We start from the raw sequence: 72,089 nt of genomic DNA, 5'->3' as shown, positions 1-72,089 counted from the left end.
ATAAAACCTGCACCGGATAGGTTCAAATAGATCATTTATAAGTAGTTGAAGGCACACGAGAACCTATATCCACTACCGCATCAACAACATCCGCCATACATGAGGCATTCTAGACTAGCATACAATTATGTAGCATATTCACGATAGTAATACATGTAACCATATCTTAAATTCAGAATATAAGTAGCCGAGAACAGTGGATAGTATTGGGTTCAGTGTAGTATTGTTATTCATCTAGGCATTTGGACATAAACATTATGAGATAATGAGAGCATTTAATTTAAATAATTATGAAAATGATGCTCCTTGTGAGTATATATAATATTTTCAAATTTTCAAATCCTCAGCCAAGTGTATATAATATTTTCAATGATTTCGGCACGACAATGAATGCTTTAAGCTTAACGAACCAAAAAACATATAAATGAATGTCCGTTCTAAATGAACTAAGTCTACATTGCCTCATTTATTATGATTTGTAAGTTTCGCTCATCCTTTCAAAAATATTTTAACATTAAACTAAGCCTATCTTTTCTTTTTGTTTAAGAAAATTTTTACGCAATTTCGGCAGCATGCTGTCTGTAAATTGGACGTTTCCCATAAAACCTTCACTTGATAGGTTCAAATAGATAATTTATAAGAAGTTGAAGGCAGATGAGAACCTATATCCACTACCAGCATGTAATACACATCAACTGCATCGGCCATGCAGGAGGCATTCTAGACTAGCATGCAATCATGTAGCATATTCATGATAGTAATACATGTAACCATATCTTAAATTAAGAATATAAAAAAAATGGTCATCACGAGTCATCCGATAATATGCTCGTTCAAAAGCTTTTAAATGACCTAAACATATCCTAAAAAATCGATGTGAGACCCAAATAGAGCATGACAAGAACACATCTCATGTCAACCTCACCCACATAAGACATGAATCTGCTTTGCCACTATCGTACTATATACAAAATAACATGCTTCCTAATCATTTGATTCACTCCTTTTGTATCATGTAAGATCTATACCTATATAAGTTTAAAAACATAATTTAACATGAAACTCAATTTGTGATCATAATACCTTATAATTAATTAGAGGAGCCACCCACATCATCTGGTCCAGATTGGCGCATCCTTTCCTCTAACCGCATTTACCTATCCATCATGGCTTGCATTTGGGCTCGAAAGCTAGAGACCTCCGTTCTTAATTGCGTGTTCTCCATTTTCATCATCTGCATTCGTCGAGCCATCTCCTGCTTATCATACTCGGCCTTTCGACTCTGTCGTTCCATCTCTGCACGAGCCACTCCACCAATGGACGATGATGCTGTTGGGGCGATGTATCCACTTCCAAGACCTTTCACCCAGCCCCCCACTCGTTGCCCAAGCACATGGGAAGTGATCTCGAAATCTATCGTGTGCTGACTCCCCTATGAAATAGGTGCTTCCCTCAGCTCGACCATCCGTGCCTAATTTCAATCATGAAAATGATAAAAAGGAATAAGTAAGACTAAAACTTTGATGTTTTGAATACAGTAATAAATTAAATCTTTTGCTTCACTTACATGTCTGTCCTGCGCACCCTTGCACCACTCCCTCGATCGCCGTTGGTGTGTTTTCTAATATAGATCCGGCAGCGGCTCCTCTGCGCCAGTCTCGGGATCACGCTACATTATCATATAAGACATCATTAGTATTATATCATGTAATGATCAGATAATTTTATATATAGTAATTACCTGGTGATGATTTATGAATAGCCTCGATCCACCGCAATGCGACGTAGGGAGTTTGGTGCGGTTCGCAGTATTTGTTTCATATATGGCCTACAAGGAAGATGTAATAACCACTTATTAGTGACATCATTGTGAAAAATTGGTGATTATAATACAAACACATCACCTGATAGCGTGGGTTGCGGAAATGGCGACACGCCACCTCCCAACCCTCTTAGGATATCTTGTCGTACGACCGTGCTTGTGCTTCATCTCCCATTGCTCGAAAATGGGAACACATTTTTGAGTGATAGCTCTTAAATTTATTACACAATTGGACACCGACCGCCCTCCTCATATGGTCATCCGTGAGGATGTCAATATCAAACTCCTCCCGTATATAGGTAATACCATTACAATGTTAGATAGTTGTTAACTAGCTAGTATATCAAAAGTAAAAAAACATTTAAATTAAAAACAGTTTTATAGGGTTTGGGAACTTACCAAAATGCGCATGTAAAGAACCATGCGTTGTTCCTGAGTCACCTGCGGCTAATTGAATGCAATGATTGGAGCATACTATCAGTATATAATGTCGAGCTCCCTCATCCACGTGGTGCACTAATCGTTTAGCGGGGTGGTGTATTTTGGAAAAATGTTAATCTGAATCCACTATTTTGTCCTATCCAGGTGCTTCTTTAGCGACATGTTCTTCGCTACACCACGGCCTAACCTGATCGTGGACGTAGATGCTGAAAGTAGAGTTAATTTAACAACAACATTATAATCATACACGTGAATAACTATCATCAACAGTTGACATGTAAATAATGTAATCGTATCCATACCAACACTGCTCATCACGGTCGACAACTCACTCTATGTGTCAATCGTGTAAGTGGTATCCATGTCTAAATGAGGTGTTGATGGCTCAAATAATGATGCCTCCACATCAGGACTGACGGGATCCGCTGATCTGGAGGATGTCGGATCATCCTCATGCAATGTACTCATGTGCCTGAAAGGATTTCTCCAACGTCGGCCTCCTGATGCCATATCTGCAAATTAATAGACACGTAAATATAATAAATACGAATATTAGATGGATGCAGCATACATCTATTTTTAAGTTATTTACACATGTCAGATACATAGTGACAAAAATAACATGCTTACCCCCTATACATCCTCAATATCGGTATCATTCTCACTTTCTAAAGTGTCTTCCTCTTTACCACAGTAATCAACCCTTGTTTCATCTTCCCATCAATTTCCTCATCATCGATGAAGTGAACGTCTATAGAAGGTTCAATTGTATCATTGGAAGTCCCTAAGTGTTCTGCCGTGCCACCATCCCTATGCAATGGTATAGGATCGGCACCTTCTTCGACAAACATTTGTAGCAGATTGCGCTACTGCACAGACAGATGGCTCATTTTCTTGGAATGCAGTCTCACTGGCATTGATCTCACTATCTACAACTTCTACAATAGCATATAAACTTTGAGGAGGAATCTTTTGGGCCAGATGTCATTCACCTTTCAATTTGGAGTCTTTAAGGTAAAACACTTGTTCTGCCTGCGTCGCAAGCATGAAAGGGTCATTTTGATACCAGGTATTGCTAAAATTGACATTGGTGAAGTAGGCATCGGTGTTTATCCCAGTCTTTTTATTGTCGATGTCCCACCAGGTACACTTGAACAGGTGGACAACTCTGTTTGCTATAATGTCATACAGCACACCAAAGTAGTCAATTTCTTCATCTCCTTCTGTGCCTAGCACTGCAACCCCACAACTTTGGGTTCTTCTATGCAGTTCGAGGGACTTTGTATGAAATTGTAACCCGTTGACAATGCAATCGTTGTAGTGGTTAACTCATTGATCGAGGCCACATGCCAATGCGTACAAATTTTTACTTGCCGTTGGTTCCTTATTGTAATACATGACTTTCATCTATTAAATAAACAGGACTTTAGAAGAATAAATAGTCAATAGTGAAAACATACATTGCTTCTCACTCAAGCAGTTTTTGTTACTTACACGACTCCCAAACCAATTGATAAATTCCTTCTTATGTCTTTTGCCAACATTCCGTTCATTTTGGGCTAGGAGTTCAGCTTTATGTTCGCTATATGCAACAGTAGTACATGTTAATGTCAAGTAAGTATATAATTATGCATATGTAAATACAATGCAAAGTAAGGAGTTTGGAACCACGTACTCGATATATGGAACAGTTTCATCACAATTGTTGAGGACGTAAAAATGAGCCTTTTCTAGGTCGTCCATATCAATAAAATAGTAAACTCGTGCACCGAGAAGCCAAACATTTTCTTAAAATATAGAGCTCCTAGGTTCTTCATCTTCGCATTAATAGCATGAGCGTCTACATTTCGCTCATCACAAGTGAACATTGTGTCAATATCATGTAGATACATTGAGCAAAATGCAAGACATTCACTGTCAATGTATGCCTCAATGATTGAACCTTCCGGCCATGCCTTATTGCGCATGTACCCTTTCAAAGTGGACAATAATCTGTGTATTTTACATAGTATTATAGACTTGTAGACTCAATGAAGAAAAATAAATAAAAACAAGGAAATCACATGACCATTATACAAGGACTTTATACTTTACCTCTTAATAGGATACATCCAACGATATTGAATCGGTCCTCCAATTATGGCCTCCCTTGGTAAGTGGACAGTTAGGTGGACCATCACATCAAAGAATGCTGGTGAAAAAATTTTCTCCAGCTTGCATAGTATGATCACGATGTCATCCTCTAACCATTCAAGTACATTTAAGCTCAATTTTTTTTAGCACAACAACCAAAAAAAGAATCCCAGCTCAGTTAGCACTGAGCGAACATCTTCAGTCAAGTGTCCACGAAGGAAAATGGGTAAAACCCATTGTAAAAGGACATGACAGTCATGACTTTTCATTCCTAGCATCTTCCCTTCCTTTGTGCTTATGCATCGCGCTATGTTCGAGGCATATCTATCAGGGAACTTCACTGATTTGAACCATTCAAAGAATTTATTCTTCACATCCTTCGAAAATGTGTAACAAGCTGATTGCATGAGAATTTTGTCCCCATCACGAAATAGGTGCAACTCAGGCCGTATTCCCATATCTTCCACATCTCGGCGAGCATTTGCGGTGTCCTTTGTCTTCCCATTTATATCAAACAATGTACCAATGACATCCTCACAAATGTTCTTTTCGATGTGCATGACATCCAAGTTGTGGCGTAGTAGAAGATCTTTCCAGTATGGCAACTCAAAGAAGATGCTTTTCTTTGTCCAATTCAACTCCCACTCAACGCGTTTTCTTTTTCTACTAGTCCATGGTTTCTCAAATTTCACATCTCCGATCAACCTTAGCTGGTTTAATATCTCTTCCCCACTTAGCCGCTTTAGCGGCAACCTTCGTTTAGGTTTTCCATCGAAGCTTCTGATGCCATGAGTCCTCCAAGGATGTCCAGTTCATAGAAAATGATGATGACACATAAATCATAACTTGCGGTCATGCTTCAAGGATAAGGACCCAACATCCTTATTACATACTGGACATGCTAAATAACCTTTTGTGCTCCAACCTGATAAGTTGCCGTATGCGGGGAAATCATTAATTTTCCACAAAAATGCATCATGCATCTAAAATGTTGTCCTGGTTTCCACATCGAATATCTCCACTCCTTTTTCCCGTAATTGTTTCAACTCGTCAATTAACAAACGCAGGTAAACATCAATATCATTACTAGGTGCTCTCAGTCCGAGAATTAGCAGAGACATATAAATGAAAGGTTCTTTCATACATCGCCATGGCGACATATTGTATAGCATCATTATAACTGGCCACATGCTATATGAGTTGGTTATGTTACCGAAAGGATTGAACCCATTTGAAGCAAGGCTAAGTCTGATGTTGCAAGGATCACTAGCAAACCACAGATGCATTTTATCAAATTCAGCCCAAGCTTCGAAGTCCGCTGGATGGCTAAGAGTGTTTCTATGTTGAAGACGTTTCTCTTGATGCCATCTCATATCTGTAGTGGTCTTTTTGCACATATATAATCGTTGCAGCCGTGGGATTAATGGAAAATATCGCAAAACTCTTTTGGGGATCTTTTTACCCTTCTTCTACTTAGTTGTATACCTCGGTTCACCACTTTCTGGGCACTCATTTGCATTTTCATGTTTACCATAAAAGAGTCCACAATCATACCTACACACATGTATTAGAGTGTAACTGAGACCCAATTCACGCATATATGTATTCATCTCATAAAAAGACTTGGGAAGTGTTTCACCGTTAGGTAGTGCTGCCTTAATGAGGCTTAAATACATATTGAATGCACTCTGAGATAACCCATGCATTGTCCTTGCATGAAGCAACTTTATCCGAAACTCTAATTTTGAGAACTTTTTATAGTTTGGATATAGGGGCACCTGTGCAGCCCTCTTGAGATTAGAAAATGGTTTACTGAGTCAATTCAACACACTAGGATCACAAGGTATGGTACCCGCTGAAATAGTTTCATCACCAGTACATAACACACTAACATCACTCGTGTCCCCTGCAATCGCCCTTTGCAAGTCACCTAACATTTCGATTAACCCTTCCGAACGTGTATCACCACCTACTATATTTGCCCCCTCATCTTCATCGTCATCATTATTGCTCTGAACTGTGTAATCTTCACCATGGAACACCAATCTTGTGTACCTTTTCTCCATTCCAAAGTCTAACAAATGTGAATGGACTAGATCAATGTGTTTGAATGTTATGTTTTGGCATTTCTTGCAAGGACACTTTATTCTACTAGCTTTGTCTGCACGAGGACAAGTGAATTCTATGAAATCATGTACCCCTTTTACGTATTCTGGAAAAAACCTACCTCGAGTGTTCATCCAACTCTTATCCATGTTCATTAATTACCCTATAATATGTTCAAGTAAATGGTGTTCATTATATTCTCATAAAGTTTATCATGCATGCATCGTGAATCCTATAATCAACCATCATACTCTAAAGGGTACGGATCCTAGCCCATTCAGGAATGTTGCATTTACATTGCGATCAATCGCTTAAATTCCTTTGTCGTAGTCGTTATAAATTTCGGCAACATCTCCCCATGGCTCTCCAAGTACACGAGATGGGGGAAGTGAAAATTTTTCTAGTTTTCCATCACTAACAAATTGTCACAACACCCCACTATGCACCCAGAGAACACAAGTAGAGATGCACTCAAAATATATAATGACAATTGACAAAGCGTGAACAATGACAACAATGTAAATACAACTTCTTGAACTATCCACATTGGACAATCCAAGAATGGTTGAAATACAAACATTACTAATCGTAAATAAAACAAATAATTAACATGTTTAAGTGATTATTAGTCAACATAGTATGACTAATAATCAATTAAAATATAACAATTGATTTGTCTCACATGTACGACTAGGAATGAATGTATAGTAACCGTTCTTGGACGGGTCTAAGCTTCAATGAATACATGAAGTTGAAAAAAAAAATACAAGGGGCTACGATTTTAGGCTTTGGTTTTGAGGAATATAAGACTTATCTATGCATTGCATGCATGCATTTGTTTTTTAATAATATGTGTAAGGACGATCAATTTTATCTAATGCAATGGATGACTTAAAATGACATTTTTTTCATAGAGGTGTAAACTTGTTTTACTTTTTCCAGGATTTTCGATATAAAATAGTTAGAATGGAGAATAGATTTCATTTTTACTAAATCCAAAAAGGGAATATCGCACCAAAGTGAAATGCCAAAATACTAAAAACTAGTAGAATTGCACAAGAAATATAAATATAAATAGAGGACTAGCATAATTTCACAAGCAATAGAACTAAACACAATAAAATAGCATTATTCCATCACCTTGAAGCAAAATACTACAATTAAATACAGTGTGAAACATGAAATAAAAGTAATTGTGTGTGTTGGAGAAAGGGAGGAGATCCTATTCATTCGGATTAATACCCACCCACTAGCTCACGTCATGCTTGTTATAGTGATTAGCTCAGCTACTTAAAAAAGATAAGATAGTAGAAATGGAAAAAAAGATCATTATTTTGACCAAGTCAAAGACAAGGATCATATAATTGCATTGCTTATGAACAAGTCAAACTAGGACCCTATGTACCCATAGAAATTTATTCCTAACATATCAGTCCAACTGAAGGAAAAGAAGGATGTTTCAAATGCTTCTCATGGATGTCCCAAAATCTTCTCACGAGGATCACTTCACTTTGGTTGCTCCATGATGTGTTCAATAATTGTAAGACATGATAACAGAAACACAATACAATCTTAATACGATGGTCCCTTTAAATTTCTCTCTTGCACTCTAGGCCATAGACAATGCGTATCAACAAGGGATATTAGAGATATGAACCTTGGAAATTCAACCAATTTCATTTGAAGGGCAATCTCAAATAATACATTGATCATAAAATCGAAATATGTGAGAAGCTTAAATACCCAAAAAAAAAAAATGAGGCAGGCAATGTAACTAAATTTATATATCCTTAATGTGATTGTGCTTACTGTACTCTTTAACAAGTAACCCTATAAGATAGATAGGACATACTCAAGTCTTTCTAGATTTTCAATGCTTAATTCACAATCCAATGGCTAAGAATACTTTAAAAATTATGTATTGAGAAGTATCATATTGTCGATCTTTTCGAAAATTTATATTCTCAATGTGGATTTTATAGACTTATTCATGTAATAAATATGATATTTATTTGGAACGAGATGTTAACTTGCCTTTATTAATTATAATGTGGGAAAATATAAAAAAAAAGTGTTATGGAGCTAATTGGCTTTGATGGCATACAACTAAAAATTTCTTATTTGCACTAAAGCCAATCACTTATATGTCTTATACCCATCTTCATAATATGTATAAGTGTTATTACAAAAGTTTTTTGATAAAGGGAGTAGCAACATTATATACTAAAGCTATTTTTTTGTATGCTCATACTACCTCTTCCAACAATATCTTGTTACAACACTAACCCAATTAAACAAATTGGCTTGACCATTGATAAAGTACTTTCTAGATTTTTTTGACAAGAAAATGATCAAAAGATACTTTTTTATAAATAAATCTATAGAGATTGTAATCCCATTCTCAGATTTGATAAAGCGAGTTGTTATTTAATTTTCTGGTCCATATATTTTGACTTGAAATTTAAGTGTGCAAGGGGCATTTAAGGTTTGGTTTGCATTGTCTCCTTAATGTTGCAATGACCATTTTTATGCCCCAAAAGCTTAAAGATTGACTTTGGGAGTTTTTTTTTTTTTTTTGAGAGAGAGAGAAGCTAAATTAGATGGTCACAACATGTTTTTAGTGTTGTTATGGCCACCATGGCCAAAGTTTAGGACTTCACACACCTTAAAATTGGAACACGTAACATACTCCTTTTACTTATTTTCCCCTAATTTCCACAAAGCTAATGGAGTTTTCCACAACCTCTAATTGCTAATAAAAAGGTTAATAGACAAAGCACTGAATTGCGTGAAAATAACATACCAGGGATGCCTTTTTACCCTAAATGCAATCCCTTGCGCAGGGCACACTTGCTGGGGGCCTCCCCTTTCTGCCAATATGTAGTCATATACGTTTTTAAACCATGCAAATAATTTAATAAATATACAAAATAATAATCAACTAAATAAAAGGTTTTTCAAAAAATGGTATTAAATTGAATACAACTAATAAAATCAAAGTCTCTCATTCAATATTGGCGTGTTTGGAGTTCAAAGCTTTTGAATTTGTGCGATTTAAATAAATATAATATAAAATTATATTAAATTTTGTCCACACCTACATATAAATTAATTCGAAGTCATGCTCACAAGTACAGCTTAAGAAAAGGAAAAGGGCATTTAATAGTTAGAAATCGATAATGTATGAAAATGAAGAAGCAAAAAGGGTCAAAGTGAAGTTTTGGATTTTGATTTATAGAATGAAATGGAATAGAATGAAAATTTAAATAGAGAGCATGAAAATTAAATGATAAATTCAATTAAATTTCACTTCTATTTACCAAATATGCAATTAATGCACAATAATTATTCCCACATATCAACAAGCATCAATTGAGTATTCACAGTTATAATACATTGCACAATTCAAACAATTCAGGTCGGATTTTAAATAGCTATAGTTTTGATTCTTTCCCACTGTAAGGTGTGACAATTTTCCATTCCAGTCAAAAGGTTTACAACACATGAGGCTATTGAGTATCAAACATAGGCTATTATATATATATATAAGTAAATATGCCATGCTCATTCACATAAAGAGAGAGAGGGAGAGAGAGAGAGAGAGAGAGAGAGAGAGAGAGAGAGAGAGAGAGAGAGAGAGAGAGAGAGAGCATACATGTTGAAACTTCATTAGCGAAGCTGCGAGTAGCCTAATGCCCTGGTTGAATAACAATGAATTCTTTGAAAAGAAAGAAACTAGACACACAAATTAGAACTTATTATTTACATTTCCCCTTTGCAAGTCACCTAATATTTCGATTTACCCATCCCTAGATTAGGAGGGGAAGTTCCCTTTGGACTTATGGAGATGCACGTATAAGAGAAGGTGGGTAGTAAAATGTTAGATATTGTAAGAAAACAAAATTTTTTTCCTTTTTATTTATAAAAAAGATAGAAAAAAAAAGTAAAAATAAAGAGTAAAAGGGAGGATGATGATGGAGAGAGGATTGACTTGACTGCTTTTACTAATGATGTAGGCAAATTTGCCTCCAAGATTGATTAAAATAGTTCACTAGTTTAGACAATTCTCCACAAGCACTGTTGGACAACTCGTCTCCAAATAAATATGCAAGAAACAAAAAATTCAACCCCTTAAAAAAACCAATATACAGGGTATTGCTCGTAATTAAATTTTTGATTTTGGTGATGTGTGTCAATTTGATCTATCACAAATTAATTAATTATAGAATTATACTATTGGATCATGATAACAAATTTTTACCAATGATTTGAATCCTTGTTTTGTTGACATTAGTTGACCTCTTAGTTTTTAAGGGAATCGGTAATTAAATTGGTCAATAGACGGAGCCTCAAGTCATTCTAAACAAAGTAAAGTAGTCTTGTCAACGTTGAGTGCCACCTCAAGAGCACTTCAAAAAAGAGTGAAAGGAAAGGTAGGAAAAAATGTGGTTTTAAGGAAGAAAAAATGAAACAAAAGGGATAAAGGAAAAAAAGAGACACAAATTTTTTGTAGGGGGAAGAAATCCTAAACTAGTCTTCAAATAGAGAAATCGATTCAGAAATTTAACCATGTACAAGGAAGGTGTACAACACCTTGCAACATCTGTTCAAGGAAAATTGTTGATTATGTGCTCCATTAAAATAAATAAATAAATAAATAAATAAAAAGGAAGGGAAATGAACCAAAAAAAATTCTTGCCTATATTTTTATTTTGCAACATTTGTATAAATTTAAAGTGTAAAAATATGTAAATTGTAACAATGAACGCATTTTACTTAAATGGTTAGCAACACCATGACATTAGTTGCTCCCAACTCATGCATGCGTATTCCATGCATTATGATATCTAAACCTTTTATACAATATGCAAAAAAACGAAAAGGACAAGTACTATTGTGAAAAATTGACTAAGCTAGCACATTTATCTTCTTCTTAGCTAAGCCCTTATCAATCTAATTGCAGGGTGTAAAATTAACACAAGCTCTAACTGCATTATGACATATGGCATCCCGTATTAAAGTGGGGTATCTGGCCATGCTTGCTTTTCAAGGTTAGTTTTCTTAAAATTTTATAAATATTTGCCCTTTTACCACTAATTAGTATGCTCTCTTTACTCCAAACCAATATTCTATACTCATGAAAATATAATTGATTTGGGTTAGAGATATTTCGCTAAGGCCATTAAGATCAAGTCTTTTATAATTCATCATTTAATAGATGTAGGTGATTGGTGATATGCTATATGGTCATTTTTTGGAGTCAACATTAACTTTCAAATTTTCTATCATCTTAAAAATAAAAATTAACTTATTGAAAGAAAGATTATGAATGCAAGTCTTCCAACTTCAATCAAATTAAGAGAAAATCATATGTTGAAATGAGTTTTTGCAAAAGGTTAGACTACTCTTTTTCTTTTCTTTTTTTCCTCCAAAGAAAATTTAAGAAATAGAAACAAGAGTTCTCTTTTGAAGATGAGAAAGGTTCTAAAACTGTAATGGTTCTTTCCACATAAGATCGGAGTCAATTCAAATTCAGTTGAACTTCAACATATTCATTGTTGGTTTGGTTAATTGACATCTAAGGAGGGGGGATGAATTGAGTTATCAATGTTTTAACAAACTTTAATTATTTTTTAGGTACAATAACAAAATTGTTATGTGAAAGAAAATTTATGAAACGCCATAGCAGACTTATTTAGAATTAATAAATTTATGGCATTAGTTGATTATTTCTTATTCATTGATGCCTAGAGCATTGAAGAGACAAAACTGAGAGACACAAACATATCACTCACATAGGAACCTAGACTCATGTATAATTAACCTTGTTTGGTTTGAAACTTTGTATTGAGAGTAATGCAAAGATGAAGGTTGAAGATGAAGGAAATAATAGAATTCCAAGAATGGAAATAGAAATTGTATTCAGTATATTCTTACAATGTTGTAATGCCACATTTTTAACTACTTATCTTTCATATTCTTTCAGAATCCAATGCCACTTCTAGGTTGGAATTTATTTATTGTCTTAGAAATTAAAATTTCGGAAACCTTCTTTAAACTTCCACCATTTAATTTTAATGCTTGGTCACTTGAGTTACAAGCTAAAAATGAAGTTATAACTTATTTTTCTCTCACTACCCTTATATTTTGACTGTGTCATGGCATATCCTGTTGTCCTAATAATTTGTGTATGCTGATAAAACAATGGTGTGTCCTGCTACAAGGCTATGCATCATTTTAGTCCGTGCCTCACACTACAAGATGCCTTTTAGTACAATGTCCATTCCCTTTTCGAATGTTTAGATCTGACTTCTCATAACATATCACTCACATAGGAACCTAGACTAGCAGGACCCCATGGGAAACTAATAGTGGATTGGTCTTAGCATACAACAGTGCCTTACCATTTGATACCAAATCCCATTATATGTGCAAATCAAGAAACATAATCTCATTCTAGCAAAGCATTCTATTTTTGAAACTAAATCACGCTGAACATTATGGTCAACTAAACATTAATGTCCCACCATATAACATTATTACACATTCTTATAATATGCCTTTTAGTTGAATTTTTTTATGAACATTAGATCTAATTGAACGAAATAAATACGTTTGATGATATAAACTCAAAAAATTGATAAAAATTCATAAATTGACAAATGCATAGATGCAGAGAAAGAGAAGCTTATAGAGAAGAGCAACGGACTCCAACAACTTGCTGGCGGTGGCTTGCGGCTCACAGGCACTAGTTTGTGGCAGAGAGGAGTCAGACGACGACTTGTGATGGAGGGGAATCAGGCAATGACCTCTGGCAACTCGCAGACGATCGCTTGCGGCAGATGGGAACCGAGTGACGGCCTACGGCGACTCGTAGGTGGTGGCTTGCAGTCGAGAGCAGGGGGAGACTAGGAGAGAGGATCGCGGGAGCAGGAGGGGAAGAGGAGGAGCTGGAGCAAGAGGGAAAACGTGGGAAAGCGGTGGCTTGTGGCTGAGAGTAGCGGGAGACTAGGAGCTAGAGAGGTTCGCGGGAGCAAACGGAGGGGAAGGGGAAGAGGCCATCTGGAGAAGGAGGGAAAAGCAGCATGGGAAAATATCCCGCTGAAAGGAATAAGGGTTTTGGGCATTAGTGACAATTTCAAAACTGTCACTACTACTCTCCATCTATTTTTTTTTATAAATAACAAAGCATTAGTGACGGTCCAAAATTCATCACTAATAATAGCCTAGTAGTGATGAATATAGAAATTCGTCACTAATAAGGGACCAATGGTAACGAATTTATAAATTCGTAACTAATATTTTGAGCTTAAATTTTTTTATATTTTTTTTAAAAAAAAGGAAGTATTAGTGACGAATCTAAAAATTTGTCACTATTGATCCCATATTAGTGACAAATTTACAACATCGTCACTAATACTCTGAATTGAAATTTTTTTTATTTGTTTTTAAAAAAGGAATTATTAGTGACGGTTCTCAAATCCATCACTAATAAGGGACAAATAGTGACGAATTCATAAATTCGCCACTAATACTCTAAACTTAAAATTTTTAATTTTTTCAAAACAGGAAGTATTAGTGATGGTTGTTGATCCGTCACTAATTAGGGGCCAATAGTGACGAATCTACAAATTCATCACTAATACTCTGAACTTAAATTTTTTTATTAGTGAGGGTTGTTATTGACCTTATAGGTCACGCCCTGGTTTTGATAATGACAAATACTCTTATATTTAATGAATATCTAGTTCATGTGCAGGTCCATATTAGCAGATCATTAATGGCATGTGAAAAGCTTAAAGATTGAAGACTAGTTCGTATTTTTAGTTGTAACATATCTAATAGTCTATTCAGTCTGTAATAGTAATTAGGACATTCGGTTTGTAATAAGCACACACAACACATGCATGATTTAATCTGTAAGCTCAAACCGAATAGTGACCTAGAAATGACCTTAGGGCTTTCCCTTTGGTCGACCTTCGGTTGACCAACACCGGATTTTTTCGGTGTCTTAATTTTGGACACAAAATGACCTTAGGACACTCACTCATGCATATATATGTTTGAATATTTAACTTAGGTAATTGCATGCTTGAAAAAGGACAAAAATGTACAAGTATTATACTTTCGGTCAACCGACCCACACAAGCCATTTTCTCCTAGTTGACCGAAACCGGTCTGGGTTAACATGTTGACCACGGTCCAATCGACCGAGCCCTTACAGTTCATTTGACTCTGATCAACCGAACCACCTGGGAGTCAACATTTTGACCTCCTGGTCGACCGAGAACTTTTGTTCTCCAACTACCTAGTCGACAGGAGGGTCCTCGGGAGAAATCCCAATGGTCTGGTTGACTGAACCAAGCAGTTCAAAATGGCTTGGTCGACCAAACCTCAGAAATTTAGGAAATCGCCCTCTCCTGGTCTACTGAGCCCTAAGTTCAAAATTCCCTTAGTCAACCGAACCATATGAGTCCTGGTCGACCGAAACTGATCCGGTCGACCGGACCTCTTGGGTTGCCATCATTTTTACCGCGGGTTAAAGGTTTTTCAAATAGGGTTAAATTGGTTAAAATGTCATTAAACTTTTTCAATAATCCCTAATAGGTCCCCAACGGTCAAATACTTTGGTATGTCTATTTATACTCTTTCATTTGCAATATTTAAGTATAGATTAGCAAATACACTTAAAAATTCTCTCTCAAGCTAAATACATCCTACTTCTCATACTCTTATAGAATCCACTCAAACTTACCTTCTCTATCTTTCTGTATCATTTGTAAGTGCATTGAGTGATATTGTTTAGAGGTTTGCTATCATTTTTTGAAGTTCTTTGAATCGATTTTTCTAATGAGAGCATAACCTAAGTATTCTTAGGAGGCTTTTCTAATAAGCCTATCCTAAGAAGACTTGTTAAACTTCCGAGTGTTGCATTCTTATTGCAATTACTTAGGAAGGTTGTATTTGTTTTGGCTTGCAAAAATACTTTCAAAAGTATTCAAATATCTTGTGGTATTCATATTGATATATTTTTGAAAAGATATTTGTGTGTGTTATATTAATCTTTGTGGCAATATCCATTCAAATCTATATCATTTGCTGAAATACAAAGATTACATATATCTTGCAATCCAAGCATATACATATTCATGTGATTGAGACATTCAATTGATTGATATTCTTGAGGCTTGTTTGATATTCTTTGTAAACACGTTTGATTGAATATTTTGAAATACACAAATTATTATTGATACTCTCATGTACTCACTACACTGATAGAAAACTTCTTTGAGAGTTAAACTATCTAGACCACACTGAGCTTACATTTTAAATCATTTGTGGTGTTTGTGATTGTGCGCATTTGTGGTACAAATTTGCTTTACGTGAAAGTACCCATATATTGTACCTTTTGATTGTATATCTAAGAGATTCTAGGCATGGCCTGAGGGGGCGATAATCCAACCCGGTAAGGATTGGTGTAAAGGTTGAGGTCAGCCCTATGATAATTTGACCTGGTTTGTATAGGTGCCGCTCCACCCGTTCAAGTGAGCAAGTTAGTGTGATAATCCTTGTACTGGTTAGCCAAGGCGGGGACGTAGGCAGTTGGCCGAACCTCGATAACATATCTGCGTGTCACCTTTTATTTATTACTTTCTGGTGCTTGTGCAATTAATTAAACTTGTTGACCTTATTGGTCACGCCCGATTTTGATTATGACAAATACTCATTGTATCTAATGAGTGTTTGAAGTTTTGTGCAGGAATCAAGAATGATAAGATCAAGATGTGCACAAAGCAAGAGAAGCTTGAAGACCAAATCATATTCATTGTAATAAATTTATATTGGTCTGTAATAGTAATTAGGGCATTTGGTTTGTAATAAGCTCACACACATCACATGCATGATTTATTTTGTAAGCTCAAACCGAACCATGAATGAGAAAGGACTGTAGAAAGACCTTAGGGTGCACCTTTGGTTGACCTTTGGTCGACTGACACCGGACTTTTTCGGTGTTTTCAAATTGGACCCCAAGTGACCTTAGGACATACACATATACACATATGTTTGTTAGGCACTTGAATAGGACTTGCCTGGGTCAATACGGGACCGAAATGCACACTTGGTGCACTTTCGGTCGACCGGCCAAAACAGTTCATTCTTGGGCTGGTCGACCGAACCATCCCTGGGTCAACAGTTTGACCAAGGCCCAGTTAACCAAACTTCATAGTTCATTTCTTGCCAGTCGACCGAACCACTTGGGAGTCAACATTTTGACCTCCCGGTCGATCGACCACTTTTTGTACTCCAACTACCTGGTCGACCGAAGGGTCTTGGGAGAATTCCCAGCGGTCTGGTCGACCGAACCCTTCAGTTCAAAAAAGCCCGGTCGACCAAACCTCGAGAATTTGGAAAATCGCCTTACCTCTGTCGATCGACCACTCAGCTCAAAATACCCCTGGTCGACCGAGCCATTTGAGTCCTGGTCAACCGAACCAATTCTGGTCGACCGAACCTCTCAGGTTGCTCCTATTTTTTTACCGCAATTAAAAGTTTTAAACAGGGTTAAAATATTTGAAAGGTCATTAAACTTTCCTAATTATTCCCAATAGGTCCTCAACGGCTATATTTCAAGGGTTGTCTATAAATACTCCCTCATTTGGGATAATTAGCATGGGATTAAAAATATTGATTAAGAGAAATTCTCTGAAAATCCCAAATCCTATAATACTCATATTCAATCCCCATTCACTCATGCTTACCTTCTTCGATCTCTTAAATCCTCTGTAAGTCGATTGAGTGTTTATATTTAATAGGTTTGCTCTCCCATTCATATTTGATTGATTTATTTTCATTGAGAGCTAAACCTAAGTATTCTTAGGAGACTTTGTTAATAAGTCTATCCTAAGAAGACTTTGATAGATCTTCTAGGATTTGCACCTTCATTGCAACATCTTAAGAAGATTGTATTTGTTTTTGGTTGCAAAACATTTTCAAAATACTTTCAAATATCTAGTGCGCTTTGTCTTGATAAATCTTTAAAGAGATATTTGTTTGTGTGAGAAAAATCTTTGTTGCAATATTCATTGATTTATATCTTTAGTTGAATACAAAGATTAAACTCCTTTTTGCAAACCAACCTTATACATTGCTAGAGCTTCATATACATATATGTATTGAGAAAACTTGTTGATTGAAATATATGAAGTTTGGATAATATCTTTGATTGAGCACTTAGATTGAATATCCTGTGATACAAAGATCATTTAGGTTTGCACTCTCACGCACTCATTACAACGATAGTAAATCTATTTGAGAGTTGACATCTTAGACCACATTGAGCTTACATATTGAATCATACTGTGGTGTTTGTAATTGCGCGTATTTGGGTACACATCTACTTTACTTGAAAGCTTATTCATTGTACCATTTGATTGTATTTCAAATACTATTGTATTTCCAGGCACGGGCCTGAAGAGGGAGACTAGCCTTAGAATAGTCCCGGATTGGCTTAGACCCGGTTAGGAAAGCTAGGTGCGTCGTCCTGTTAAGGCGTGTAGGTTGAGGTCAGCCCCGCTAATTGACCTGGTTAAGGTTGAGGTCAGCCCTGTGTTAATTTGACCTGGTTGTAAACGGTGTCGCTCCACTCTTAAGTGAGCTACTAGTGGAATCCTCTAACTTGCGAGCTACAGGCAGGGACATAGGCATAGTTGGCTGAACCTCGATAACATATCGTGTGTTTATTTACATTTCGGCACTTTACATTTACCGCACGCGTATGTTATTATGTGAATGATGCGCTTAATTTAAATTTCCACATATCTTTTATATCCGCACATTTGGAATTATATAGACCAACCCTAGGTTGTTTTATACAAGTATTTTATTTAACCTAGGTGATAAATTTGAAAATTCCAATTCACCCCCCCTCTTAGGAATACACCAATTCTAACAAAACTACTTCATTTAATTTTTGATATATTTATATTATTCGCATTAGATTGACCAAAGGATTGTGAACATACTGTTGTTAGGAGGAATACCTAGGGGTTAAATTTTAAAAATACCAATTCACCCCCCCTCTTGGGATCACGGTAAAGCTAAAAGTTGTCAAATCCGTAACCAATACCCTAAATTAAATTTATTTTATATTTTTTAAATAAAAGAACTATTAGTGATGGTTTCAAAACTGTCACTAATACCCTATTATTAGTGACGGTTCTCCCAAACCGTCACTAATATCCTTAACTAAATTTATTTTATTTTTTAAATAAAAAAACTAATATAAATGGTTTCAAAACCATCACTAATATCCACTTATTAGTGACGGATTTCCCAATCCGTTACTAATACCCTTAACTTAATTTGTTTAAATATTTTTTTAAATAAAAACACTAGTAGTGACGATTTTAAAACCGTCACTAATATACCATTATTAGTGATGAATAGGGATATTCGTCACTAATACCCTTAACTAAATTTTTTTTATATATTCATAAATATTAGTAGTGACGGTTTGTTAATCGTCACTAATAAGTGACCTTTAGTGACAAATTTAATCTGTCACTAATACCATAGAATCGTCGCTAATATTTTCCCGGAAAAATTTTCGTGCGAAAATTGTTTATCATGTAGTTTTTAGTGACGAAAGTATTAGTGACGGTTCTAAATCGTCACTAATAGTTTTGTATTAGTGACGACTGCTAAAACCATTACTAATGCGTACACTATTAGTGACGGTTCTGAAAAACCGTGACTAATACAACACTATTAGTGACGGTCTTAAAACTGTCACTAATAGTCACTAAAAACCTATTTTTTTGTAGTGAGGGAAAATGAAGAGCATAAAACTTTAGAAATAAAAACAAAAAGCTTCGAAGATAAATTGTTAAAATGCAAAGGCAAGGAACCTTGTCTTTGTTCCACCTTAAAACACGAAAATATTTCCCTTAAAAAAGAAAATGAGGAGCTTAATGAAAAAGCACCAAAAGACCATAAAATTTTTCAAGAGTAAGTAGGAAATTTGAAAAATCAAATTAAAAATATTTTGAAAGAAAACACTCTCTTGAAAAAGAAAAAGGAAGATCATGGCAAAATCATTAAAGGAAAAGAAAACTCCAAAAAAATAAAATAAAATTGGGAGTTAAGAAAAATGGCCTTTGCAAAAAAAATTCTAAACCACATGATCATGCTTGAACAAGAAAAACTGTGAAAGAAATGGTCACATAAGATATTTTTTTCCCTTTTAGAGGAGATAGAGGTGAAGAAAGGAAGTTGGAATGGGTAGTGAAGAAAAACCCCTTGGCACCCATAGGAAGGGAGTTCTGTGAGGTTGTCAAAGAGCTTTTTGAAAGAGGCAAGATGTTGAAACAAATTTATCACACAGTCGTGGTGGTAATTCCTAAGTCCTAGCACACTAACTCAGTTATGGATTTCAGACCCATTTCATGTTGTACTATTGTATACAAAGTAATAGCTAACATTTTAGCTAATAGAATCAGCCCAATACTTGAAGATATTGTTAATGCTGCCCAATCAGCTTTTGTGAAACAGAGATATATGTTTAAGAACATCTATTTAGTGCAGGAATTGGTGATAAAGTATGCCAGAAAATGGATCTCCCAAGATGTATGATGAAGATTGATAAAAAAAAAAAGCTTATGACTCTATATCATGAAAATTCCTTAATGACATACTAGTGAAACTAAAATTCCCAAATAAAATGGTGAAATGGGTGATGAAGTGTGTGACAACCATGACATACTCTCTTTCTTTAAATAGTAGCTTACACGGATTTTTCAAAGGTAAGAGAGGGTTAAGACAAGGGGACCCTTTATCTCCTATTTTGTTTGTTCTATGTCTTGAGTACCTATCAAGAATTCTGAAGGGTCTGAATGATGATAAAAGCTTCAATTTTCACCCCAGATGTGGAGAGCTGAAAATCACACATCTTGTATTCGCAGATGATCTCATCCTATTTTCCAAAGGTGATTATGGTTAAGTCAAGAAATTGGTGGATGGCCTGAATAGTTTTTCTAAGTGTTTGGGGCTAAAGGCTAATCCTCTAAAGTCAAACCTATATTGAACAGGGCTAAGTTCCTTTGATCTTGAAAATATTAAAGACCTCACTGGCTTTCAGGAGGTTCCTTTCCATTCAAATACCTAGGGATTCCATTGGCATCCACAAGGCTCAATGTGACACATTATGCCCCTTTGATTTCCAAAATTGGTAACACCATTGACTCATAGCCAATTAAAACTTTGTCGTATGCTGGGAAACTGGAGTTGATTAATTTAATAGTACAAGGCATGGAGTGTTTCTGGCTCTCTAACTTCCCTATCCCGATGGCAATGTTTAAGCAGATTATCAAATTGTGTAGAGTTTTCTTATGAGGCAATATAACTAAACCCTTGGTGTCTTGGAAAGATATTTGTCTTCCAAAGAATGAAAGTGACCTTGGTGTATTCGATATGAAAAGTTGGAATAGGGCACTGCTCATAAAAACTCTTTGGAACATTCATAAAAAGAAGGATATGTTGTGGTTAAAATGGATAAATCAAATATACCTCAGGAATGGCAGCATTTGGGAGGCCATCGCAAAACATGAGGACTCTCTATTGTTCAAGAAAATTGTTGAGATTAAAAACCTATTGATTCAAATATCTAGAAGCCCTGAAAATGCACAACAACTATCAAACCAATGCACACAAGATGAACAAATCATCTGCTCCAAAGCTTACAACTTTTGGAGAATAAAGAGTACTACAAAGCCATGGTTCCATGCTGTATGGAAAAATGGAGGAACTCCAAAGCATTCTTTCATCCTTTGGTTGAGTGCTAAGAACAAACTATTGACAAATGGCAAACTGTTTGGAGCAAATAGAGAAGGGGTATGTGCTCTATGTAAAACAAAAAAAGAATCTAAGGCACACCTTTTGTTCAAATGCAAGGTTGCCAAAGAAGTTTGGGAAATTATAAAAAGATGGACTGGATGCACTAGATCCATGTGTACTATAAAAGTTGCACTAAAATGGTTAAAAAAAGAAGCTAAGGGGAAGGGAGCACAATCAATGGCTAAGAGGATTGTCCTTGCTGCAACTGTTTACTGAATTTCGCATTTCAAAAACAAAGGTAAATTTGAAAATGTTGATACTCTGATAGAAGCCATTATCAAATTTATCCAAACTTAAGCACTAAGAGTCTTGTATGACAAATTCCCAAATCTGATACTGTATGGAAATGGTTGTCCCCTGGTGTTGGATTGATACAATTGATTGTAGCAAAGGTTGGATTTCTAGGTGGCCTCGGAGTGAAGTTTCTATCCTATACTAGGACAGTTTTATAATCTAGGTCAATTTGTTGCTAATCTCAGGCTTAACCATTGCACACAGGCTGGAGCTACTATGGTTTTGATTATGTTGTTCCAATAAGATTTTGTTGGATCAATTTTTAAGCAATATCACTAGTGCAGTTATCTGTATTTGGCCAGTTTCAGCTTGGATGGCCTCAGTTTTAGTTTTGTTGGATGTTTTTGCTAAAGTGTTGTTCTTTGTTGGAGTAACTCTAGAAAAATATAAGTGTGATGGCTCTTTGGTCTATTTCCAATTATCAACTATGGTTGGTTTCAGACTAAACTCCTTTGGATGCTGCAGTTTCATTTGAAGCAACAACTCAAATGCAACTTATTGGCTACCCTGATTTTTGGAAAGGACTCTTCATGGATCTCTAAAGCAACAATTTTGGAATCCCAGGTTAGCCAATATTGTAAATGTACTTTTGTTTATTATGTTGCTATTACTGTTGGATGGCATGTTAGATGGGCTATGATTTAGCTTTTTGACTATAGTGTTATGCAATATGACTAGGACTGAGCATGTGTCCCCTCTGGGTATGCCTAGAGTATGCTTGTACATACATATTTGATTAATATACATTTACTTTTACTGATAAAAAAAAAAAAAAAAAAGAATGGGTACCAAAAGGAAATATGTGATTTTTTACCAAATGCTTCCTTATAACCGAGGATTTAGGTAGATTTAACTACACCTATGTAAAAATGAAAAGGGTATATGGTGTGCTTAAAGTATTAAAATCCCAAATTTTGTATCTTAAATTGTTTAATTACTTTGATGGGAATCTATAGAACTTTATGCCATATTGATGAATTCAAATCATAAAACCAATTTGATTTTTTAATTGTGTATATTGTTTTTGATTGGTTTATTTCTCTTTAAAAGTATTGGCTATTGTTTATGGGATGAAATAGCATGTGCTCAAAGCTTATTCTTTTGGAATAAAATTTATGAGTAGTAAATTGAAAAACCTTGTATGAATAAAGGTTCAAAAGCATGCTATGATAGGTTAGTTCATCTTTTTAGACAAAAAGATATATTCCTTAGTAATATATTTTATTTTAATGATATATGCTTAAGTTTGAATACATAGTAGAATATATAAAGCTTAGTGTAACCTATCCCATACATGAAGTTGAGTTTAGCTAATCATAACAACAAATTGGAAAATTAATATTGAATGATTAACCCAACAACAAGTGGTAATAAATCTTAGAAATTATCATTCATGAGTAAGGAAGCCAATCTATGATTTGCAAATATTATGGTTTAGCACTAACAAAGAGTATAAAAATTTAGCACATACTCACCTCACCATCATGGATACTAATCTTAAAGGGGATAATTTTTTTTTTTTAAATGAATAGTACCTCTTTTTTTTATGATGATCAAAGGGGGAGAAGTTTAATGGTGTTATGCATATGGGCAAGAAATGTATATGGATATTTGTGTGGGGTAAAATGCATATGGTGATATGATAAGTTCATTTTGCTTATAATTTTATCTTAAATGAACTACTTTATGAATTGCATGTTAAAGCTCTAATGGATAAGAAAAAAATATGAAAAATATAGTTGAATGTTTATTATATGCATAAAGTAAAGGGGGGGGGGGGGCAAATTGTAGACATGCATATAGTAAGGGGGAGCATATTTTTGTCCCATTCTAGAATATGCATATTTTGAGGGGGGCAGGGGAGCTTTAAATTACACCCTATAGAGAACACCAATGGTTTGCCATCATCAAAAAGGAGGAGATTGTTAGCCTTGGTGGCTACATATCTTTAATTGTCTTGTTTTAATGATAACAACCCATTAGTGGTTCTAGGTGAACTAATTTGTGCATGTTAAGCTATAGTAATTATAAACTTAAATGCAAAGATTAAGTAAAATAGTAATAGGTTAGACATAATCAAACAGGGGAAGATTGTTAGCCTTGGGGGCTACATAATCATATTTATTGTGTTTTGATGATATTAACCTATTTGTAGTTGCTAGTGTTTTCCATTTTTACAGATCATGTTTAGTACATGTTCTAGTGATGAATACATGAAATATTTGTAATAAGGGTGTGTGTTTGAGGTAGTTTGTTTTTGTAACTTTTGTAGTTTTTGTTCGTGCATGATTTTTGAGTAAGAGTTAAGCAAAATGTTTGCATACTATGACACATGAGTTTATTGGATTTCACCTAACTCACAAACTCAACATTCATAGTTTTCAAAGTTAAATCAAAGAGTTTGACAAATGAATCCTAAATTCAAATATGTTTTCAAAAGGGACAAGTTTTCAACATCTTGGTTTTATAAACATTTTCATACTTTGTCCCGATTGTGTCAAAACATGTTTTATGTCCTAACACCTCAAGAAAGTTAAGTATACTTTTTCAAAGGACATACTTAGCATATAAGATGTCAAAATAAGCTTTCAAATATGTTTTCATAAATAAGATATCTTATATTCAAAATAAATTTCATAAGGATGAGTTTTAAATTATATCAGTGTTATAATCTTTTACAAACTTGGTCCTAGTTAGGTTTGAAACCTCAGTTATGCACCTATTAAATTTCTTGAACACCATTCGATATTTGGGGCACAACGTTTGGTAGAAAAGTCCAAAAAGGACGATCTTGGTGTCTATGGAAAGTTAAGAAAAAATTCCACAACTTTCACACTAATGACTTTTGCTAATTTGGGGTACTCATTGATGATTGGGTGCAACTCATCAATGATTTCAGGCAGAATTTTTATGATTGCTGGCAGAGTGCCACTAGTCGACGAGTGGGGGTCACTAGTCGACAAGGTGCATCATGAACAACGCAATAACGGCTAAAAATGGCTAGTTTCTTTTGGGACTTACTCCCAACAGTCCAATAATGGCTAGTAAGGGCTTTTTCTACAAATACAAGTCCATAGACTTTTTTAGTATGGTTTTGGTGATTTATACAAGTTCATAGTGAAAAATATCATTTTATACAAAACCTAGTCACTTTGCATATTTGTTTATCATTCACAAGTGCTCACTCCCTCTTGCTCATTAATCTTGTGTGATTTAATCCTTAATGAGAATAGTGTGAGGTTCGGTTTGTAATTGATATTAGTTCATTTATGGGGCATTTCTTTGTATTTCCATCATCTTGTAAAGGTTCTTTGTGAACCGTTTGGTGAAGGTTCTTTGTGAACCAAAGTGAAGGCTCTTGGTGAGCACGGTGGGGATTTGTTCCCAACTGTAGGGATTTGCTCCCGAGTGTAGGGATTTGTTCCCAAGTTGTAAGGCTTCTCCTCCAGTGAAGAAGTATCCTTAATGGATTGTGGAATTCTTGCTTTGGTGCTAAGATATGGACGTAGGCTTGGTACCGAACCATGTAAAAATACCAATGTTAAGCTTTCTCTCCCTATACTCTTTAATTTATGTTTTATGCTTGATTTTATATTATATATGGTGATATAATTGTGTGCTATCTTGCCAAGAGTTTTATTTTGTAGAGAAAGTTGAAATATGCAAAAAAGAGTTCATTCTCCCTTGCTCTTGGACTATATACTCCCGAGTGGGACGGTTAACAGATAAGATGCACTAAGAACAACATATAGGTTAATATCATCAAAACACATTAAATATGATTATGAAACCACCAAGGCTAACAATCTCCCCATTTTTTATGATGTCTAACCTATTAAGAATTTACTTAATCTTTACATTTGAGTTTGACTTACTATAGCTTATTATGCAAAGATAAGTTTACCTAGAACCCCTAATGGGTTGTTATCATCAAAACATGACAATTAAGCTCATGTAGCCACCAAGACTAACAATCTCCCCCTTTTTGATGATGGCAACCTATTGGTGTTCTTTATAGGGTATAATTCAAAGCTCCCCCTCAAATTATGCATATTCTTAAATGAGACTAACATTTGCTTCACTTACTATATGCATATAAGTCATAACAAAGATATTCTAATCTATTGGAGCTTCATCATTCAATAATAAATAGAAAGTTCATATAAGATAAGACAATAAGTAAACTGAACTTTCATAACACTACATGCATTTCTCCCCCACATACATTTCTCCCCAACACCACAAAACTTCTCCCCCTTTGATCTTCATCAAAAAGAGAGGTAAAAGTTTTCTCTCCCTTAAGATTAGTTTCCATCGTGGTGTTACCACTTGTTGGTGTGATTCACTTTACTAAAATTCAACTTTACGTATAGGATAGGTTATGTTAAGCTTAAATATTCTAACTACATATCCAAAGTTAAGCATATATCTTCAAAACATAGGCTAAGCATATATCTTCAAAACATAGGCTATGTGACTAAGGAAGCTTTGAATGATATTTCATCTCATAAAAAGAAAAGAAAAGAAGCCAATACTTCAAAAATAAATAAACCAATCAACAAGATAAATACAACCAAAGTAAATCATATTAGTTTCATTATTTGAACTCATCAAGATTGGCATGAACTTCTAAAAATTCCAATCAAGTAATTAAATAATTTATAAAGCATAATCTGGGATTTTAACCTTTGAGCACATCATATTCCCTCTTTACTTTTACTTAAGTATAATAAATTCCACCTAAATCCTATTTCTTAATCCTAGGTTCTATGGAAGCAATAAAAAATCATGTATTTCCTTTTGGTACCCATCCTTCCTTGGGTGCCAAGGGATTTTTCTATACTATCCATTCAGGCTTCTTTTATTTGCCTCTATCTCCTGTATAAGGGTAAAAATATCTTATGTACCCCTTTCTTTCACAATATAAATAAATTTTGTTTGTGTGCGACGGTTTTGACTCATTTGCATTATTTTTGCTTGTTGAGGCATAACCGTGCAATTTATAAGAGGATTTCAAATTCTTTTTAGAAAGATTATTTCTCTTAACTCCCAAAGATTTATTTGAGTTTTCATTTCCTCTTTTACCATGATCTTCATCTTTCTTTTTCAAGAGAGTGTTTTCTTTCAAAACATTTCCAATTTGATTTTTTTAAATTTTCCACTTCATCTTGAAAAACTTTATGGTCTTTTAAAGCTTTTGAAACAAGCTCCTCTTTTTTCATTTTTAAGGAGACATTTTTCATCTTTCAAGGAGGAAAGATAAGATTCTTTTTCTTTGTATTTTGACAATTTTTCTCCAAGTTTTCTACTTTTACTTTGAGACGTAAGGTGTACTCCCAAGAGGGGGGGATGAATTGGCTTTTTTTTTAAATTTCTTTGGAAACTTTTTGTTTTACAAATTCCTTTCATTAAGTATTAACCCCCTTTTAAGAATTTGTTGATTACTATCCCACCAATGAATATCTTATTAATTACCTTAATTATTGTAGTATAAAGATGATGTAATCAGATTAATATCAATACTTCAATGAAAACCAATTTTAGATTAGATTTTCTTTTCAACAGTGAGTAGTGATTTCTTCAATTAATAATTTCAATCAACCAATTCTTGTAAGATAAATGAGATCATCATACAAGATTTAAATCAGCTTTTAATCCAATCAAATTCCTTGATTTAAGCCAATATTCAATATTCAATCTCAAGTTCAAATCTTTGATGTAAAGGCACAATAACTTTGACTTGTAATATTCAACTTAAATCAATTCAGCTTTTGAATATGTCAATCTAATCAACAAGATAAGCTTGATTTCTTAATATGAAATAAAATAGAAAATTCAACCAAGCTTCCAAAACTAAGTTATTGATATCAAATAAGTAACTTGAATTTAAGCATGTAACCAATGAATATATGAATGTGCTTTGGTATTGATCAATCAACGTACACCCTTGCGGTTTTTGTAATATAATATTGATCAATCAACGTACTCCCTTACAGTTTCTGCAATTTCCAAAAGTAAATTAATTTTCAACAATTAAGTACATAACCATGCAGTATATATATGTGCAAAAAAATTTTAAAAAAAAAATTAGGGAAGAGAGACACCAAGATTTATGAGGTTCAGCTATCCCAACCTACCTCCTCTCCTTAGGTAAACCACCCAAGGATTTCATTATACCGCTCCCTTAACAGAGTGGAGGAAACCTTTTACACACTCCTTCAAATAAGATAGAACCCTCCTCTTAAAGTGATACCCCATGCTTGGTAAACCAACAATTCAACAACTTGAAACATCAAAACAACCAAAAATAAGAACAAATTCTTGTGTACAAAAACACTCTCACAATAGAGTTTATTAGTACAAGTTAGAGCACTAACATACTTAAAATTAAATATTAATAAATAATGAATTTGAAGTTCAAGAAAACAATCACCGAGTTCTTCTTTAGATTGAATGAAATTTAGCAAGAGCACAAAAACCGAGTGGTTGTATCAGTTGGAATTTAGTAGAACTTCAGCAAGGATGTGTGAGCAAGAGAGCTTTGAGAATTAGAGACTTTGATTGCTAGATTGTAAGTAGTTGAGTGTAAAAATCCTTTGGTTTTCCATGTATTTATAGAGTTCTAAAACATATTTTCTTATTGCCCAAGTTACATGGAGTATTTCCTAAGTTTTTACAAAGTTTGGAGCCCAAGAAATCACTTTTGGAAACATTCCCACAATACTTTATCTTAAATTTGGAAAGTCACTTGCCTTTCATGTATGTCATCCTTTGAGTCCATCTTGAATTTGAGCTTCAACATTCTTTAAGTTTTCATAAGATTTGTCAAACTTTGATTGGAATGTAGGCTATCAATGCACTATTGATCTTGAACTCTAATGCTTAACTCCTGAAACATCATCACTTTAACCAAAACATGTTAAGTTTCTTTGCTTTATTGTCATCAAAATAAGATTCTAAGCCTTGTGAGGCCAACAATCTCTCTCTTTTTGATGATGACAAATAAGGAGCGAAAATGAGTAAGCCTTAATAAGGCTCCCCCTTACAATAAGCATCAACTTAACAATATTTGCAATATCACAATCATTTTCAGTATCATGATCATATATTTCATTTCATTTCATTGTTGAGCCAATATACATGCTTAGGTATGTAGGTTTCATGATCAATTTTTGCCCAAAAATTCTAAGGCTTACTCATTTTCGCTCCTTGTCTGTCATCATCAAAAAGGAAGAGATTGTTTGCCTCATAAGGCTTAGAATCTTGTTTTGATGATAACAAAGCAAATGAGCTTAACATGTTTGGCAATACCACGATCATTTTCAATATCAATTTCAATATCATGCTCATATATTTCATTTTATTTCAGTTTTAAGCCCATATATATGCTTAGGTATGCAGGTGTCATGCTCAATTTTCGCCCAAACATTCTCCCCCTTTTAACATCAATCAAAAAGAGCAAAAAATATAAATATCAAGGCAATGAGCAACCATAAGCAAAAGTATAGATCCAATGAACACACAGAACAAAACTTTGCATTCATCATGCATAAAAAGATAAACAATAAGTCTCAAAGTAGCATGAGAAAATACAAAAGGTTGTATATCAGAATTTTCAATAATTTCCAATAATGATGATATCATTACTTAACAAGTATAATTCTCCTTGAATCAAATGTATTTCATATTTAATAGATTCATAATTTCAATTTTGAAGTGCTAACTATGAGCCCATGTATAGTATGAGTGTAAATGTCATGTGAAACTATCATTATTATCAGTTATGCTTTAAAACTTATCATGTCATGCTCATGGATATTAAGAATAATACCAATATCGTATCAAAATCATATCATGTTCATTTTTAGCAAGTTATTTCAAACTCAATTTTGCAACTCAAATTTCTCTCCCCATTTTTTTTATATCAACAAAAGGATAAACCGAACGAAGTGTAATGCAAAAGTATTGAGGACCAAAAAAAAATTTGCATTTAGATCACTATAATAAGGTCCATAATCCAGCATATATTTCAATTACAACATGGTCATCCATCATTTAGCATGCAACAAATATATAATGTAATCCAACATCAGCATGTGAACTAAGATGGTCAAAAGAGACAAATAAAAGAGCTAGACAAAACTGAATAGTAGTGTCAAATGTTACAACCCATATTATTTTTTGGTTTCAAAAAATTCTTTTGCATATGAATACTCAAAATCCATATGGCTTTCAATACTTTCTAAGTTAAGCCTTGTACAATCCAAACTTTATTGATTTGTAACCAACAATGCCATTCTTGTATTCATTTATTTCAATATGATAATCATCAATAAGCTCATAAACTTTTTTTAAGATTTTCCATTTCAACTCTTTCAATATCCTTGAATTAATTTTGATTAAGTGACTTTCCATATAATGAACAAGGAGAATTTTCTTTTTGGTATTTGTGAGCTCTTCAAATTTTCTAAGTAGCAGCTTCTAAAATGATCATGAAGTGAAGGCTTTTAATAATAATTTCAAAAAACTTCTTAGTTGAACTTTTCTTCTTGAATCATCCATATGTCGTGAGTATTTCAAAAACAATTTCTTTTGCACTTAAAGAGTATCTTGTTGGTTCATTTAATCTGCTGAATTTCAGATTCTTCACTTTTGAGCTTCTTTCAATTTTTAATCAATCAACTATGTTTCTTTTTATGTGACGATTTAAATATCAATTTTTTTTTAATGAACAACATGTGCTATGCCCTTAATTTTAACATTAAGTATTCATAAATCATCATTCCATTAAGTTTTTCACTATTGTCTAAAGGAAGTGAATTATCTTTGGTTATGTTTTCTCACCCCTTTAGCTATAGCTAAATCATTTACCATGATTTGCATAGTCAAGTTTGCAATAGATTCCTTTTCTGACTCAACTTTTTAGGGTCTCTTTTATAGTAGACATCTCAATTTGTAGTTTAAGTGTTATCTACTATCAGAGCACACTTATAGTCATCTCTTTATTTTAGGATTTGTAACCTTAAACCATGTACGTTATGGAGGCATTACCATCCCTTTTCACTTTGGCACACATTTAGCTTTCTTTAATCCCAAATGAGGAATGACTAATCCTAATATCTATGGAGTCCTTAGTTTGAGTACTAGGCCTTTTATCTAGGTACCCAAACTTTCTTGGGTCCGAATGGTTTAACAATAAATGTTTCTTTTACTTTCCAAATTTGTTTAATTTTTACATCCTTTCTCTTTAATGGACATTCAAACTTAATGTGTCCTTTCTTCTTACATAGAAAGCATGTGGTGTGAGTGTAAGCATTTGAGAAGGTGCTAGCATAATCTTTAGAGGCTTTTGCAAAGTACCCCATGTAGAGTGACCGGTGCAAACTGCAAGTGCACAGTATCATAGTTTTATAATATAATAATATGTAGAGTATCATCCTCAGGGATTGATGTCTTAATTTTTACCAAGTACCGAATTTATAATAACCTTGATTTTATTTAGAAAAATTAATAATTTTAGACTGCGAAATTTAAACAAAGCTACTTTAAATAAACTATTCAAGAGAATTTAAAATTGGATGCCGCCTATCAAATTACTAATGGTGAAAACTTCTAGGAAACCGATTTCACCTAGTTTCTCACTATGCTTTACTCATTTAACTAATTCAACTTCGTTTTCTCTGTTTGTTAGCAAATCGCCAATTTTTCCAAAAGCCTCTTTCGATAGTTAATCAGAACCTATTCTTGTTTATTATTTAACATAAGAGTATGCAAATTAATAATGCAAGAACGCAATAAGACCCTTGATTTTTTAATGCTACGTAGGTTCATACAAGTCTTTCGATATCTATATTTACCTACGCTAAATTATCCAAGATCTATCATATAATCCCCCCTTTCGGTAGCAAATCACAAAACTAAAATTATTTAATTAATGGTCAGTTAATTAAAAGTATTAGGCACAGAATAACTCAAACAAACATTAATGAAAACAATTTTAGATTAGCATAAAAAAGCAAGCATAGTTCGAAACTGGCTACATTGTTTTCCTAGAATACAAAAATTTAGTTCATTCCAAAAATTAAATCCAACATAACATATTTCACCATTTTTTCTTCTATCTGGTGAGTACGGGAAAGATCAACACTCGCAGCACCGCCGTCGCGCGTCACAAACACCCTGAACACCGCCGTTGTATGCCCCCTTCTGATTCTGAAAAGATATTATTTTTGTGTGCCTCCAACTCTCCTTTGCTGGTTGTGTGTGTATCTTTGCAGCACTCCCAAAAGAAAACCACAAGAAAGCTCCAAAAACAAAAATCATAATTTTTCCAAAAAAAACTGTGTGGTCCGGCCTCCCTTGTGTGTCTCACCAAGAAAAAATAGTTCTTTTCACCTCTCCTGGGGTGCAGCCTCCCTTCAACTCCAGCGCATGCTGCCTCTCACCCCCTGACTCCTTCCCCTCCCTTGTGCACGGCCTCCCTTGTAAGAAACCCTCTTCTTTGACTTTTTAATTCCTTTCCTTTTGTCTTTCCTTTCTTTGCTTTTCTTTCCTTTCTTTTGTTTTCCTTTCTTTGTACCCAGTGCCTCACCTAGTGCATGATGACTCGGCTGCATGGCCGGGTCACATCTCACCTTTCTTTTATTTTTATTTTATTTTATTTTTTTTCTTTTATTTTTTCAAAGGTACACGATTTGACCTCCATCTTCAATATCGATTTTGACCCTTCAATAGCCCTTAGCTCTTAAAGCACAAAACATGAAAGTTGTAGAGCTCTTTTTCATATTTTCACAAAATTTTGAATCGTCTCGATTGGAGTTCGGACGATAAATCTACACTCAGATTACGAAGAATTGTCGAAATACTCCACAAAACAGCATATGGTAACTTCACGTCTGATTTCGACCTTGATGTAGTCAGTATTTCGCAAAATGCAAAACACAAAAATTGTAAATCGTTTTCTTTTATTTATACATAATCTTGAATCATCTAAATCAGAGGTCGGATGAGAGAGTTACGCACAGATTACAAAGTACCATTGGTTTTTAGCTTCCAACAATTGCTCTGCAATAAAAAAAACACCAAAATTTCATACATTACTCAATAAAACCCAAATTTTATAAATAGAACACAATGTTAGAATATTGAGAATAATTAGGCATTTAAATAAAAAAAATATAATTCGCAATGCATGAATTAAAGCACCTAATTACGCAATTTAAGCGCGTAATCATAGAGGATCTTTTTCCTTGTACTCTTAACTCCATTGAATCCTATGCCTTCTTTATCCAAAGACATTCTTTGTGATCCAACAATTTTTTCAACGTTTTCTTTTCATCTAGTAAAATTGTAGATGATTTTGGCTTAATCTTCAATTCTTCTCTTAAGATCACGGATTTCTAAGTCTTGTATATTTTTATCCTTTATTAGCAGCATTACTGGATCTTAAGATATTTTGTTGATTTTGCTTTCTAGTTCAGATATATGTATAGTTCTTTCTCATTATTCATAGGATATTTGGATCTTAGATCTTCCAATTCTTTCATCAACTCTTCTTTCTTACTTTCTAGTCTCTTGATTTTTAAATCCTTTTCTCTTTTCGCAAGATTGTTAGATTCTAATTCTTTCATTACAGCTTCATTCTTATTTTTTTAATGAAGTGTATCGTTTAGTCACATTAACTCGAATCTTATGAACCTTGAATAGTTCACTTTGTAGTTCTTCAGAAGATGGCATACTCTCGTCACTAGATTCATCATACGAAGCTTCACAAGATTAACTACATGTTTCATTAAATGATTTAGATGCGGAACTTTGTACTTCATCATCATCCCATGCCATGAGACAACCATTTTCAACATCTTGATCATTTGATTAACTCTTTGAACTACTAGAACTTATATTGTTCCATGTAGTGGCCTTTATTGCCTTTTTGTTTTTCTTCTTGGAATCCTTCTTAAGTTATGGACAATCTGGTTTTATGTGGCCCACTTTCTTGCAATTATAGCATGTAGGAAGTTCATTCATTGTCTTCTTTTTATTGGTTTCTCCTTCATCTTATTTGGAGTCGGAATTTTCTTGTAGATTTGTTCTTCCTTCTAAGGATTTTTGCAAGTTTCTTGGTTATGAAAGCTATATCATTATCATCCATTACCTCTTCATCTTCATCGCTATAGCTTTCATTTAAGGCTTTAAATGCAATGGATTCCTTGGATTTAGATTTTCCTCTAGTTCTTTCATTTATTGCCATCTTATAAGTGAGGAGAGATCCTATTAAATCAACAAGAAAAGTGTTTTTGAGATTTCTTCCTTCCGTAATTGATGTGGCCTTTGGTTCCCAAATTGGTGGAAGTCTTCTAAGGATTTTCCAGATCATTTCATATGTTAAGTATTTTTTACCTAAGGCATTGAGGGAGTTTAATATGTGGGTGAACCTAGTGTACGTACTAGTGATAGTCTAATCAGGGTTCATCCTAAATGTTTCATATTCGCTAGTGAGCATATCAATTCTACTATCTCCTACATCAACCGTTCCTTCATAAGTCACTTCAAGTTTATCCCAAATTTATTTAGCTATATTTACATCCCATAATTCTGTTAAATTCATTTACATTCAAAGCACAATATAGTGCATTCATTGCACTAGAATTTATTTGCAACATCTTAAGGTCATTATCGGTCATCTCTTTTTCTTCTTTACAAGCTTCTTTACCATCTATGGTTTTAGTGGGGATAAGGTCACCATGCATGACAGCTATCCATGCTTTCCAATCCATAGTTTTTAAATAAATTGTCATTCTTTGTTTCCAAAAGGTGTAGTTTACACAGTAGAAAACTAGTGGTCTAGATGAGGATTGACCCTCAGCAAAGAAAGATACACCTAGGTGTGCAATATAGATCTTTATGTAGCTTCTAATTTAAGATTTACTACAACCCCACTGTTGGAATTAGTGTATTCCCAAGAGGGGGGATGAATTGGGTATTTTAAAATTTTCTTCCCAAGTCTACTAATTAGTAGCAGTATAACTCAACTTAGGGTCATCTAAGCATTCCTCAATAACACAAATAAAATATTGAGCAAATATTTAACCTTATAAACCAATCTCAGTATTATCAATCAATCAATGTATATTTGTAAAACGATCATAGCAATAAATGATAACATGCAGGAGCAAAAAATAAATTATAGAAAAATAAAAGCTATACCATATATGTTATCGAGGTTCAACCAATACTTCCTACGTCCTCGCCTTAAGCCGCAACTCAAAGATTCCACTAGTTGCTCACTTCACGAGTGGAGCGACACCGTTTACAACACCTTACCAAGATGGGGCACCTAGTTCTCCTAACCAGGTCTAAACTAGTTCGGTGCTCTCCTAACCGGATCTGAGCAAATCTGTGACTATACACAGTGCTAGTCTCTTTCTTCTTACCACCCATCAGAAATACAACAAATATTCAAATAATTTTTGTGTATAAGGAAATGTGCTTCTAAACTAAGAAGATGATGTACAACAGTATGCCCAATACGCTCACGTATGATAAGGATTTATGCTCAAAGTGAGAATGTGATTTTCACTAAAATAATCTTTGAATTAAAATCTATATAATGAGTGCTCAAAAATTTTTTACAACCCTAAGAAAATATCTTAATGAGATTTTTCATATAGCAAGCACAATAGATATGGGGGTTTATGGCTTGTCTAAAAATATTTTACTAAAATCACAAGACAAGCTCTTGAATCTTGCAGCAAGTATGCAAAGACTCTCTAACTCAAGAAGGTCTTTCCCAAAAGAAAATTTATGAATTAAATCACAAGGAAAAGAACTTCTTACTCTCAATAAGATAATATCAAGCAAATATATGCAATGAGAGTAAATACTATATAATTCAAAAATAAATCCGCCCCCCCCCCCCCCAAATATATGTAAAGCACTCTCTTTAGAAAATGATTTTTCAAAGTAATAATAAATAGAAGATGAAAAAATAGGCTTAAGAAGATGAAAATAGGATATCAAAATTTGAGAGATTTTTCTAACAAATCATCTTGCTAATTATGAATTGTGAAGGGGTATATATACAGTTGGGCGAAAATATGATCGTTGGGGACACGCTAGGTATTATTAGAAAAGTTAAATTAATTTTTAAGCATGTTTAAGCATTTAAAAATGGCCTGACTCGAGAGGTTTGGTTGACCGAGGGCAAGGGTTGCTTGACCGAACATGAAGTTCAGTGACCGAGGAGAACCAATGGTTGACTGAGCATTAACAGGGAACTCAAATTTTAAACGGTTCGGTTGACCAAAGAAAAGGGTGGTCGACCAACACAAGGCAACCCGGAACCCTTCGTAGGTTCGGTCGACCAAAGCACTTGGCCGGTTGGCCGTTCATATGTTTTGGTCGACCATCACTATTTTGAACTATATATTTAGTCGACCAAGGGAAGTCGACATGTTGACTTCTGAATGGTTCGGTCGATTGAAACCACTTAAAATGGGCACTTAAAATGTGCATTTAAGTTCATTTTGTCCATTGTGCTTTATCAACCCTATGTGAATAAGCATATGTCTTTGAGTCAAAGGGTATTGGTCAACTGAGGCATTTTAATTAAGCCTAAAAACCTAAGGTCGGTCGACCAAAGTTTGTATATGATCTTCTGATTTTCCCTATGGTTAGACTATGACCTTAGAGCATAAATCTATTATGCATGAGATGCAGTTATTACAGACTATTATTACAAAACAAATTTCAAGATTAAATGCAATACATATTAAAAAAAAAATGACTTCTTTATCTTCTTTGCACTTTAATCTTCATGGAGAATGCCTGATCATATTAGCTTTATGCGTCTTTGGCTTCCATTCTCAGTCCCCTTATGTGTGTGTGTTGAGTTATAACATATTCAATCACTAAATACACACATAAGTAACTTGCGGTTTGTCATTATCAAAAACAAGGATCAGACTCAAAAAGCCAACACCCACTCTGATACCAATTGAGAAGTAAGGTGTACTCCCAAGAGGGGGGGAGTGAATTGGGTTTTTTAAAAATTTCTTTGGAAACATTTTGTTCTACAAATTCCTTTAATTAAGTATTAGCACATTTTTAAGAATAAGTTGATTACTATCCCACCCACAATCAATCTCTTATTAATTACCTTAATTATTGTAATATAAGCCCGATGTAATCAGATTTATATCAATACTTCAATGAATACCAATTTCAAATTAGATTTTATTTTCAACAATGAGTAGTGATTTCTTCAATTAATAATTTCAATCAACCAATTCTTGTAAGATAAATGAGATAATGATACAAGATTTAAATAAGCTTTTAATCCAATCAAATTCCTTGATTTAAACCAATATTCAATATTCAATCTCGCTTTCAAATCTTTAATGTAAAGGCACAATAACTTTGACTGTAATATTCAACTTATAACAATTCAGCTTTTGAATATGTCAATCCAATCAACAAGGTAAGCTTGATTTCTCAATATGAAATAAAATAAAAAATTCAACCAAGCTTCCAAAACTCAGATATTGATATCAAATAAGTAACTTGAATTTAAGTATGTAACTAATTAATATATTAATGAGCTTTGGTATTGATCAATCAACATACTCTCTTGCGGTTGCCGCAATATAATATCAATCAATCAACATACTCCCTTATGGTTTCCGCAATTTCCAAAAGCAAATTAATTTTCAGCAATTAAGTACACAACAATGCAGTTTATATACGTGTAGAAAATTAAAAAAATATTTAGGAAAGAGAGACACCAAGATTTTATGAGGTTCAGCTACCCCCGCCTATGTCCTCTCCTTAGGCAAACCACCCAAGGATTTTATTATACCGCTCCCTTAACAGAGCATAGGAAACCTTTTACACTCCCTCAAATAAGATAGAGCCCTCCTCTCCAAGTGATACCCCACGCTTGGTAAACCAATGATTCAACAACCTGAACCGTCAAAACAACAAGAAACAAGAACAAATTCTTGTGTACAAAGACACTCTCACAATAGAGCTTATTAGTACAAGTTCTTTCACTAATATACTTCAAAATAAATATCAATAAAGAATGAATTTGAAGCTTTAAAAAATAATCACCGGGTTCTTCTTTAGATTGAATGAAACTTAGTAAGAGCACAAGAACAGAGTGGTTGTATAAGTGGTAATCCAATAGAGCTTCAGCAAGGATGTGTGAACAAGAGAGCTTTGAGAATTAGAGACCTTGATTGCTAGATTGTAAGTAGTTGTGTGTAAAAATATTTTGGTTTTCCATGTATTTATAGAGTTCTAAAACATATTTTCTTGTTGGCCAAGTACTTGGAGTATTTCCCAAGTATTTACAAAGTTTAGAGCCCAAGAAATCACTTTTGGAAATATTCCCACACTACTTTATCTAAAATTTGGAAAGTCACTCACCTTTCAAAAACAGGTGTTGTCAGCTTCAACTACCCTTCAGTATTTTGGGTATGACTTTCACTATAGAACTTTGATTTAAACGTTCTTGGTATCAATAGAAAACTACGAGAAATTCCCACAACTTTCATGGTTGTTGCTATTTAAGATAAGGAGTTTTTAATAAAGAAAATTTCTCATTAATGCATATGTAAAAAAGCTTTCAATTCAAAAATAATTTTAACCTTTTTTAAATAACTTTTGACCTTAAAAAATATTTTTCAAGTATTTTAAAAATGGGTCTCTAAGTCAATAATCATTCCTAAGAGCTTCAAAGCATCCATATTGATTTTTAATTGAAGTATTTACATAAGAATTTTTTAAGACTTAAACATTCAAAGTGTAAAATCTTCATGTATGTCTTCCTTTGAGTCTATCTTGACTTTGAGCTTCAACATTCTTTACGTCTTCATAAGATTTGTCAAACTTTGATTGGAATGTAGGCTATCAATGCACTCTTGATCTTGAACTCTAATGCTTAATTCCTGAAACATCGTCACTTTAACCAAAACTTGTTAAGTTCATTTGCTTTTTTATCACCAAAACAAGATTCTAAGTCTTGTGAGACCAACATACTTGCTCTTTTTGAGAATTTAAAACAAGCTCCTCATTCTTCCTTTTAAAAGAATCATTTTCTTCTTTCAATGAGGATTCTATTTGTTTAAACATAGTAAGCTCTTTCTCAAAATTTTTGTTCCTTCATTTTGCTAAAACTAATTCATCATACAATTTAACACAATTATTTACTACATCATAAGAAGGAATATATCCATTATCTTCATCCAAACTAATTTCCCCTTATTCATTAGCTACGAAGCAATGTGCTTCTCTTAGTGTCTTGGTGATTATCATTAGATGGATTTAAGGTAACAAATATCTCTTTCTTAGGCTCTTCATAGGTGTATTGAAGCATATTGCACATTTCTTTGGCGGTTTCCCAACCACAAGCATGCTTGTATTCAACATTATTTAAAGCACAAAAAAGAAAGTATTTTGCTTTAAAATTAAACTATACTAACCTATTTTTGCTTAATGATAGCTCTGCTACTTCTTTCGATTCCCCTTCTTCATTTTTGAAGATGTAGTCTCCCTTTGTAACCACACAAAACATCTCAAGATCATGTGACTGAATGAAGATCATCATTCGATTCTTCCATGTCAGGTAGTTGGAGCCATTGAACAATGGTGGTTTGGTCAAAGAATTTCCTTGGGAAGAGGTGCTCAGCAAATACTCCATTTGATCTTTTACACTCTATAATTTACTCTAAATAAAGAAGTGTCTCACTCGGGTACTAAATGAAAGTGTGGTATGCTCAGATACCACTCGTCGGCCCGGGAGTATATAGAGTCAGAGAGGGGGTGAATGGACTCTTTTTATGTATTTTGATTTTTTTCTATAAAATAAAATCCTTGGCAAGATTCAAGCAATTATATCACAATAAATCAAATGTAAATTATGCACAAGACATAAATAATAAAGAGAAAGGGAGAGAAAGCTTAACACTAGTATTTTAACGTGGTTCGGCACCAAGCCTACATCCACACCTTGAGACCAACTCAAGGATTCCACAATTCACTAAGGAACTCATTCATCGGCGAAGAAGCCTTACACTCGAAAAAAAACCCCTACACTTAGGAACAAATCCCTACCGCACTCAACAAGAGCCGCAAGGTTCACCAAGAAGCCTTGCAAGATGGTTCACCAAGAACCTTCATCAAATGGTTCACAAAGAACCTTCACAAGAAGTTGGGTATACAAAGAAATTCTTGACAAATGAGCTCATATCAAATACAAACCAAACCTCACACTATTCTATCAAGGATTGAATCACACAAGATTAAAAAGTAAGAGAGAATTGAGCACTTGTGATGAACAACTAATATCCAAAGTGCCTAAATTTTGTATTCAAAGATTCTTTTCACTATGAACTTGTAAAATCACCAAAACCATGTTTAATCAAGTCTATGGACTAGTATTTATAGGCAAATGGGCAAATTATCCGTTATATGGCCATTGTGGGGTTTAATTAAAAAACTATTTTGAAAACTAGTCGTTTTTCGTCCGTTGGTGTTCTGTCTCCATCCCAAACCATCAATGGTTTTCAGAAACTATCTATTGTTATTTCCTAATAGTCTTCAACATCAAAGCTATGGATTTTTTTTCCTTAGCTTTCCATAGAAACCAAGCTTGTCCTTTTTTGAGTTTTTGACCAAAAGTTATGGCCCAAATACCAAAGGGTGTTCAATAAATGTGAGAGGTGCATAATTAAGGTTTTAAACCCAACTAGGACCAAGTTTGTAAAATATTATAACACTAATATGATTTAAAACTTGTCCTTTTGAGTTTCCCTTTAAATATAAGATATCTTGTTTATGAAAACACATTTGAAAGCTCATTTTGATATCTTATATGCTAGTATGACCTATATATAGAAATATACTTGTTTTTATTGAGTCTTTAGAACATAAACTTATTTTTTCAAAACCGGGAGTAAGTATGTAAATATATATGATACTAGGATGTTAAAAACTTGTCCCTTACGAAAACATATTTTGAGTATAGGATTCTTTTGTCATACTCTTTAATTTATCTTTGGAAACTATGAATGTTGAGTTTGTGACTTAGTGAAATCCTATATACTCTTTTGTCCTAGTATGTGTATGCATTTTTCTTAACTCTTGCTCAAAAATCATGCATGAAAAAAATAATTTACAAGAGTTACAATGAATACTACATCAAACACTCCCCATTATAAATAATTCTACATTAAGCTTCCATGGATGTGTTTGAGTTCTTCCGAGTGAGAGTCCTTTTGATCTTTCCTACTTGATGTCTACTCAGCCTGATATTTGCCTTTGATTCAATACTTCATCTATTTGTCACTTGTACCTGTACTAAACACAATCTGCAAAGATAGGATACACTAGGAACCCCAAATTGGTTAATATCGTCAAAACACATTTGATGTTGTTGGTGTATTCCTAAGAGGGGGGGGGGTGAATTGGATATTTCAAAAATTCTTCCTAGGTTAGGTATGTTCAATGTTAAACCATAAGCAATATATAACAACTTAGCATCTGTCTAAGCAAATACCAAATACCCAAAAATAAAAAACTAAATAGGTAAATAAATCACAGTACTTCCCAAACATTCGCAATAATTAAATGTGCAAATATATATATCATACACAGAAAATTAAATAAAGCATTCAAGTGCTAAAATTAAAGAGCATATAGAAGAGAGTGACACAGAATATGTTATCGGGGTTCAGCCAAACTTTCCTACTTCCCCCTCTCAAGTTAACAAGTAAGAGGATTCCACTAGTGCTAACTTATGCGTGGAGCGACACCGGTTACACCCTCTCCTTACGGGGCAAGGAATACCCCAGCTCACATTCACAGGGTTGAGCCCAACCTACAACTACACCTTACAAGACAGTGCTCCTAGTTCTCCTAACCGGGTCTGAACCAGTCCGGTGCAGACTTCATAGGATGGTGCAAATATTGGCTTTCCTTATAGGGTTGATCCAATCCAGGACTTTTTATAGGGCTAGTCTCCCTCTTCAGGCCACGGCTAGAACACAATAGATAATAAAATTGCATACAAAGAGAGTGCTTCTACAAAAGCAAACGATGTACACAATTAAGCTCAAATGCACTTTTGTATGATAAGAATTAATTCTCAATAGAGTATTTCAAATTTGTCTCTCAAAACTTTATTTATCAAATGATGTGAGAGATGATGATAAAAATGATCTTTGAATTAAATATATGAAAATTAGTAAGTGCTTTTCAAAGATCTAAACCTCAAATAATGTTATCTCCACAAAATAATTTTTAGCAACAAATTATAAGACATAATGAAGATTAGTTTCACAAAAATATATTTGTAATAAGCACAAAAACAAGCTTTTGAATCTTGCAATAAGGATGCAAAGATTCACAAGCTAAAGAGAGTTTTCCCAAGTAATATTTATGAATGAAATATTATGGAAAACACTCAAAGCAAACTCTCAAAAGATTTTTCAAATAAAAATGAGTATGAGAGAGTATTAGCCTTTGAAAGACATGAGAATAAGCCCACAAGAATGAAAATTTATCACTCTTCAAGTTGCATTGAGTTTGCAAATGAAGAAGATAAACAAATAAAGTTATCTTCTTTAACAATGAATTTTACAAATAAAAAAATGAGAGAGAGTATATGTGTATGCTTGAAATTTAAAATATATGCAATAAAGGCACAAATAATTTTAGAGAAAATTTTTGGCTAATCTTCTTGCTAATCAGGATTTATAGTGGGGTATTTATAGAATTCCTAGGAATTATGACGGTTGGAGACATGGAGGGAATTTTGGAAATTATTTAATTAAATTTTAACCCTGATTAGTGTAGTAAAAATTCAAGAACTTGAGAGGTTTAGTCAACCAAGGGCATCGTCAGTCAACCGGGCCAAGTCAAAAATTTGAATTTTCTAAATGACTTCGTTTGCCGAGGAAACCACTGGTCGGTTGGCCGAAGGCGATTCTGAACCCTTCGTAGGTTTGGTCAACCAAAGCATAAGGCCAGTCGGCTATTCATGTAGGTCGGTTAGTCGTGGCATATTTGAACTAAGTGGTCGGCCGGCCAGTCAAAGAAACTAGTTCAAATATGAAGGCCGATCAACTATGCTTGAGCCTTTAATAATAGGCCAGTCGACTAAGGTTGGTCCACCGAGGCGTTTATAACGCGAATGGTTGGTTAACCGAGCTATGTAAATTTTCAATTTTAGCCCTAATTTTGACTTTACAAAATTTCACCCCTGCATGTATGAGTATGGTATTTAAGTTAGGGGATTTTTCATGAAAAGTTTTGGGACCTAGGGTCAGTCCATGGTCATGTTTTGATTCCCTACGGTCGGTCTATGACCATCCTAAGCTTTTAATCATATCGTGCATGAAATGCATTATTTTAGACCAAAAATGAAAAACTAAATACAATTACAAATTAGATATATCATGTCTTCTTCTTCTTGTTCTTCTTTTGCTTTTTTATTTTCATGGAATGCACCAGATGTGTCCTTAAGCTCCGTCTTGGCTTTCATTTTCCCTGTATCTTATGTCCTTGCTAAATTGTAAACCTTTTTACAAACTAGATACACACATAATATCCTTATGCTTTGTTAGCATCAAACTAGAGATCGGACTCAAAAGTCAACAATCTCCCCTTTTTTTATGAACACTCATGAGCAAAATGGGTTTAGCTAGAAAAGGCTCCCCCTAAATATGCATATCTTAAAATATATTCAATGCGTCTTAGGCATATCATAAGAAGAAGACATTACAAATAAATCATGCATTTTAGTTTAATCACTTAGGCACAGTATGCTTAGATATTCAACCCCATTACAAAAAAATTCCTCCTTTTAGCTAAAAAATTTATTATTTTGCTCATAAGAATTCTCCCCCTTTTGTCATCACCAAAAGGGCTAAGCTATAAAATTATTGATCATTAAAAGCATTATAGCTTAAAAATGATTCCCCTTTTTTGATTTAAATTTAAGAGATTTAGCCAAAAAATAAATAAATAAATAACTCCCCCTATTAGATATAAAATTTTTGGGCATAAAAATTTATAACTGATATATCAATTAAGCACTCAACACAGTATAACTTGTCACAAAAGATTAAAAACACGTGTTAAACATTTGTCAGACAAGAAATATCCACAAACCTTTGCAATTTAAAACGCTTTATAAGACCCATGAAATATTTGAGTTCAAATCACATGACATATGATAGCAAAGTGTAGGTTTGAGAATAAATTTATTTTAACTAGTATGCATGCATTTTCATATATAATGACCAAACCAGTTATGCAATTCAAACACAAAATAAATAAACAAACAAACAAAAAAAATTCCCCTTTGAGTTTTCATAAAGGTACTGGGGGTGTGCTTGCTGAAAAAGAAATTTTAACAAAGAAGATCAAGCAAGCATCATTTTTCATATTTTATCATTTAAGCACCCACCAAATTATAACCAGAAAATGATAACCATATAGATCCTAAGGATATTACAATTTAAATCAAGATCATATGGCAAATCAAATGATTGTGGCTAAACAACATGTTTCAAATTAAGATTTTCAATAATATCACTTCATTTAAACACATGCCACATTATGTTCAATAGATATTTAAGTATAAGAATGGGTGAGCACAAACAAGATAGAAACTTTATTTCAAGAGCTCCCCCTTCGAAATTGAACACTTGCCTAGATGTTATGAATTTAAAATTTATTATAAGCACAAAGAAAGTCACTATGCTTTGAAACACATTTGGCACAGCAAGCCTTAAGTCTAAGCTAAGATTAGGGTGAGCATAAGGAGTTTGATTTTATTAAATCTCCCCCGCTAGATTTGAATTCCAACTTAGATGCAAAGAATTGCTTATATCTATCAAACAATAGTATTGGCCTAACAAGGTTTATAATCTTATTTTGATGATAACATATCAAAGGAACTTAACATATTTGGTTAAGTGAAGTTTCAGGACTCAAGTGTTTCAGATTAAAATCAAGTGTTTGACAAGTCTTTTGAAAGCTTGAACTTAAAGTTAGAAGATCTCATGAAGCTAAATACTATTGAAACAAGAAGTCAAGACAAATGTAAAGAATGGAAGCAATGCATGAAGACTTAGTGAGTAGAAAGTCTTAGTCTTTAAGAAGTCTCATATAAGTACTTCAAAAATTTCAAAATAAATGTGTTAGATTTACTGTAATCCCAAGCGGGGGGTGATTTAGTATTTTAAAAATTTCTCCTCTAGGTCAATTATCCAGCAGCAGTATTACACAACCCTAGGGTCAATTTAGGGGAGATATAAAATAAATCAATATATTTAGCTGAAATTAAATCACACAAGTTGTAACAACCTGCTTATTTATCACATAGTAAAATATATTTATTAATATAGTCAACCTGAACCCGTGGGTAACGGGGACACATCTGACATTCACAACGGAAACCTAAGCAGCAGTAAATGTAAATCACATTCTCATAACCATAAAATACATAATACCAGAGTCAACTACATTCCAAAATACTATGTTTATATATAATCTCCAAAAATATAAAAAATTTATACATATCTAGGAACCCACTACATAAATTTCCTGTCCCTAAATCAAAGCTTACCCCCCTAGTGGGGTAGTATCAACCTAGCTTAACAGCGGCCTCGATCCGCTGGTCTTTCTGGGTCTCCCGAAAATTATTTAAGTTTTTCGGGGGGGGGGGTGAGACACTTCTCAGTAAGCGAAAATAAACTAAATACAACTGTGTGGCAACATGAATATTTAGTGCTATAATACATATACAATACATTTCATATGGTAGAAAACATTTATCATAACATTGATGCGAACCTCAATCGACACGCGTTGAGACGCAGCAAACAATGTTGGAATGCTTGCCCAAGAAAGCTAAAATTCATATTTTTGATAGGAAACTCCGACCCAACGTTTATAAATGAAATGTGAACCGAAAGTATAAAGTAACAAATCCCAATCCAATGATTATAGATTAATCATGAACCGAAGGTATAAAATTTGAACGCCACAAGGAAGAATCCTTGATAAGTTCGTAAGTTCTCTAAAGAACCAAAGAAGAAACAAATCCTCACTTTTCTTGATTTCTATTCAATGATCAATCTCTTACAATGGTGAGATATATATAGCTAGCATGGGGGACAAGAATATTAAACACTTAACAATTCCCACACAAACATGGGAGACAAGGACATTAAATATGCCAACTTACTAGACACATTAATGACTCTCACAACTTACTAAAAACCCATGCAAGCTAAGTCGTCTTACAAAATACAAATTAAATGTAAAAATAAAAGGTGAAAAGTCAAATCCCCCAATTGAATAGCACACCATTAATAAGGAGATTACAGCCATTAAGCAAGATTAGCTCCATCAATAATTTGGATTAAGTTAATTAAGCTTTCATCATTCTTTGGGCCAAGCCTAGAGTGCCCCATTTTTGAATAAGCCCAAATATCTTGAATTAGCCCATGAAATGTTTCTTTGATCTTTTTGGATCTCGCTTTAGTGATAGGCCCAACAGGCACATGCAATGGATCCTTTGATTGTGCTTGTTGATTCTCATCAAACATACTGAATAATCATATACTTTCATAATTTCTAATAAGCTATATTGATAATGAAATGTCTGATATAACTAATAATACTGTAAATTTACCCAGGATGTATAACTAGCCGATGTCATGTATTACCCCCCATGACGGGTTATGCAGCCCGAAGGCGGGACCTGACAATGGTTGGCCGACCACTACCGAGTCAAAAATGTTTGTAAGTACGATGGGCCTACCACACCCTGGTCTGGATTGCCAAGTGGACGTCTACAAATCTACACTGAAAGCCACATCGACTATCCATCTCCCACCCCCTCTACTTGCAGGGGCGGTTAGCATAAGTCAAAAACATAATAATCTAATATGTATAGCTACGGTACCGTGCTCCTGAAACTGAATTGAACTGTCATCAAGGTTTTGATAACATATAATACATGATAATATACTTGTCTATCATAAATAGATTGATAGCATTTTCTATAATAACATACATACATACATACGGCCTTGCACCCAATTCTTTTATATCTGCAGCCTTGCGCCGAACATTCATAAATACGGCCTTGTGCCGAAATCATACATAATACACGACCTTGTGCCAAACATTTCATACATATTATTCTATATAAATAATTCATTTATCATGTATTTTGAAATCATAATATACTGCATTATTTCATAATCTCTGAAAACATACCTTATTCGCAAAATTGCCATAACATAATACTCTCGATGTAAAATAATATTCATGCCACACAATACTTAATAAAACCATACATTCTATTCTAAAATCATATTTTTTGGCATTTCATAATATATATATATATATATATATTTTAAAATAATAGCAGTATTTTCCCAAATATGCATTTTTACCAATCTACTCATATATATATATATATATATATATATATATAATACATGCTTCCTGAAAATTAATTTGCTGATAAATAATAATAATTTGCAAGAAAAATGATTGCTTTAGTTTATTCCCTTACCTAATTATTGGAAAGAAATCCCCCCTAAAATTCACTAGTCCTACTCTCGCAAGGTTCCCCGTTCAACAACTTGAAAACGACAACTCCCGGAACCAAACTTCAGTATTTTTATGTGAATAACATTTCCTATAACTATGGGAAGACCAAATTATGAATAAATAGCCTTACCTTGAATCAGGAATGAACTTCAAACTAGCCCCACTAACGATCCACTCCAGTAGATATGCAGAGAACTTCCCCAGGAGTGTTGTGGTGGCTTCATATCGTCGAACCAGCGTAAATCTAGCCTAGAAACTTAGAGAGAAGGGATGAAAACTGAAGAGGAGAGAGAGAAAGAGAGAGAGAGGAGAAAGTTTCTGTGCTAAAATCAGTTGAAAAATTGTGTTTAGGGCTATTTATACACTAGCCTTCATCGACGAGCCATGTCACCTCATCGACGAGGTCAAGAAGGAAATTCGTCGATGAATACTATTCCTCATCGATGAAATTCAGAGCTGAAAAAATAGTCTCTCGGTACCTTCTCGTCGACGAAGCACACCCTCGCCAACGAGCCCAAAATGCCATGTCATCGACCAATGCGAAGTCTGCTGCTGCCCTTTTTTCTATTTCCATTTTCCTCTCTCTTTATTATTTAAATACCATTATTCTTTGGGTCATTACATTCTCCCCTCTTTATAAAATTTCTTTCTCGAAATTTACTATTCATATAATTCATCATCCCTTAAAGGCAAGATGGTCTACTTATTTTATTACTTACCCTCACTTATAGTGGAGGAATACTGTAGTTACATTTCAAGTCCTGGTAGATTACATAAGTAAAATAAAAATTTCCCCCAAAACTAAAATATTACTTACTAACTAAATTATTATATGTACCTGCAAAAGAAACATTATATAATCACTTATATTTCCTTGATCAAGACTGAGCCTCTTGGAACAACTGCAGGTATTTCAGTTTTATCTGTTCCTCGAGCTCCCAAGAAACCTCTTCTACTACATGATTCCTCCATAGAATCTTCACCAAAGGAATCTTCTTGTTACACAATTCCTGTTCTCTTCTATCTAGTATCTATACTAGTACCTCCTCAAAAACTAGTGAATCGCTGAGTTCTAATTCACCATAACTAATGATATGAGAAGGGTCTAGGAAATATTTCCTTAACATAGAGATATGGAATACGTCGTGCATCCTGGACAGGATAGGTGGTAAAGCTAACTTATAGGCAACCGGTCTCACTTTCTCTAAAATCTCAAATAGACTAATGAACCTGGCTAAGTTTACGCTTTCTTCCAAATCTCATAACTCCTTTTAACAGAGCTATCTTCAAAAATACATGATCACCAACATCAAATTCCAAATTCTTGTGGCGATTATTGGCATAACTCTTTTTTCGGCTCTGAGCTACACTGATTCTATCCCTGATGAGCCGAACCTTATCATATGTTTGCTGTACTAATTCTGGTCCCATGGCTCATCGCTCACCCATCGCGTCCTAATATAACAGAGAACGGCATCTCCTACCGTACAGTGCCTCAAACGGTGTCATACCAATGCTAGCCTGATAACTGTTATTATACCCACCAACGGCATGAATTGAGTCCAACTATCTCCAAAATCTAATAGGCACGCTCAGAGCATATCTTCTAATATCTGTAATGTCCTCTCAGTTTGCCCGTCTGACTGAGGATGGAATGTCCTGCTAAACGATAATTGAGACCCTAAAGTTTCATGTAAGCTTTTCCAGAAACAAGATGTAAAATGTGGGTCTAGATCTGACACTATAGATACTAGCACCTGTGAAAATGAACTATCTCCTAAATGTAAAACTCCACAAACGGTTAAGGGAGTAGCTAGTCTTGATGGGGAGGAAATGGGAAGTCTTAGTAAACCGATCTACTATCACCCAAATCGCGTTCTGGCCATGCGATGCTGATGGCAGTCCTAAAACAAAGTTCATGGATATATGTTCCCACTTCCACTCTGGAATAAATAGCACTGCAACTAACCTACCGGCCTCTGGTGCTCAGCTTTTACCTACTGGCATGTCAGACACTGGGCTACATATTCAACAATCTCTCTCTTTATACCACTCCACCAATAAGACTCGTAGATCCCTATACATTTTTGTACTATCGGGATGAACTATATACAAAGATCTGTGAGCCTCCTCTAAAATGGTCGTCCTGATGTCAACATTGGCAGGAACACATAACCTGGAACGGAACCGCAAAGCTCTGTCATCTGACAAACAGAATTCCTCCCCCTGACCATTTTGCACTGTGACTAATACCTCTACTAATTCTGGATCTTCCTTCTGAGAGGCTTTAATTCCTTCCTATAGAGTAGGTTGTACCACTAAACTAGCGATACACACTAGAGGATCACTCTCTACCAACTTTATGCCCAGTCTCTCCAGATCCATCATGACCGGATACTGGATTTCCATAGCTGCTACCACTAGTCTTGCAGATTTCCTGCTCAACGCATCAGCTACCATATTTGCTTTTCCTGGGTGATAACTAATGGTACAATCAAAATCTTTAATAAGCTCCAAGCACCTTCTCTGTCTCATATTCAGTTCCTTTTGAGTGAAGAAATACTTTGAACTTTTATGGTGGGAGAAAATTTCACATCGCTCGCCATATAGATAATGCCTCTATATCTTTAATGCATGTACCACTGCATCCAATTCAAGATCATGGGTAGGGTAGTTCCTTTCATATTCTTTCAACTAGTTGGAAGCAAATGCTACCACTTTACCATGCTGCATCAGTACATAACTAGGTCCCTTCAAGGACACATCACTGTAGATAGTATAACCCTCACCCCCTGAAGGGATGATCAACACTAGTGTCATGACAAATCTCTGTTTTAATTCCTGAAAACTCTGCTCATAGCTATCATCCCACTCTAATATGACATTCTTCCTAGTTAGTTGTGTTATAGGCCCTGATAATGCTGAGAACCCCTTAACAAAATGACAATAATATCCAGCTAACCCCAAAAAACTCCCAATCTCCTGGATGTTCCTTAGTCTAGCCCAATTTACTACCGCATCAATTTTACTGGGATCTATAGAAATTCTACCCCCTAAGATAATATGCCCCAAAAACACAACTTTCTTGAGCCAGAATTCACATTTACTGAACTTGGCATACAACTTATTGTCCCTAAGCGTCTGCAAAACCTACCTCAAATGCATCTCATGCTCCTCATAGCTCCTCGAATAAACCAGTACATTATCAATAAAAACAACAAATCCATAAATATTGCAAGAGCATTCGTCAGACCAAATGGCATAACAAGGAACTCGTAATGCCCATATCTGGTCCTGAAAGACGTCTTTGATACATCTTCTGCCCTTACTTTTACTTAATGATAGCCTGATCTGAGGTCAATTTTAGAATATACCCATGGACCCTAGAGCTGGTCAAACAAATCATCTATACGGGGTAGAGGATACTTATTCTTTATGGTCACTTTATTAATCTCCCTATAATCTAAGCACATCCTCATAGACCCATCCTTCTTCTTCAAAAATAATACTGGAGCTCCCCAAAGGGATACACTAAGTCGTATAAAACCCTTATCAAGTAAATCCTACAACTAATCTTTCAATTCTACCAACTCTGCCAGCGCCATTTGATACGGTGTTTTAGAAATCGGCGTTGTACCTAGAAGTAGATCAATGGAAAATCTACCTCACGATTAGGTGGCAGACCTGAAAATTTATCTAGAAACACATCTGTAAATTCATTCACTACTGGCCTATTAGTAAGCTTCATTTCATTCTCTAACATTTCCCTCACAAAAGTCATGAATCCCTGACAGCCACTCTGAAGTAGTTTCCTCGCCTGAATAGTCGAAACTAACTGAGGTAGAGATTGCAATTATGACCCCATAAATCTAAATTTCGGTCTTCCTAGATTTCTGAATATCACTTCTCTCATACGGTAGTCTATAATGGCAGAGTTAGTTGCTAGTCAATCCATGCCGAAAATGATATCAAACCCATACATGCCCAGCACCACCAAATCAGTAGATCAAATTCTCCCCTGAACATCAACTGGACAGCCACGGAGTACCCTACTACACCTCACTGCTGACCCGATTAGTGTAGCCACCAATAATTCAACATCTAGTGATTGTTTTTCAGCCCCACACAATTTGACACACCCCATAGATACAAACGAGTGTGTGGCCCTCTAGTCAAATAGTACAATAACTTTAAATAAAAACATATTAACCGTACCTGTCACCACGTCATCAGCTATCTTAGCATCACTTGGCGTTAGAGCAAAAACCCTAGCTGGAGCCATATTCCTCTACTAGCCTCCATATGGCGCCTGATAACCTCCTCGAGCAGGTCTAGGAGCAGAAGCAGCACCAATCTGAGCCTGATAATCCCTCATTACATGCCCTGGCTCCCCACACAGGTAGTAGATACCTTGCCCGGCACGACTCTCCCCCAGGTGTTTCTTCCCACCAGTCGAGCAAGCTAGAAGTCATTACATCTGCTGAAAACCACGATTCCATGTCTCCTTCCTCCGGTCTCTGTAGTAGCCACCTCTCTTCCACGAACCATGACCAACTCCCTACTGGGAACCAGAAGATGTGGACCTCTTCTTCTATCTCTGCTCCTCAGCCTCTAATCGCTCTCCAACCTCTACAATAGTGGCCCTATCTACCAGCTTAGAAAAATCCTGCAACTTTAGTATCGACACCTGCTTATATATTTCTCTTCTCAGACCTCTTTCAAACTGTCGTGCCTTTTTCGCCTTTTCTGGAATAATGTACAGGGCGAAGCAAGATAGTTCGATGAACCTCGCCATGTACTGCTGCACCGTCTACTGTCCCTGCTTCAGATTCAAGAACTCCTCAATCTTAGCTTCCCTGGATGAGGCTAGAAAATACCTATCGAAGAATATATCCTTAAATCACTCCCATGTCATCTTCATAAGTACTGTCCTCTATTGCTCTAAGAGTTTCACCACCGTCCACCATCTCTTGACCTCTCTAGTCAATCTATAGGTAGCAAACAGCACCCTCTGCTCCTTCGTACACTACAGTACTGCAAACACTTTCTTAATCTCCTGTACCTAGTTTTCAGTAATTGCAGGATCAGTTCCTCCTAAGAAAATCAAAGGATTCATCTTAATGAATTTCTCGATCAAGCTACCATGGCCTGCCGACGGACCACCATGTTCCCTCGAGCTCCTGGTAATTTCAGCCATGACTTACTATGCCACGCTACGTAAAACTGCATCTGAATCACCACCCATAGTACCTGAGGATCTAGCACCCTCATTCCCACTGGCATAGGCACTACTACCACCAGGGTCCATCCTGAAAAACAAATAACTTAACTTAGAACCCCTTCACTATATATATCATCTAACCAATATAGTATATTCCTAATTAATTCATCTCTCCTGATCTTAATTCAAGATTCAATCTTGCAACCTAGATACCTAACGATGATAGTTTACCATGACTTTCCTGAAATTGTCACCCTAGAAAAATCACACAAACCACCACGGAAGTCCTGCATCTAGGCTACAAAATCAGACCTCAAATTCCCTTTATCCTATACTCTGGTATTATTACTGTTGTATTTTAGAGTCTACAGAACCTAGTATCCTAGGCTCTGATATCAAACTGAAACGACCTGCTTCTCTTATCATATAGTAAAATATATTATTAATATAGTCAACCCAAACCCGTGGGTAACGGGGACACATCTGACATTCACATCAGAAACCTAAGTAGCAGTATATGTAAATCACATTCTCATAACCATAAAATACATAATACCAGATTCAACTACATTCCAAAAAACTATGTTTATATATAATCTCCAAAAATACAAAATATATATATACATATCTAGGAACCCACTGTATTAATTTTCTGTCCTTAGATCAAAACTTACCCTCCTAACAGGGTAGTATCAACCTATCTTAATAGGGCCTCGATCCGACGATCTTTTTGGGTTTCCTAAAAATTATGTAAGTTTGGGGGGTGAGATACTTCTCAGAAAGTGAAAATAAACTAAATACAGTTGTATGGAAACATGAATATTTAGTGGTATAATACATATACAATATATTTCATATGCTATAAAACATTCATCATAACAAACTGAATAATTTTATACTTTCTTAATTTCTAATAAGTCATACTGATCATGAAATGTCTGATATAACTGATAATACTGTAAATTTACTCAGGATGTATAGCTAGCTGATGTCATATATTACCCCCCCCCCCCATGACAGGTTGTGCAGCCCGAAGGTGGGACCCGACAATGGCTGGACGACTACTGTTGAGTCAAAAATGTCTGTAAATATGATGGGGCCGCCACACCCTAGTCCAAACTTCCAGGTGGACGTCTACAACTCTACACTGAAAGCCACATCGACTATTCATTTCCCACCCCCTCTACATGTAAGGGCAGTTACCACAAGTCTGAAACATAATAATATTATCTGTATAGCTATGGTACCGTACTCCTGAAACTAAACTGAACTATCATCCAGGTTCTGATAACATATAATATATGATAATATACTTGTCTAACACAAATAGCATTTTCTGTAATAACATACATACATACATACATATATACGGCCTTGCACTGAATTCTTTTATATCTGCGGCCTTGCACCGAAATCATACATAACACACGGCCTTGCGCCGGCTATCAATCATGGCCTTGCACCAAACATTTCATACATATTATTCTGAATAAATAATTCATTTATCATGTATTTTGAAATCATAATATACTGCATTATTTCAAAATTTTCGAAAACACACCTTATTTGCAAAATTGCTATAACATAATACTCTCAATGTAAAATAATATTCATGCCACACAATGCTAAATAAAACCATACATTCTATTCTAAAATCATATTTTCTGGAATTTCATATATATATATATATATATACATTTCAACATAATAGCAGTATTTTCCAAAATATACATTTTTACCAATATACTCATATATATATATATATATATATATATATATATATATAATACATACTTCCTGAAAATTAATTTGTTAATAAATAATAATAATAATAATTTGCATGGAAAATGACTACTTTAGTTTATTCCCTTATCTGATTACTGAAAAGAAATCCCCCCTAAAATTCACTGGTCCTGCTCTCGCAGGGTTCCCCCTTCAAGACCCTAAAAACGACAACTCCTAGAACCAAATTTCAGTATTTTTCCATGAATAACATTTTCTATAACAATGGGAAGACCAAATTCTGAATAAATAGTTTTACCTTGAATTAGCGATGAATTTCAAACTAGCCCCACTAACGATCCACTCCAGTAGATATGTAGAGAGCTTCCCCAGGAGTATCGTGGTAGCTTCATATCGTCAAACCGGCATAAATTCGTCCTAGAATCTTAAAGAGAAGGGGTGAAAACAGAAGAGGAGAGAGAGGAGAGGGTTTCTGAGCAAAAATCAGCTGAAAAATCGCGTTTACTGCTATTTATACACTAGCCTTCATCGACAAGCCACATCACCTCATCAATGAGGTCAAGAACGAAATTCGTCAACGAATACTATTTCTCGTCAACAAAATTCAGAGCTGAAAAAATAGCCTCTCGATACCTTCTCATCGACGAAGTACACCTTCGTAAATGAGCCCAAAATGCCACGTCATCGACGAACGCTTCGCGCCCTCTTTTCTATTTCCATTTTCCTCTCTCTTTATTATGTAAATACCATTATTCTTCGGGTCATTACACTAACCTAATTATGCATGCACAAAAAAGCAAGTAAAGAGAGATGACACCAAATATGTTATTGAGGTTTGGCAAATGTGCCTATGTCCCCACCTTGGCTCACAAGCACAACGATTCCACTAAGACTCACTTCACTGGCAGAGCAGCGCCAAAATACAACCAAGTCAAATTAATACAAAGCTGGCCTCATGTATAGCCTAAAAAATTTTACACAAAGCCTCGTCGACGAACACAGGGAGTTCATTGATGAGGACATAAGGAGGCCTCATCGACGAAGTCACGTCTCGTTGACAAGAAGATACTGAGAGAGGATTTAAGGTTGACTAAAACTCGTTGATGAGGGTATAGGTTCATCAATGAAATTTCTACAGGACTCATCGACGAGGTGATGTGTCTTATCGATAAATCTGGCCCTATAAATAGTTGAAACTCGGATTTTTTGATGGAAATTCAGCGCAAACTCTCTCAATTCAGCGCAAGCTCTCTCTCTCTCTCTCTCTCTCTCTGTCTCTCTCTCTCTCTATCTCTCTCTACAAAATGCACCTCTCTCCTTCTCTCTTCGATTCCGGCTCCATTTCTCGCCACATTGAACATCTGAGGCCACCACGATGCTCCTAGCGAAGTTCTCTACAAGTCTACCAGAGCTAATCACAGTAGAAGTTGGTTTGGGATTCGTCTCAAATCCAAGGTAAGGTATTTTATTCAGAATATACCTTCCTTGTAGTTATAAGAAATGTTGTAGGTAAGAAAATACTGATGTTTTGTTCTAAGAGATGTTGTTTTCAGGGTGTTAAGCAGAAAACCCTACAAGTGTAGGGCTAAAGTTCAGTGAGAGACTTTTTAGATTTAAGGTAAGGGAAATATGCTATGCTAGGAAATTTGAATATGTTAATAGAAATTTTTACCAACATGTATGTATACTAGTTATTATGTAGTTTTTTAGAATATGTGTTCTTAAAGTATGTGTGGCCTGAGTAGATAATATTTGATGTAGAACTTTATACAGTTTTTCTAGTATATGAAGTTATATAGAACATACAAATATAGCCAGATATTCACAGGGATTATACAGAAAGATATACGTACATATACAACTTTTATTCAAATAGTTTCACAAAACAGATATATATATATATATATATATACATATATATATATATGTATACAGATGTTTACTTAGATCAGTATGTTATAGTTTTATACATATCAATACATTACAAATGTTTATCCAGAATAGTATATTATAGTTTTACTCAGATCAGCATATATAGCATTTGCAGTATGCCATGTTTCCTATTACCATAAAATTCAGAGTATATAGACAAAGCATATAGATATATATTTTATAAATAGATATACAGAGTTAGCATCAAGATGCTATAGATATAAAATATAGAGATTACAGAATTTACAGTACAGAAAGATAGCGTTATGGTAATTTTGGAAACATGATGAAAAGAGTAAAAGAATATATATATATATATATATATATATATAGATATATATATATATATATATAGTATCAGATCCCTGAGGAATGATTACAGACACATACAGATAAAGAATATAGAGCACGGTACCATTGTTACATACAGATAGAGTGCAACCACATATCTTAGATAGTGTGTGGGTACCGTCAACCATGCTCAAAGAGTATGCAGCTCCCCAATTTGCTGGGTTGAGGAGGCCAATTTGACGAGGTAGCAGCCAGTCCCACGCCTAGAAAAGTATGCAGTTTGGCAGGACTGAGGTAGTGTAAAGTATAGTGACTTACCTGGAGGGCCGACTAGGTTAAGTTCCGCCTATGGGCCGTACAACCCTGTCATGAGGGGTCAAATCATGACATACAGAGTTCTTGAGATAAAGCACAATTATGTATATGTATACAGTTTTATAGCTTTTGTTGTATATAGTATGATATTAGCAGTATGAATGATAGAAAGTTCAGATGATACATATATTTTAAGCTACTATACATGTGATATATGTGTTTTACAAATTTTTCAGATCATGCAGTTTTACATACTATTATTATAGTTTTACGATTCAGTAGCCACACACTAGTAATAGCATATTTCCACTTACTGAGCGTCATCTCACCCTATTATTTTACCCTTTTTCAGGTGAGTCAGCTAGGTAAGCAGATCAGGCTGGCAGATAGAGTGATTTCTTGATAGTCCTAGTTTTAGGGTGAATTTGTGACTGAGTTTTGTATTTTTGGGATAGGTGATACTAGAGGGAGTTGTTATATATGACTATGGTCTGAATGTATTGAAATCTAGCATTGTATAGTATGTATGGATGTATGGTTTAAGTTTCTGCAGCATAGGTATGAATATTGTATATAGGATTACTCCGGTGCCTGCTCAGGCTTAAGTTTCATAGCAGAGGGTATCAGAACAGTTAATATATGTATATTATGAAGAAAAAAAAAAGAAAAAAAATGATATAATTATGAGGTCATTACAACCTCAACCTTTACAACCAATCCTTCTGGGCTAGATTAACGCTCCCTCATGCCATGCCCGAAATACAACCAAATCACAATACAAGATGTGTACAAAATATATGCTTCTCAGACAAGCAGATTTGTACCAATATCAATCAATGCACATCAATAATGTAAGAACTATAAGCTCAATCCTATATATGTACAATCAACACTCAATATAATGTCAATATTCTATTAAACACAATAGTGTATTAACAAGCTAATCTTTGAAACAATGTATAGATGTGAATCTCAATAATAGTTTAGGATTTCAAAGATTTTATCCAAGAGTAATCAAAATATCTCTAAAAATATTTTCTTAATATTCAAGCATGAGAGATACTCAAAAAATGAGTTTGTGAAAATAATTTTTTGCATACTCAAAAACACAAGCTAAGGTGTCTTGCAACTCAAATGCCAAGACCCACAAGCTTTAAGTTTTCCCACATAAAAGATTCATTAAATTAAATCTGGGGAAAACTTATGCTCAACTCTCAATCCAAAAATAAAACATTCAACGAACAAATGAGAGTTTCTAGCAAATGGGAATAACGAATAATCACTCAAGGTACTCTCACAAGGATTGATATAGCAAAGGAATAATAGTATGTGAGGGTATAGGCTTTTTGAGCTTTGAAAAATTTTAGAGAGTTTCAATGCTAATCACAATGCTAATCATCCTTAATCTAAGCAAATGAAATCATATTTATAGACTTGGCCAAAATTATAACCACTGGGGACACCAAGGGAATTATTAAAATTGTTTTAATTGAGTTTTGAAAACTTAACCCTATTTAACCCTAATTAACCGCGATAAAATTTGGGCCAACCTGAGAGTTTAGGTCAACTGAGCCCTAGGTTCGGTCACCCAAATAGACACATAAGAAAAGGGCAATTTTGAACTTTAGGTGCCTAAAAAATGGTTTGGGTGGCTGAACAAGGCGATTTCCGAAACTGTCCATAGTTCAGTCACCCGTCCGTAAGTTTGGTCTGTCGAACTTGCATGTTCAGTCGCCCGAGGGTACTTTAAAAGTAAATGGTCAGGCGCCCGAGTCATTGGAAAAGGTCAGCGTACGAGTTTGGTCAACCATGAACACTTATTTCATTTAGGTTTAGTCATCCAAACTTAGGTCAACTACTTGACCAGCCTCTGTTCAGTAGACCGAGGCAAAATTACCTTGCCTAGTTTAGTCGCTCGAAGCCTATACAGTTTTAGGACCTAAGTAAAATATATTTCCAATAATTGCATATTTGAAAGTAGGGACTTATTTTAAGTGTATATGCAAGGTCCTAGGATCTGTCTAAGGTCTTTGAGCTTATCAATTCCTACATTCATGATATGCATTAATTATTACAGACCTTTCTAAATTAAATATTATAGACCCAAATTGAAGAGAATATAAATTACAAAGAAAGCTAAATATTCCAGATCTTTGTCTTCTTCAAGTCACCTCATGCCATCACATGATCTTGCCAATATGATCCTACACAAAAACTTTATAGACATTAAATACCAGAGTATTTGTTATAATCAAAACAGGGTATGACCAATAAGGTCAACATTTTTCCCCTTTTTGATGATGACAAATACACCGTGCAAAAGTGGGTACGGCTAAGAGGGGCTCCCCCTGACAATATGAATGATGAGAATTTTAAAGATTTGAAAGTTTAGATATTTATCCTAAGTACCCAATTTTGCCTTTTCTCCCCCTTTTGGCAATAGAAAAAAAGGTCATCATAAATTTTAAGCATATAAGCAAGGCATTGAATAAGAATCATTTAAATACAAGATATGGTTTGCGAAGGTTTTTAGAAAATTCGGTAGCATGTCGTTTGAAAATAGAATATTTTCCCAAAAAAAAAGTTGTATAGAAATGACCCGATTGAGTTCAAATTTACAATTATTCACTATAAACAACTCAAACAGTCCAGTATGGATCAAAACATAAAACATAAGTATAGACCTCAACATGCAAGAGATATGATAGCCATGCATTGCAAACCACAAACAAATCCACAAGGTATAAAGACAACGATAGATTTATTAAAGTTTTTAGAGCCATATATTTCTATGTTGAGCAACTCGCCCTAAGTGTGTGCACTTTATCAATTTTTTATGTGGCCTCTCTACTATGCATTAGACCTAGCTCATGCCTAATCTATATGAACCTATCTTTCTGAAGAGGTTTGGTGAAAATATCAGCCCACTGTTCATTGGTGCACAAAAACTCAAGTGCCACATCCCCTTTCTGCATGTGATCATGAATGAAATGATGTCTAATCTCAATATGTTTGGTTTGTGAATGTGGGATTGGATTTTTAGATATATTAATTGCACTAATATTATCACATTTAATTGGAACCATATCATAGTGCAATCCAAAATCAATAAGTTGTTGCTTCATGTAAAGCGTTTGAGCACAACAACTTTCGGCCACAATATATTCTGCTTCAGCTGTGGATAAAGCAACTGAGTTCTGTTTCTTGGAGAACCAAGAAACTGGAGATTGTCCTAAATAGTGACAAGTGCTGCTAGTACTCTTTCTATCCACCTTACTACCAACAAGGTCAGCATCGGTGTAGCTAACAATCTAAAATGTTGTATGCTTAGGGTACCATAAGCCTAATTCAACAGTCCCAACTAGGTACCTAAGTATTCTTTTCACAGCTAACAAATGAGACTGTTTTGGAGCGGCCTGAACCTTGCACATATACACACACTAAACATGATATCAAATCGACTAACTGTAAGGTATAGGAGACTACTAATCATGCCACGATATAGTTGCACATCAACAGGGATGTCTTGCTCATCTTTATCAAGTTTTGTGGAAGACCTCATAGGAGTTCCCAAAATTTTACCATCTTCCATATTAAATTTCTTGAGCATGTCCCTAACATATTTAGACTAGCATATGAAAGGCCCATATTTAGCTTGTTTGATTTGCAGTCCTAAGAAGAAACTCAGTTCGCCCATCATGCTCATTTCAAATTCACTTTGCATGCACTTGGCAAACTCATTACACAACTCATCATTAGTAGCTCCAAATATAATATCATCTACATAAATTTGCACAAGGAGCGTATGATCATTTTTAGATTTGATGAAAAGTGTAGTATCAATTTTGCCCCTAGTGAAACCATTTTCTATAAGAAAACCACTAAACCTCTTATACCAAACTCTAGAGGCTTATTTCAATCTATACAAGGCTTTGGACAATCGGTATACATGATCAGGATATTTATGATTTTCAAAATCGAGAGGTTGTTCTACATAGACTTCTTCATTTATATAGTCATTTAGAAATGTGCTTTTAACATCCATCTAATACAATTTAAAGTTCTTAAAAGCATCATAAGCAAGCAACATATGAATGGCTTCCATTCTAGCTATAGGAGCATAGGTTTCTTCAAAGTATATTCCTTTTTCCTGATTGTATCCCTGGGTAACTAGTCTGGCTTTATTTCAAGTTACTACCCCATTTTCATCCTTTTTGTTTCTATACACCCATTTAGTTCCAATAATAGTATAATCATCAGGCCTAGGAACTAGGGTCCAAACTTTGCTTCTTTCAAATTTGTAAAGCTCTTCATGCATAGACATCACCCAAGATTCATCTTCCATGACTTTTTTAATATTTTGGGGTTCTTCCTAGGATAAAAATGCAAAATGACTCACTAGATTTTACTTAAGGAAGACCATGTGGCTACACCACGAGAGGGTTCACCTGTAATTTGATCTATAGGATGGTTCCTAATCAATTTCCAATGTCTAGGCAGCTCTTGAACCTCATTTTTAGTTTTATTTTCTTTAATTGATTTTTCACTTATTTTTGAATTTTTATCCACATTATTTTCAATCGATAACTTATCTAATCCTTTTCTAATGTCAATATCATCTTCATCATCTCTTTTAGAAAACAGATTAGATTCATCAAACACAACATGAATAGATTCAATAACAGTCAATGTTCTCTTATTAAATACTCTATATGCTCTACTATTAAGTGAATAGCCTAGAAAAATACTTTTATCAGATTTAGAGTCAAATTTCCCTAGGTGCTCATTATCTCTAAGTGCAAAACATTTACAACTAAAGGCATGAAAATAGGAAATGTTAGGTCTATGGTTGTTTCACAATTCATATGGAGTCTTATTAAGTGAGGGACTGATTAACACCCTATTCATGACATAACATGCAGTACTCATAGCTTCGGCCTATAAATATTTGGGTATTTTATCTTCATTTAGCATTGTCCTACCAATTTCTTACAAGGACCTATTCTTTTTTTCTACAACTCCATTTTTTTGTGGGGCCCTAAGTGCAGAAAAATTATGTGAAATGCCCTCTAGGTCACAACAGTTTTCTATCCTATCATTTTTTAATTCAGTTCCCCAATCACTTCTTATGTGTGTGATTTTGTAGCCTTTTTCATTCTGAATTCTTTTACATAGTTTGGTGAACTGATCATATGATTCATCTTTATAAGAGAGAAATAGCACCCATGTGAACCTAGAATAATCATCCACAAAAAAAAAAAGCATACAATTTTTCACCTCTACTTTGATTTTGATTAAGACCAAATAAATCTAAGTGTAGCATTTCAAGTGGTCTAGTGGTAGATATGAATTTATTTTTTCTTAAAACTTGATTTAGTTCGCTTACCCATTTGACAAGCATCACAAATTTTATCTTTTATAAAATGTGTTTTTGGCAAGCCTTTTGTTAGCTTTACCGTGATCCCAAGAGGGGGGTGAATTGGTAATTTTAAATTCTGTCGCCTAGGTATTCCTCCTAACAACAGTATGTTCACAATTCTATGGTCAATCTAGTGCAACTAATATCATAAATTAAATAAAGCAGTTTAATCAATTACACAAGCACCAGAAGGCAGAAAAGAGAAGGGTGACACACAGATATGTTATCGAGGTTCGGCCAACTTCCTACGTCCCCGCCTTGGCTAACCAGCACAAGGATTATCACAATAACTTGCTCACTTAAATGGGTGGAGCAGCAGCTATACAAACTAGGTCAAATTAACACAGGGTTGACCTCAACCTTTACACCAATCCTTACCGGACTAGATTACCGCCCCCTCAGGTCATGCCTGGAATCTCTCATATATACAATCAAAAGGTACAATATAAGGGTGATTTAACGTAAAGCAGATTTGTACCCCAAATGCACACAATTACAAACACCACAGATGATTTAAAAATGTAAGCTCAGTGTGGTCAAAATATTTCAACTCTCAAATATGTTTTCTATCAGTGTAGTGAGTACATGAGAGTATCAATAACAATTTGTGTACTTCAAAATGTTTCAATCAAGTGTGTTCACACAGAATATCAAGCAAGCCTCAAGAATATCAATCAGACGAATATCTCAATCACATGAATATGTATATGCTTAGATTGCAAAATAGTTCATCTTTGTATTTAGCAAATGATATATACTTGAATAAATATTGCCACAAAGATTAAGGTAACAGACACAAATATCTTTTCACAAATAGTTCAATAAAGATTCCACAAGATATTTGAGTAAGTTTGAAAATGTTTTTACAAACCAAAAACAAATACAAACTTCCAAAGATATTGCAATGAGAATGCAATACTCAGAAGTTCACCATAAACCTTCTTAGGGTAGGCTTACTAGAAAAGCCTCCTAAGAATGCTTAGGTTATGCTCTTGTAAAAATCGATTCAAGCACTCACGAAATAAGAGAGCAAACCTCTAAAAGAATACACTCAATACACTTACAAAAGATACAAAGAAGTAAGAAGGTAAGTTTGAGTGGATTTGGAAATAGTATGAGCAGTAGGGAGTCTTTAGCTTGAGAGAGAAATTGGATTTTTTGTTTTTACTAATCAATTCTTAATTCTCCCAAATGAAAGAGTATATATAGACATACCAGAATTTTTGACCGTTGGGGACCTATTAGGGATTGTTAGAAAAGTTTAATGATGTTTAAAACATTTTAACCCCGTTTAAAGATTTTAACTACGGTAAAAATTAGGTGCAACTCGAGAGGTCCGATCGACCAGAAATGTTTTAGTCGACCAGGATTCATATGGTTCGGTCGACCAGGGGGATTTTGAATTGATGGCACAGTCGACCAAGAGAAGGCGATTTTTCAATTTTCCTAGATTCGGTCGACCGGGCCATTTTGAACTGGCTAGTTCAATCGACCAGACCTCTGGGATTTTTTCCAAGGACCCTCAGTCGACCAGGTAGTTGGAGTACAAAATTGGTTTGGTCAACTAGATGGTCAAAATGTTGACCCAGGGAGGTTTCGGTCGACCGTGGCTTTTTGAACTCCTTGGTTTGGTCGACCAGGACCTTGGTCAAATGTTGACCCAAGCCTGGTTCAATCGACCAGGGCAGAATGAACTGCCTGGTTCGGTCGACCGAAAGTGCACAAAGTGTACATTTTGGTCCCGTTTTAATACACACAAATCCTAATGAAGTGCCTAACAAACATATATGCAAATGTGTGTGTCCTAGGGTCATTTATGTCCAAAATTAAGACACCGAAAAAGTTCGGTGTCGATCGATCGAAGGGTAAACCCTAAGGTCTTTCTACGGTCATTTTTAGTTCGTATTTGGTTTGAGCTTACAAAATAAATCATGCATGTGTTGTGTGTGCTTATTACAAACCAAATATACTAATTACTATTATAGACCAATTTGACCACTAAATATATATTACAACTGAAATACACAAATTGGTCTTCAAGCTTTAAGCTTTCATATGCCATCAGTGTGTCTGCTAATATAGACCTGCACATGAACTAGATATTTATTAAATACAAGAGTATTTGTCATTACCAAAATCGGGCGTGACCTATAAGGTCAACACCTTTAACTATGTCCTTTTTCACAAGTTTTGACAAAAGATCCATACTAGCATGTCCTAAACGTCTATGCTACAACCAACTAGCTTCATTTATTGCAGAAAAACATGTAACTTGTTGAGAAACTAAATTATCAAAACAAGTGGTGTACACATTTTCATGATGTTCAATAGTAAAAAGTATTTTGTTATCAGATTTACTCTCAACACTGTCTTTATCATTTTCAAAAGATACTTTATAGCCTTTATCACACAACTAGCTAATACTTAACAGATTATGTTCCAAACCATCAACAAGTAATACATTATCAATAACCAGGGAAGGTTCCTTACCAGTTTTAGCTATACCAATAATTTAGCCCTTTGCATTGTCCCCGAATGTCACAAACCCTCCATCCTTGGGAGTGATGGATGTGAACTTGGCCTTGTCGCCGGTCATATGTCATAACCAACCACTATCCAAGTACCACTTGTCCTTGGATAAGGACAATCTTAAGCACACCTGCGAGAAAATCTAAGTAATTGAAGCTGGTCCCTAAATTCTGTTGGGTCCATAGGGGTTAGTGCTTGATTCACCCTTGACTCTCCAAACCCTTTTAATTCTTACATATCTATTTCTAAGTGGATAGTCAAACTAAATATGACCAATTTGTTTGCATTTAAAACATATCATTCTACACTGAGGATCTTTAGGTGGAATTTGGGATTTTGATTTTCGAGTAAAATGTCCTAAATAACGATCAGGTCATCTCACGTTTTCAATACCATTAAATCCAAAACCTTCTTTGCTAAGAGAGTTTCTTTAGGTCTCAAAATTTTTTTCAAAATTGCGTTGGCCCTCATTAAATTTATAAACAATTTTGGAGCTATCCTCCAATTTTCTCTCAAGCTCGGCAATTTTCAAATCTTATTCATTAAGAATCAAAGCATGAGAATTCTTTGCAATTTTTTGACCAATTTTCACATTTCTTTTTCAAAACATCATTTTCCTTGGTCATTTTGTTTAGTAATTTAGATACACGAATATATTCATATTGCAATTCTTTAAATGTAGACATGCTATCAGAATCACAATCATCATCATAATAATATGAAGATAAGGAGCAAGAAGACAATGCCTTATCATCCCGTGCCATCAGGCCCAAGTTGGCACTCTCAGAGTCACTGCAATATGAATCTGAATCATTGTTGTTTTGTCTATCCCGTGAGGAGCTTGCTTTCTTGGCTTTCTTCTTTTTCCCATACACCTTTATTAACAATGGGCAATCAGGATTGATATGCCCGACCTTGTTGCAATTATAGCATGTGGGAGGGTTTGATTTTTCTTTTCTTTTACTAGGCTTTCCCTTCTCAAATACTGAATCTCTGAACTCTCTATATGGTTTGTTGTTCTTTCTAAAGAACCTTCTGAACTTCCTAGTAAACACTGCTATGTCATCTCCAGATTCAGGTTCATTGCACTCACTAGATGTATTAGTAGAAGTTTTTAATGCAGTCACTTTTCTCATTCTATTGTGCTCATTCATTCTCTCATCAATAGCTAACTCATATGTGATAAGTGAACCTATCAGTTCATCTAGTGACATAGCCTTAAGATCTCTACCCTCAGATATGGCCATAGCCTTTGCTTTCCAAACAGGGGGCAAACCCCTAAGGATTTTCCTAATAATTTCATACGTGGGATAGGTCTTACCTAATGCATGTAGTGAACTAATAATGTGTGTGAAGCAAGTGTACATGCTCTGAATGGACTCACCAGTATTCATTCTAAATGCTTCATACTCATTAGTCAATATGGCTATCCTACTATCCATAACATCTCTAGTACCCTCACAGGTGACCTCTAACTTATCCCAAATTTTCTTAGTAGAAGAACATGTCATAACTATTAAATTCATTAACATCCAGTCCACAATAAAGATTATTCATGGAAGTAGCATTTATACTAACAACTTTCATATCCTCATTAGTATATTCATCTTTAGTCTTAGGAACTTTAATTTCACCTTCAGTTTTCATGGGAACATAGTTTCCCTTAGAGACAACTCTCCACACCTTATAGTCAATATTCTGAAGGTAAATACATATCCTTTGTTTCCACAAGGTGTAATTGACACCACTGAAAACAAGAGGATGTGTGGAAGAGGGGCCCTCAGGGAAAGGGGTTACAGTGTTATGAGCCATCTAGATCTTTTGCAAAAAAATGGTTAAGTCTAAGCTACTAGGCTCTTATACCAATTGTTAGCTTTACTGTAATCCCAAGAGGGGGGTGAATTGGTATTTTAAAAATTTCTCCCCTAAGTCAATTATCTAGCAGCAGTATTACACAACCCTATGATCAATATAGTGTAGATATAAAATAAATCAATATATTTAGCTGAAATTACATCACACAGGTAAACTAATTACACATGCACAAAAAATTAAGTAAAAAGAGATAACACCAGATATGTTATCAAGGTTCGGCAAAAGAGCCTACGTCCTTGCCTTGGCTCACGAGCACAAGGATTCCACTAAAGCTCACTTCACAGGTGGAGCAGTGCCGAAATGCATCTAGGTCAAATCAACACAGGGTTGGCCTCAACCTTTACAACCAATCCTTCTAGATTGGATTAACGCCTCCTCAAGCCACGGCTAGAATACAACCAAATCACAGTACAAGATGTGTACAAAATATATGTCTCTCAAACAAGCAGATTTGTACCAGTATCAATCAATGCACATCAATAATATAAGAACTATAAGCTCAGTGTTATATGTGTGCAATCAACACTCAATATAATGCCTATATCCAATCAAGCACACGAGTGTATTAATAAGCTAATCTTTGAAACAATGTATAGATGTGAATCTCAAGAACAGTTTAGGGTTTCAAAGATTTTCTCCAAGAGTAATCAAAATATATCTAAAAATATTTTCTCAATATTCAAGCACAAGAGATATTGGAAAAATGAGTTTGTGAAAATAATTTTTTGCACACTCAAAAACACAAGCTAAGGTGTTTTACAATTCAAATTCCAAGACCCACAAGCTTTAAGTTTTCCCACACAAAAGATTTATTAAATTAAATCTGGGGAAAACTTATGCTCAACTCTCAATCCAAAAATCAAATGTACAAGGAACAAATGAGAGTTTCTAGCAAATGGGAATAACGAATAATCACTCAAGGTACTCTCACAAGGATTGATATAGCAAAGGAATAATAGTATGTGAGGGTATAGGCTTTTTGCTCTTTGAAAAATTTTAGAGAGTTTCAATGTTAATCACAATGCTAATCATCCTTAATCTGAGCAAATGAACTCATATTTATAGACTTTGCCAAAATTATAATCGTTGGGGACACCAAGGGAATTATTAAAATTATTTTAATTGAGTTTTAAAAAATTAACCATGTTTAACCCTAATTAATCGCAATAAAAATTGGGCCAACCCGAGAGTTTCAGTCGACTGAGCCTTAGGTTCGGTCGCCCGAACAGACACATGAGGAAAAGGCAATTTTAAACTTCGGGTGCCTAAAAAATGGTTTGGGTTGCTAAACATGGCGATTTTCCAGACTATCTATGGTTCAATCGCCCGTCTATAAGTTTGATCTGCAAAACTTGCATGCTCAGTCGCCCGAGGGTATTTTGAACATAGATGTTCGGACGCCTGAGTTGTTGGAAAAGGTTAGGGTATGAGTTCGGTTGATCGTGAACACTCAGTTCATTTGGGTTCGGTCTCCCAAAGTCAGGTCAACTATTTTACTACCCTCTGTTTGGTCAACCGAGGCAAAATTACCTTGCTTGGTTTGGCGCCTGAAGCCTAGACAATTTTAGGACCTAAGTAAAATATGTTTCCCCTAATTGCATATTTGAAAGTGGGGACTTATTCTGAGTGTATGTGCAAGGTCCTAGGGTCTTTCTAAGGTCTTTGAGCTTATCAGTTCCTACATGCATGATATGCATTAATTATTACAAACCTTTCTAAATTAAATATTACAGACCTAAATTGAAGAAAATATGAATTACAAAGAAAACTAAATATTTTGGATCTTTATCTTCTTCAAGTATTTGTCATAATCAAAACAGGGTATGACCAATAAGGTCAACAAAATGTTTGAAGCTCTTCAGAATTATTATTGACTTAGACACTCGTTTTTGAAAACCATGAAAAATATTTTTCTACAGTCTCATTTTAATATCCCAAGTTTAAAAGCTAAAGAGTTTTGGAAATAGATTTCTTGAAAGCATACAAGTTGCAAGGATAGACGACTAAAGCATTATCATCAGGTGACTGACATAATTATGCTGATAAAATTGAGCAAGAAGAACCAGGATTGGCAACTAATGAAACATCATTAGGCGACTAACATTTTTGTTCTGTTAAAAATTGAACAGATAGAATCGAGACTGGCGACTGAACCATCGGGCATTGACGATTGACCCCATTGTGTGTTTGAAATATACGCTGAACTTAAGAGACACAAGCAACTGACCTCAAGCCACAATCAACTAACTGACATATTTTAAATTTTAAGATAATGAGGGAAATTTTCCAAAATGGATTCCTTGGCCCCCAAACTTTGAGAAAACTTGGGAAACACTGCAAGTAACTTGGAGAATACAAAAATTTACTTTTTATATCTATAAATACATGTTAATCCCAAGAATTAAACATAACAACAATCAGTATTCAAGAAAATTCTTTCTACTCTTCAAAGTTGTCTTGCTAATACTTTTACTGAAGTACCTACTATGTTCTTGCTGATAAAAGCTCACGGTTCTTTGATCTTTCACTGAGATTTTCAATCTAAGATAGAACCACGGTGATATGTGCTTCAGCTTCAATCTTTATATTATTTTATTGTTGAAGTATATTTTTCTTTAAATTGTACAAATTTGCTCTAATAAAGAGTTTTCTCGTTCGACACAAAGTTTGTTTCTTTGTTATTGTTTTAACGATTCAGGGGTATTGGATCGTTTCCTAACAAGAAGGGACATTTTTGTTAGAGAGGGCTCTCCACCTGTGAAGGAGAGAGGTTGTAACTTTGCTTATTAATGAATGTTGGAAAGAAAAATCCTCACAGCGGTTGCTTGGGACAAGGACGTAGGCTGCTGGCCGAACCTTGTAAAAAATCCGGTTCTCAGCTCTTCTCCCTACTCTCTTTAATTTTATGCAAGAATATACTCTACGTGCATGATCTTTAACTCTTACTAAATTTTTGGAATTGGTGGACTTTTTTATTTTAATCCATATTTAAAATCAGCATATAATATTGGTTGTTGGTTGATTTGATATATTCAATTAAAATTCTAATTTTGAATATCAACAACTAAAAGTTATTTTAAGTTGCAAGTTTTACAAAATCAAATCCCTGAAATTATATTTCATTAAATCTAAGTTTTAATTCAAAACATTTTGAGATTTTTTTCTAGCAATTCTATATTGATACACAAAATTTATCAGCTGGGCTTTAACATCAGTGAATTGAATTTGGATTCAATATTGACTAAACTTGGTTGATTAATCAATATTACATTATTTAAGTGATTATGGAAGGTTGATTAATTACTTAAAGTAAATTTCGCTAAAGTTAAAACTCAACTAAGGAATTTGTAATACAAAGAAGTAAACAAATTTTAAAATACCAATTCATCCCCCTTCTTAAGAGTATACCTAAATTCTCAATTGGTATCAGAGCCCTAGGTTGTAGTAAATCTTAAACTAGAAGCTACATAAAGATCCCTATGGCACACGTAGGTGTATGTTCCTTTGCCAAATGACAATCCTCTTCTAGATCACCTATATTCTGCAATGTAAACTACACTTTTTAGAAACAATATACTTGCAAACTATGGATTGGAAATCTTGGAAAGTAGTCACATATGTTGACCTCATCCCCACTAAAACTATGGATAATAAAGAAATACGTAAGGAAGAAAAAGAGATGACTGATAACGATCTAAAGATGTTGTAAGTAAATTCTAATGCTATGAATGTGCTCCAGATGTGAATGAATTCAATAGGATCATAGGATGCAAATAAGTTAAAGAAATATAAGATAAACTTGAAGTAACCTATGAAGGAATGGTTGATGTAAGAGATAGTAGAATTGACATGCTCACTAGCGAGTATAAGGCATTTAGGATGAACTCTGATGAAATCATCACTAGTATGTACACTAGGTTCACCCACATAATAAACTCCCTCAATGCCTTAGGGAAAAACTACTTTACATATGCGATAATCTGGAAAATCCTTAGAGGACTTCCACTAATTTGGGAACCTAAGGCCACTGCAATTATGGAAGGAAGAAACTTGCAAAACACCTCCCTAGATGAATTGATAAGATTGTTCCTCACTTATGAGATGGTGATAAATGAAAGAAATTCTTAAAATAACAAACACAAGAAATCGATAGCCCTTAAGGTTGCAAAAGAAAGTTATAATGAAGAAGAAGACAACGAATTAGATGATGATGATATAGCCTTCATTACTAGAAGACTTGGAAAATTCTTCAAAAAGAATAAGAAGTTCACTCGAAAATTTAGAGGTCCAAAATCTGATAAAGAGGAAAAAGGAAAAAAAGGAAACATAGAATGAACCCCCTACATGTTATAACTGCAAGAAATTTGGACATATTAAACCTGATTGTCCACAGCTTAATAAAGATGCCAAGAAAAAGAAAAAGTAGGCGATGAAAGCTAAATGGGATGACTCAAGTTCAAGTGAATCAGAGAATGAATCAAGCGATCAAGATATGGCAAACCTCTGCTTTATGGCAAGATATGATGAGCTAAATTACTACACTAGCTTATCTGAAGAATATGGTGATGAATCATGTAGTGACTCATGTGAAAGCATGCCTTCATATAGAGAAATTCAGGCTGAACTATTTGCTTTGCATGATATGTTCATAAAAGTAACCAAAAGAAACTTAGCTTTGAAAATACAAAACGAAATGCTCAAGAATCAACTAGAGACTTTAAAATTAATTGAAAAGGAAAAGGACACACACATTGATCATCTTATGATCTTATGGCTAGAATCGGCGCACAGAGAACACAACCTCACTACTTTCGCAACTTTCACCTTTTATAATTCCATAACCTCTAACCTCCTAGTCAAAGTAGTAATACGAGCCTGGACATCAGCTCCTCTTTGATTTCATATTTACCTCCACCGCCAATTGCTCTGAGAGGTTGTGTTGCCAATGGTGCCAAATTCCTCAATAAAAAATTTGGATGACTCTTCCATCCCGAATTATATGTGTTAAAGAAAAGTTGATTTGGTGTTCTGTTAACCCAATTTGCTGATTGCATCTGATTAGACCACTCTCTTGCAATACTGGCATAATCAGACAATCCTAAGTCTTATGGCTAGAATCGGTACATAGAGAACATACCTCCACTACTTTCGCAGCTTTCACATTTTCTAATTCCATAACCTCTAACCTCCTAGTCAAAGTAGCAATACAAGCCTAGACACCAGTTTCCTCTTTGATTTTATATTTACCTCAACCACCAATTTCTTTGAGAGGTTGTGTTTCCAATGGTGCTTAATTAGATAGTATATTCCATTGTTGGGGACTTTCATCTAGGTAATCAAAAAATGTGAGTGCTTGATCTAGTTCCTTGTTAAAGAATTCTCCATTGCACATGGTTTGAACAAACTGTTTGCATTCAGGAGTGAGATCTATGTAAAAATAA

The sequence above is a fragment of the Malania oleifera genome, chromosome 8 (genome assembly GCF_029873635.1).
Source record: "Malania oleifera isolate guangnan ecotype guangnan chromosome 8, ASM2987363v1, whole genome shotgun sequence".
NCBI classification, from domain to species: domain Eukaryota; kingdom Viridiplantae; phylum Streptophyta; class Magnoliopsida; order Santalales; family Ximeniaceae; genus Malania; species Malania oleifera.
The sequence above is the reverse complement of the archived record's forward strand: the minus strand, read 5'-3'. Positions refer to the sequence as shown.